The sequence below is a fragment of the Leucopleurus acutus genome (assembly GCF_964270905.1).
Source record: "Leucopleurus acutus genome assembly, chromosome: 17".
NCBI classification, from domain to species: Eukaryota; Metazoa; Chordata; class Mammalia; order Artiodactyla; family Delphinidae; genus Leucopleurus; species Leucopleurus acutus.
Window position 1 is genome coordinate 64,932,774 of NC_139159.1, and position 72,089 is coordinate 65,004,862.

General features: G+C 41.6%; 1 protein-coding gene across 1 annotated transcript; it reads left to right on the forward strand.

Moving 5' to 3' along the window:
* Window positions 1–387: 387 nt before the first annotated feature.
* MAL2 (mal, T cell differentiation protein 2) lies at window positions 388–28,061 on the forward strand. The gene is made up of 4 exons (XM_082858753.1): window positions 388–592; window positions 14,513–14,683; window positions 22,656–22,811; window positions 25,443–28,061. Exons 1-4 carry the CDS (start codon window positions 461–463, stop codon window positions 25,512–25,514), a joined length of 531 nt encoding a protein of 176 aa, XP_082714879.1. The 5' UTR covers window positions 388–460; the 3' UTR covers window positions 25,515–28,061.
* The last annotated feature ends 44,028 nt before the right edge of the window (window positions 28,062–72,089 follow it).

Genomic DNA, 72,089 nt, shown 5'->3' on the forward strand with positions numbered 1-72,089 from the left:
GAAGTGGGGTAGGGGAGCTGTGAGAGTTGGGGGGGAGGACAGGTGGAAGAGAATAGGTGGAAACCAGGGGAGGGAAAGAAGGAAAAAATAAAGAGCGGAGCGGTGAGCCGGGCGTCGAGACGCTCCAGGAGCGCTGGCCGCTGGCCGGCAAAGGGCAACAGAAGAACAGAGCAGGAAAGACCGGGCCAGGTGGCCGCCGCACCTGTGCACGTGACCCGCGCGGGCGCCGGGGCGGAGGCGCGCTCACCTGGGCCCACGTGACGGGGCGGGGCCCCGCCTGGCCGAAGACAGCGCTGCCACGCCCCCCTCCCGGGCGGCGCGCCCGGAGCCCGCGGACCCGAGCAGCGGCGGCGGCGGCGGCGGCGGCGGCGGCGGCGGGAGCCCGGGAGGCGGAGGCAGGCGGAGGCGGGCGGAGGGAGGTGGCGGCGGCGCGCGGAGACGCAGTAGCGACAGCGGCAGCATGTCGGCCGGCGGAGCGCCAGTCCCGCCGCCCGCGAACCCCGCCGTGTCCTTCCCGGCGCCACGGGTCACCCTGCCCGTCGGCCCCGACATCCTGCGGACCTACTCGGGCGCCTTCGTCTGCCTGGAGATTGTAAGTGGGGCAGCCTGGGCGAGGGTCGCGCCCCGGGTGGCGAGAACTGGCAGCTGCATCCTGCCCCCCGGGCTGCGTCCTTCTGCGCGGCCCCCAGCTCCCGTCCCCCCGGCGTGGCCTTCTCCTGCGCCCCTCCCGGGGTCCTCCCGATGCCCAGCGCAGCCCGCACCCGGGCGACGGCGCCACCGCCCTGGCCCTCTCGCCTGGCACCTGTTACGCTGGCACCTGCTCCTCCGCTGGCGAAAGAAATGGTCCCGGGAGAGCGAGCAGGAGGCCCCGCGGGCCGAGGATTGGGGACTTTGAGAGGAGAAGGCTCTTTGGAGTTGGGGTACTGTCAGAGACCCCCGGCGGTTTGGCCGGGGGCCACGCTGGGCTGGAGCGGGTGCCGGCGCTCTCGGCCTCGCCTGATGCTACCTGCCATTTTGTTGGGTGCTGCAAGGTGGAGCCAACGACCGGGTGACCAGGAGGCCGCTAGGATGTGGAAGGAGGGGGCAGGAGGTACCAGGAAGCGGAGGAGGAGGGCTAGAAGACGTGGGCTTTTTTTTTTTTCCTTTTACCATTATGAGCGCCCTTTGGATTGGGGAGAGCAGCGGGGCGCAGGAGGCAGGGCAGGGAAAAGGTGAAGCCCATACGGTGCCCTGGGCAGTGTCTAATCAAGTGGGCTGAGAGTGGTAGGGTAAAAGTACAAACGTGGCTGTCAAGCTCCTCGCCGCCTGCGTTTGCGCCTTCTCCCTTCCGAGTCTACCTTTGCAACTCCAAACCCTCTCAGCGCACTTGGTTGGGCCTAGGTGACCGTCGGGTCACCCGGCCTGTCGTGCAGGCTTCTTGGGCTGCAGACGTGAACTTTTAAAAAGGCACTTTAATGGAGTTGGGAGGTTTTGAAGCTCGCTGGGGAAAATGTGCAAATATAAATTGGGCAACCTGAGGTTGCATCATGTCCTGAGAATGGCAAATACAGAGTGAAACCTTTGCCAGTCAGTGCCTTTCCTGCCGGCTGGCTTTGTTTGCTCGGTTTGGGGTTTTCATATCGTCCCCCTCACCCACACCCACACCTTTGAGTTTGCATAACCTGGATTTGGGTCGCTTCGGTTTCACTTTTGTGCTTGTGGGGCTGGAACGCCTTGTGAGCATTGGTTTTCCGCCCTATTTTGCTAAGGCACCCTAAGTTAAGTTTAGCTCAGATTTGAATCTGAAAAAGGAGACAAGTTACCGGCTATGACATCAGTAATCGGATGGTGACTGCGAGGCTAGGAGAAACTGGTTTGAGTCTGAGCCCAGTTCGGAAGCATCTGAATGCTTGGGATGAGGTGCGGGCATCCAGGTGAGAAGAGCGGGGAGAGGGTGGCCTTGGGTGGGCAGCCCACTGTGGGGAGGGGGACAGCCTGAGAGCAGTGAAGCCTGGGAAGAAAGATTTTATAGGCTCTGGGCTACTTTAGTTCCGTGTTCCTCAGACTCCAGTTGTTTGCCTGCCTCTGTTAGAAGGTTTTGCCTGCCATATTCACCTGTTCTAGAATTTACAGATTGTGCACTTTAAATGCATTCACTTTCTGAGCTTCAGTACCTTACCTTAGCCTCATCCTAAGCAATAAAAACATGAATTCTCAAATTTGCTATGCTGTCATATTTTTCTAATATTTATTCAAATAGATACTTATATGTTTACATATATATGTATATATGTAAAAACTGTGACATACATATATGTATATATATGCAAAGAAGGCCTAGCCATGTGCTATCAAATCAAATTCCATCTCAAGAGCCACCGGTGATCATGTGACACTTTTGGAAACTCCACCTAATTCTGAGAAAAAAAGTGGAAAGTGGTTTATTCTATTTCCTCTCCCCACCCCTATATCTCTTTATTTGTCTAGCCCATTGGTTAGTTCTCAACTCCTGCTATACTTAATTGCTTGGGCAGATTTTTAAAATACTGTCGCTAGGCCAGACTAATTAAATCAGACTCTCTGGGGGAGCTACCAAGTCCATTAGGTTTTTAAAAAGCTCCCGGGAGGTTCTAATGTACGGTCATGTCTGGGAACCACCAAGGGAGGCCTTTTCGGGGCTCTGTGGACAAGACGGCTCTCTCTTGCAAAAGTGAATCCTCTCCCTCTGCTAGAACTTCTGCCACGCCCCATCCCAGGGGAAATCCCAGGCTCACAGACGTATCCAATCCCTTCCTCTCGTCCCTTCATTTCCTCTGGCTTCTTAGCCCCAAAACGCTTCCAGGATCCTTATCTAGATAGAACAGCATCACTTCTGAAAGCCATTTCCGTTTAATTTTCACTTTTTTGGGCCAAATATCTCGATAGGTTTAAATCATAGGCCTCCATTACCTTTTACTTGATATCAACCTCCTTCCTCCCCAGCCCAACCTGCAAAAAATAAAAGGCCCAGAATATTCCGGTGAAACTGGTGACCTCAGAGAAACAAGAGACCACATTAGAGCCAAACTATAGCTCCTTCTTGGCCCTCATCCTGCTGTGCCACTTAGAGCTATTGGATCATGTGCTTTAAGAGAGCAGAGGTGGAGGCCACCTTGGTCCCCTCTCTCTACCTAGAACATCCACACCGGAGGAGATGCACAGATATAAGCAAAGTAGACACTTCTGAAGCGCTTTGGTCCCGGATTTCTGATCCCTTGAAATTGTTCAGTCTCCCATGGCTCCTCTTCAGAAATTTCTCTCTGTAAATTAAACGTGAGAATTCACCAGAAGCAGTTCTAAGCTCTGGGTGATGTCCTTTCTGGGGACCCCTTTGTTTTAGCCTCTGCCAGTGTTTCTGAATATGCCCAAACTCCTTAATTTTGACTTTCTATCGAATCCATTTGTCTTTGCAATTTCTTTATGTCCCGTTGCTGTCTAAAACTGAACACCTGAAAACTGCATCTGACAAAGATGCTGGGCTATCTATAGTTGACTAAGCTAATGAAACCGTGATCTTGGAATTCACTTCTCGCACTAACCAGTAACTTTGCTCAATGATTTAATTTCAATTTGCCTTGTTGTACCACATTCACAATCTCTCAAGTGTCAGGCATTTGTTGGGGAGATAATTCAAAAGATACAGATATTGCCAGCCTCCAAACACCAGGCAAAGTAGTTTATAGCACTGGCTTTATAGGTGGAGGTATTGCAACTTCACGTGCATGGTGTGGTTTTCTTGAGATAGGAATGTTGTACTGCTAGGCACCTAAGTTGTCTACCTCTGGGTTTTTGCACTCAGCTCTACCTACCAATGTGTGCTTGCTATGAAGAGTTTAATACTAAGTTAGTTTTGCAAAGTGAAACCTTTTTAGTTTAAGATGGAAGATGTTGCCTTCCAAAGTTATCATTTTCAAAATCTAATGTTTTGATTCAGTGTTTCCTGAATGAATGTTTTGTAAATCATTCATCAGGTGTTTCTTGAATACCTGTTGTGCGGCAGACGCTATTCTGGGGACAAAGATATTTAAACTCTGCCTCACTTGAAAGAGCTTATAACCTAGTTGAGAGGATATGCCCCCAAAATAACTACCATTCAGGGAATAAAGACACAACAATGGAAAGTGAACTATAGCTAAAGCACTTTCCAGGCAGGTGTATTATAAGAAAATGACATTGGAACATCTGTACTATTGGGCTAAACAAGCTATTTCTGGTCCTTTGTCCTCAGTGAGTATTATGCACAAGAAGATTGGAAGTAACAGTATTAAACATGGAAAAGAATAAAGGTCATTATTGAATTCAGTGTGTTTCACAGTTTCAGTATTTAGGAAACTGTTTACATTCCCCATGATATTCCTGAACATTTCTCTTTATGGGAGATGGTCTAGGACTCTTATTCACAGGCTTCTAACTGCAGTGTTTTGGATGCGATAATAATTTTCATTTTTTCAACAAATAATTAATAACCTGCTATGCATCAGGCCTTATCTTATGCCCTGGAAATAGGATAATTAACATAACTCCTGCCCTTAAAAGAAAGTCCTATACAGTAAAGTATAAATCCAAGAAAGAATTACAGTGCTGCATTTGAAGTGATAAAATTGGTTTATGGGCTTCCCTGGTGGCGCAGTGGATGAGAGTCCGCCTGCCGATGCAGGGGACGCGGGTTCGTGCCCCGGTCTAGGATGATCCCACATGCCGCGGAACGGCTGGACCCGTGGGCCATGGCCGCTGAGCCTGCGCGTCCGGAGCCTGTGCTCCGCAATGGGAGAGGCCACAACAGTGAGAGGCCCGCGTATCGCAAAAAAAAAAAAATTGGTTTATGAAAAGTACTATTGAAAAACAGGGTGGAGTACATCTGGCCACTGGGAAGGCCAGGACAGGCAGCTTTAATGGGATGGTGACATTTGAATTTAGCCTGAAATGATGAGTAGAGGTTCAGTAGACAAAAGTGGGAAAGAGAATTCCAGGTAGAAACAAGGGCATGTGCAAATCCCAGAGACAAGAAAGACCATGGCATGAAGTTCTGGCAATGGTGGTGGTTTTTCTGTGTGTGTTTTTCTACATGACTTATGGGGAGGTGGCAGGAGGAGGAAAAAGAGCAGGTAGGGTTCAAGGTGTGGTTTGCTGAGGAATGATAGGCCAAGGCATAGCATTTGTTTCTGTCTGTGATGGGGAGCTGCTGAAGGACAGGGATAACTTGATCAGACTTGCAGAAATCTTTGAGTAATGAAGTTTGGTTATAAAGCAGAGAGATTGAAGGCAGGAAGGTCAGCTAAAGGGCTTATTGCAGTGGTTTGGATGAGGGGTGATGAGAACTAGAAGTAGGACAAAGAAAAGAAGCAGAGAAGAGGCACAGATTTGATATTTACAAGGTCAACCACATAGGTAAAGTTTTTTGTTTTTGTTTTTTTTTTGCGGTATGCGGGCCTCTCACTGTTGTGGCCTCTCCCGTTGCGGAGCACAGGCTCCGGACGCGCAGGCTCAGCGGCCATGGCTCACGGGACCAGCCGCTCCACGGCATGTGGGATCTTCCCGGACCGGGGCACGAACCCGCGTCCCCTGCATCGGCAGGTGGACTCTCAACCACTGCGCCACCGGGGAAGCCCCATGTAAAGTTTTGACATGGCCTGAAATGATTGTAGACCAAACTTAAGTATAAGATGTAACACAGAGGACTTACGCCAGAAAAATGAAATGTTAATGAAAGGATGATGGGGAAGGAGGGGCTGTGCAGCAGGCATGTGCAGTCATGCAGATAATTCTATGGAAGGGATTTCAGGTTATTTTCAACCTTCAGCTTTGACTGTAGATGGACCAACACATAAATGTTCAGCTGTATAGACTTCTCTCTTCTCACCCAGAAAATAGATTTCGGTTGCAAAGGGACATTGTGTGTCTGCAGTGGTGAAGGAGGGGCTACCTGTGGGCGTGTTTTTCCTGCTTCAAAGGGGTTTTAATTCTATAGGTAAAATTTTTACCTTGCGTCTGGGTTAAAAATCTCCATCCATGTGAAAAAAAGTCTTTAAAACTTCATAAGAAAAAACAGTGCCCCTGCCAGAGATTATTTTCAGCAGTCGTTTTCCCTGGCTGGCAGTTCTGTAAGAATTAGAAAGAACTGAAACATGGAAAACTTTAAACCAAGTTGCTGAAAACCTTGACCTTGAGCTCCAAAGGAAAAGGTTAAGGAGAGGAGATTTGTCTTGTGGTGCCTGATAGAAATGTCCTACCGGGTGGTAGGAGCCATGGGTGTGGCATATCTGCATAGATATAGCTGAATAGGAAAGACTGTGTAATGACATGGGACAGGAACCAGGCAGGTGTAGCCAATACCACGCACGTTCAGTACTTAACAAATGCTGTGTGTTTGTTCTGTAGGACAAACTGAACAGTGTGAAAATATTCTAGAGAAACTGACTGGAGCGGGGAAGAGCAACTTTGGAGTACGCCCTCTTATGTCTTTCCCAACTTTTTTTTTTTTTTTTTTTTTTTTTTTGCGGTACGCGGGCCTCTTACTGTCATGGCCTCTCCCGTTGCGGAGCACAGGCTCCGGATGCGCAGGCACAGCGGCCATGGCTCACGGGCCCAGCCGTCCCGCGGCACGTGGGATCCTCCCGGACCGGGGCACGAACCCATGTCCCCTGCATCGGCAGGCGGACTCTCAACCATTGCGCCACCAGGGAAGCCCTCAACTTGTTTTTTTCTTCTAGCATTTTATTTTATTTTTTAACTTTTTATTGAAATATAGTTGATTTGCAATGTTGTGTTAGTTTCACATGTACAGCACAGTTCATTCATTTACAGCAGATTCAATTATTCATATATATGTATATATATGTATTCTTTTTTTTACACTCTCTTCCATTATACGTTATTACATGGTACTGAGTATAGTTCCCTCTGCTATACAGTAGGTCCTTGCTGGTTCTCTATTTTATATATAGTAGTGTATATATTTTAATCCCAAACTCCTAATTGATCCCTCTGCCCTTTCCCCTTTGGTAACCATAAGTTTATATTCTATTTCTGTGAGTCTATTTCTGTTTTGTAAATAAGTTCATTTGTATCATTTTTAGATTAGATGTATAAGCTGTATCATATAATATTTGTCTTTGTCTGGCTTAACCTCACTTAGTATGATAATCTGGGTCCATCCATGTTGCTGCAGATGGCATTATTGCATTCTTTTTTATGGCTGAGTAATATTCCATGTGTGTGTATACTACATCTTCTTTATCCATTCATCTGTCAGTGGACACAGGTGGCTTCCATGTCTTAGCTATTGTAAATAGTGCTGGTATGAACATTGGGGTGCATGTATCTTTTCGAATTATGCATTATGTATTATGTATCTTTTCTCTGGATATATGCCCAGGAGTGGGATTGCTGGATTATATTGTAGCTCTATTTTTTTAAGGAACCTCCATACTGTTCTCCATAGTGGTTCTACCAATTTACATTCCTACCAACAGTGTAGGAGGGTTCCTTTTTCTCCACACCCTCTCCAGCATTTATTATTGCCCAACTTTTAAAATGTCATGACTCCTCTCCAGGAGTTTAAAGTTTGACCTGAATTTCCTCTGTCCTGTTTTATATGAAAAGGGCCATGCCCTTTCGTAGTCACCATAGATGACATCCCCAACTTTTGTATAATAGCTTTCAGAAGAAGGAAGGTAAAAAGAAAGAAAAGAGGCAATGACTTGTACAGTCCTTGTTGATACTGAAGCATGGGCATGCGTGAACATTTTTAACCTAGGTGGTAACTAGTTACCTATAAACATGAAAAGACGATTTTAAAAATCAAGGGAAATTATAAAGAAGAATAAAAGAGGGCCAGAGCATACTTCTCCCCTATAATATGGGCTTTCCATTTTAAGATGACTGTCAGCTTGGTAGCCATGGAAGCACCAAGCGATGGCATCCAGCCACAGAAGTCTTTCTGGAAGACATAGTACTGGAGTTTAGTTATCCAGCGAAAATTCTGATGGCAGCATGCTAAGCAGAAGCATGGACCAGTGTAATAGACGCTTTGTGTGCAGGGGATGAGGGACAGAGGCTGCAGTGCAGAGACAGGGTGGCAGGGAAAGGAGCATTGCAGGGGAGAGGGTGAGCTTGGAGAGGCAGGCAGGAGTATTCACCAGTGCTATAACCACCGGACTGTAGTCACATCATGAGTGACGTTACACTTTTATGGGCTGCCTTGTAAACACAGCTATCAGGTATTGTATCTGTTGACTGAAGTATGTTCCCACTTAAAAACATTCTTTGGAATACAAGTTGTGTGTAAAATGGAGTTATAGGTAATCTATTCACTAGAAGATAAATAGTCTGAGCATGTTTAACATCCTTTAATCCTGTTGTTTCATTTGTAGCACCCATTGAAATTGGAGGGGTTATCAAGAAGATAAGGTATTCTGAACTTTTGGAGGGCCACAAACCACTTTGTGATTCTGATGAACATTGTAGACTGTGCCCTCAGAAAAGTGTATATGCACTTATCTACCCAATTTGATATGATTTTGGAGAATCAACCCTGCCCCTGCCCCAAACCAATCCATGGCAAAAGTATAGAAACCTTGCTCTAGAATAAACACGAAACTTTGATGGGGGTGAACTAACATAATGTTAAGAGCATAAGCTCTGGTAGCCAGTTGCCGGGTTCAAATCCCAGGTCTAACATTTATTAACTGCATAACTTAGAACAATTTATTAATGGCTCTCTACCTTGATTAACTTCTCTATAAAATGGTAATAATAATAGTACTTAGCTCTCAGTGTTTAATCTCTCAGTGTTAATCTCAGAGGATTAAATTGGTACAAATAAAACCCTTAGAATAGTGCTTGAACACAAGACCTAGATAAATGCTAGCTCGTATTTCTGTTACCCTCACCAGCTTCGACCTCTTACTCAGATTAACTCCGTAAGCCAGGTTGGGAGACATTTTTTCCTCTAGTCTTTCTGATTTGTTCGTCCTCACTGATTTAAAGTGATGAAAAGCCCAGTATGTAAGCAGTAGGAGAACTGGAAAGAGAGGGTCATATGTTATACACAGAAAGTTCTAAGTATTGAAATGTTTCTCCTTAGGGCAGTCTAACCAGTCCTTTATACCTTCAGCTTCACTTACCTTTCCCTGGTTTCATTCCAAACACTGACTGAAAATAGGTCAGAGTAGGAATTGGCCTGTTTACTTAGTGAATAATAAGAGTATACTAAGATGAAGGTGTCCAAGTGGTTTGAAAATTATTAGCCAAGATGTCGGAGGGCATGGTTTAAAAGCACGCTATTAGGAAATAAGTGACATTCGAAAAGAAAAAGGGTGTTTGCAAAAGGAATCCTTTGGGGACATAGGAGGACCGTCCAAATAGGACTCAATCTGGGAAGTCTGTAATCCACGCAGCCAGAATTGCCGCTTGCGCAAGACCATGGTTTCCCGCGGGGTTATATATTCTCGCCAGCGCACAGTTCCTAGTGAAAACATGTTTTAGCTCCAGCTCTGAGGGTTCAGTTCGGTGTGACGTGTGGATGAATAATACTTCCATGGCTTTCTTATGGGAAGGCTTCAGCCAAGGTACACCCTTCTGCCCTGCGGGAGCTAAACTGAAGGGATGAGCATACACTACAGTCGGCCACAAAGGAGAGCCGTGGGTCTTGGAATGGGTAGCAACTTAATCACGGCAGCTCGGGATATATTTGAGCACTTGAAGTGTGTGCCAGATTCGCCTAAATTTGAGCTCAGGAGGTGAGGGGTCGCAGGGGAAGACCGATATCTACGTGAAGACGTGTTTGCCTGTGCATTACCTGGAAGTCGGGTTGTCTTTTTGTCAGAGCTTGAGATTCAGAGTCATGAGCCCCGACTTGGTTCCTTACAGAAATTTCAAAAGGTGGTGCATTTGGGAGTTTTGTGTATAATTATCAGACTTTTTAGGACACCAGAGAGTGGTGGAAGGCCGTGATAGACAAGGGGTCAGAATGTGGATTCAGTTCCCTGTGGGTGAACAGGAATTCCAGGCTTCTTCAGGGTGTGTGCGCTCTGCAGTTGCTAAGAAACGTTATCAACTATTCTCCCTCAGATTTTAACCATTCCTGTGCTCTGCATTTCACTTCTAAAAACTGGCTACCTCCAGAGCCACCTCTACTGAACAGGGACGCTGATAATTAACATGAGTGGTAAATACTCTGAGCTTCGTAATGTGCTGAATTAGGTGAAGGGAATATACTAAGCATTGGTAATGTTATTAAAAGCCCAGTTTTTAAAGTTGGAGCTAGATTGGGAAGCTCAGGAGAAAAGGTAGCTTTTGGCCAAAAGAAAAGGTAGCTTATCGTGAAGTAAGGAGAAATAACTGTGTCAAGGCCCTAGGGACCCATTCACCAATGTGACAGTCTTACAACGAGGAAGGTGGATCTCCAGTGTGGGACTATTTCTCTTCTCTGGGCCATCCTCTATGTTCCAAAGTTCCTGTGGTAAGGATGACTTAAATCTGTATTTCACGGAATCTCTGATCTAGGGATGTAGTGTGTGTGTGTGTATTTGGGACGGGGGAGGCATCCATACACCTTCCTGCCTCCCCTGCCCCCTTTCCAGCCACACACACACCACAAATGGGGAGGCAAGTCTGTTCTCTTTTCATATACACACTTAGTTCCCTTTCCAAGCCTTTGAGGTTTGGGAAGGGCTGTAGTTTTGAGTCCGACAAGAAGAGTTCATCTCTACTGTTTCACATTAGCATCCGCTGTCACAGCCCTCGTCTGCCTTGAGAGCCCGCTTCAAAAAAAAAAAAACGGTCATGAAGAACCTAGGGGTAAGACAGGAATAAAGACACAGACCTACTAGAGAATGGACTTGAGGACATGGGGAGGGGGAAGGGTAAGCTGGGACGAAGTGAGAGAGTGGCATGGACATATATACACTACCAAACGTAAAATAGATAGCTAGTGGGAAGCAGCCGCATAGCACAGGGAGATCAGCTCGGTGCTTTGTGACCACCTAGAGGGGTAGGATAGGGAGGGTGGGAGGGAGGGAGATGCAAGAGGGAAGAGATATGGGAACATATGTATATGTATAACTGATTCACTTTGTTATAAAGCAGAAACTAACACACCATTGTAAAGCAATTATACTCCAATAAAGATGTTAAAAAAAAAAAAAAAACCTGCCTCCCCTGCCTACTGTCTAGATTCCTCCCGTTCTGTTTCTTCTTCCCTCTGGCAGTCTCTGGGATCACACAGTGTTGAGCCCTTTTTATAGCACTGGCCACAATCTGCTCCTGAATCAGATTTGGTGGTGTCTATTTCTCCCTTATTAGAGCTCCTGGAGATTGAACCTTGCCTTTTTTTTTTTTTTCTCAGTGTCCTTCTACAGTGCCTGGCAGCAGATTTGAGGCTGACCAGTTTGAGATCCAGTCCAGGTTTATTACATGTTATGTTTAATTCCGAGGGATCGGATAGCCTCTTCTTCAGAGGTGTGAAATTATCATAATCTCGATATCATATAATTATGCTTATCTATCTGAGTCTGCCTGTCCCTAATAAACAGTGGCCAATTGTTCTTTATTATTCTTTATACCGGCACCTAGAGTTTCAATAAATGATTCTTGAATTAATAGATATGTAATAATGATGTATATTTCTTAAACAGTATTTAATGTAGCTTATTTGTGATGGGAGAGTAAGAAAAGTCTACCAAGAAGAGGCTGAGAAAAAAAGAAAAAATGGAAGATCTTATCACCTTCAAATATTTAGTAAACAGTATGAAAGAGTATAGAATCTTTTACCAGGGACACTGTTTCTTTCATAGCTACTAATAAGGTTGTGGTTACATTTTTTTAATATGCATGATTACCCATGACCTAGATTTACTTCCTGAAACTTTCTGGGTTGATTGTTCATATTTGATTTGGAATAAGGACTTGAGATATACCACCACTATTATCAATTTATTAGATTGGGGCTTCTGTTATCATTGCTCAAGTGATAATTTATTAGGCTTTCCAAAATGTTTTTCAAAGTACTGATGAATTGTATGGGTCTTTTTTAAAGAAGCAAGTTAATACTTGTATTTTTAACTTTTAGTGACTGACACAGTTTGGATATTATCTAGCAAGAGTCACATGATTATTGGTTTTTAATATTTGCTGCTCCAACTGTTCTCATATGGGAACTAGGAGTTTGTTCGCTCAGCAAATAGCTGAGAGCCTTCCGTATGCCAGGCGTACCTGCTTCTATGATATCGCCTATATTGTGTGGCGGAATGGGGGCCGGGGGGAATTGATTCCCATTTGCCTGTCCGTGTCTCCAGGCAGGTGTACCGTAGCCTAGGTTTTTGTGTTGCCAAATGTAGCACAGTGCCTGACTGAGAGTTAGGAAAGAATTATTATGTAGATTAATAAATGATACGGGGTGCAAGCCATTATAAGGCAGCATGCCGCCAAGAAGATCTAACAGTACAGTTGGACTGAGAGCCAGGGGCATCAATTACAATGTTTCCCATCAATGTAACAAATCCATAGTAGGGAGCTTGCCCAGAGGGCAGAGGGGGGCCTGAGCATGGGGTGGAACTCAGGAACGACCTTTAGGCTGATGTGCTCTTCAGGATGAGCTGTGCATGGGAGTTTCTCAGATACACATGGGGAGGGAATGACGTTCTGGGCCAGCATATGTCAGGCCACTCAGATGTGAAAGAGCTTTGTCTCTGGACTGTTCATTTCTTTTTCTGTAATGTGAGATGTGCGGGGTTTAGTGGCAAGAGACAAGTATGCAAAAGGCAGGTTTGCTCATAAAGGTCCTGGAATGCCATGCAGAGGGTGTGTAGCCTTTATCTCTAGTGGTAGTATGCACGAGGCTGTTGCTGTCAGGATCGTAAAACTGCCTGTCTTCACCCCTAACCACTTCTCCTCCTGTGTCTTCTCCCTCCCTCCCAGCTGTCCCAGCCAGAAATCTGGGTATTTTCCTTATCTGTTCTTCTGCCGTCATGTCCCACGTCTGATCAGCCACCAGCCACCCTCACATCTACTTCAGTTTCTCTCTGAGCCACTCACCTCTGTCTGTCCTCAGCTCCTTGAGTCTACTTTACACTCTGTTACCGTAACGGTCTCCGCTGTGGTCCCCCAGTCCTCCGCCTGTTCCCCTCCAGCCCATCGTCACACTCCAGCCGGAGAGAAACTCCTAAATACAAACCTGAGCACGCTCATTCCTGCTCAAGGTGATCTGGGGCTTCCCGTTGCCCTTGGGTGAAGTTCCTCTCCTTGACCTGACCTTCAGAACCCCCCACAGCTGCGTGTCCAGCTCACACCTCTGGCCATTCTGCACATGGTGCCCGCTGCTCCTGTCACCCTGAGCTCTGCCCTTCAGCTCTAACAGGTGTTTCTCAGCTTCCCCAAACCATCCTAAGACTCAGCTCACCCCCCTGCCCCGGAACAGCCTTCTCTGCCCTCTGCTGCTCCCCCTGGCCCTGTCCTTCGGGTTGTTGCTTCTAGGGAGTGTTTCCTGACTTTTCAAATCTGGATTTAGAACCCTCATTGTGTGGACTTTGCCCAGTGTTTGCCCAGCATCTTAATGACTTGCTTTATTTTCTCTTTTCTGTAAGAGACTGTGAATTACGTGATGGTCGAGACCACTGTTTACCGTTTTATTCCTAGCACCTGGCACAATGCCCGACAGTAGATATTTATTGAATATTAGATCTGTGAATATCTCAAGTATCTATTCTCATGCCCAGCACATAGAAGAGTGTCAGTAAATGATGGAAGATTTTATTGTTTACTGTCATGTACAATAGCTGCTATGCTATATATAGGCAATGATCCCACCTGTACAAATCGGTCACGATAAGGACTGAAACGTGACCATTAGAAGTGACAAGTTAGGAAGTAATGGCCGATCGTTGTTAATAGCCTCTCTGAGAAATGGTGAGAGCAGAAGCCAGTGGACAGTGGTTTGAAGAGTAACAGCAAGGAGAGAAGGTGGAGACCTAGCAAAGACGAATTTGTAACAATGGTGTACTGAAAAGGGAAATCCTCAGAGAGGGCAGTCGTTCGAGAGGCAGCAGGGTCAATGGAAAATACTTTCATTTATTTATTTTTTTAAATGTTTATTTTATATTAGAGCATAGTTGATTAACAGTGTTGTGTTAGTTTCAGGTGTACAGCAAAGTGATTCAGTTATACATATACATGTATCTATTCTTTTTCAAGTTCTTTTAAAGGAAAACACTTTTAGATGGTGAGAGAATACTGAGCCTGGTCATGGGCTGAGGATGAGGGCCCAACAGGAAGGCAGGTGCAGAAATAGGTGTGGAGTCAGGTCAGGTCCCAGAGTAGACGTGCTGGCCTACACCTGAGAGAAGAAAGCTCTCCAGCAATGATAGAGACGCGTCGCTGGCGGGGTTGCAGGGACACGTGCAGGAGTCTGGCGGGGAGCAAAGGCAGTGGTGAGCCTGACGCAGGCATGTTCAGTTCTATGGCCCAAACCTATTACCGTGTTTCGTTTTCCCTTTAGGTGCTTGGGGCACTCGTGTGGATCCTGGTCGCCTCCTCCAATGTTCCTCTACCTCTGCTGCAAGGATGGGTCATGTTCGTGTCCGTGACGGCTTTCATCTGTTCCCTCCTCTTCCTGGGCGTGTTCCTCTCTGGCGTGGTGACTCAGATTAATGCCAACTGGAACTTCCTGGTAAGGGATATTTAAGTCTCTTTCAGGAAAACGTGAGAAACTTATAAATATCTCATCCTGTCCTGAAATGCTGGTTGCCCTGTTCTATCTGTTGCCTCTGGTGGGAGAGAAAAGGTCAGAGCACAGAGGCTGCTATGCTGCCGTGTGGCCGGCCTTGCCGGACAGCAGGGTCCCAGCTTGCTCAGGTCCTGTGGTGACAGAGCTGAGACATCTCTCTGTGATTCCTTTATGAGTTAGATGACCTTTCCGCAAAGACTGTTTTGTTTCATACAACAAATGAATCACGTTACAGTTATTGAACTATTGGAGAGACAGATGCTGTGCCACGTATCTTAAAATTTTCCATTGATTCCTGCTTCAGATATTAAATACGTATATTCTTTTCAGAAAACAAGTAGCTCTATATGTTACTCTCCAAATACTTAGAAAAGGAAAGGGGATATTTTATATTTATTTTCAACGCCTGTCCTAGACTAGCAAGAACTGATACGTTTCAAGAAATGCATTTCCCATCGACACCATTTTAAAAATTATGACGCCATTAAATTGGGTCAACTTACTTTCCCTTTTTCTCATATAATATAAGGAGCCTCTTTCATGTTTGTGGTTATTCATTCTCTGGGACTGTCTCAAAATGGGCCCCAGTGGAGCATGAATTCCAATGCATGGTGGACAGCGCTTTAATGAAGTTCATGAAGAACCGCCATTAGGTTTCCTTCACGCTTTGGTGCTTAGGAACTTCAATCAGACCTTTAGTCGGGCTTTATATATGTTCCTTTCCGGTGTGGTAGTATTTTATTCAGCAGCAAGGAAAATATTTGTTCTTGTCTTATTTATAGACCATAAAGAGAACCATCATCCCAGTTGTCATCAGCAGTGAAGTCTAAGCAGATGTGGCTGTCCATTCAGTCAGCCCGGGGCAGACGGCACGGGTTAGGGTAAAGCTAAGGAGGAAGAGTGTAGTGTGGCGGTTATAGTAATGCACAGGCTTTGAGCTTAGTCTGGTTTGCTTCTAACCATGTAGCCTTGGGCAAAATATTGAACCTCATTTCTTCCTCTGTAAAAACACTGATAATAATACCGACCTCACCAGATGCTGTCAAGGAATAATGGAACTCATGTAGTATACAGTGCTCAGCTTTGTGTCTGATTTATAGTAAGTGATCAGTAATCACCATAAGTCCTTAAACACGCTGAGGCGTGCACTTTGAAACTTTGAAAGTCCTATTTCTTAGGTTGCTGATACAACGTATTTCTGCATTTTTGCCTTGACTTCTCATTAACGATGAGAAAATATTTCTAATCATTACTCAAGTGACGAAGATTAAAAATCCCTATTTAAGTTACAAATAGATGCTTAATCTCCTTTTTCTAAATGCCTGGCTTTCCTAAAATAATTCATGAATGAATCAGTCAATCCCTAATGTTGGTGAGTGCCACCAGGCTCTTTTAATATCAGGCTTGAAGATGGTATTTGGCCAGTATGTACCAGTAGTATAGCCCTACTGGTACTTTGGTACTGGTTAATACATAGCCATTTCCCCAATCTACTGCCTCTTCCTAAGTGCTGTGCTCCCTTTCACCCTGGCCCTTTCCTGGACCTCCAAGTAGCTCAGCAGCTAAAGAGTTAATATCTGGAAAAGTAGTGAGTCTCCAGGATCCTGCAGTGCTCAGCGTGCTGTCTAACTGGTTGAGGCACACGCCTTACCAATGTTTACATATTTTTCCAATATCACTCCTGGTTTTATTAGACATAACGTCCATACCCTTTTCTTTCCTTTCTCTTATGTTGAGTATTGAGTATAAGCATTAATGTTAGGTTTCCTAAATTTGTTAGGTTTAATTAGGTTTTCTAAATTTGTATTTCTTTCCAATTTGTAGCATTGTATCTGATGTTCAGATACAATAAAATGTTGGTTTTTTGTTTTTTTAATTAAACCACTTTATGGAACGGACAATTGAAACTGCCAATCTGTTCCATAGGTCACCTGCAAAGTTTATCTTACGGCTTTCTAGCTGGAGTAGGCCACTCTTACTGAGGGGAAAATGGGGACAGCCACGCACAGGACACAGTGCAGCGGTTGTTAGTACACAGTCTTGTCATATGGTGGACATACTTTCTGATTTTCTACATACTTAGTCATTTTTGACCACATGGCTGCCTTTGATAGATTTTTAAATTTATCTTGTATACTCTCAGCCAGGTAAATTTTTGAGCCATGCATGTCATGGAGTTGTCACCAGATGGCAACAGTTTTTAATTGCTGCATTCTGGAATTGTTAGACATTAATTGCTCAAAAAAGTATTGCTTCCCACCCACCCTGTGATAACAGTTCAATGTCACCTGTATGCCATGCGTGAAGGAAGAATGCGTGTTGATAAATAATTTATTTTCTAGAAGTATCCATTGTGAGATATTACCTACAGTATGTATAGCTTCTAGTTTTTATTGATCATGAGATTAAATTAATATTCATGGCTGATGTCCTCAGTATTTTTTCCCAAGCTTTCTAGTGTGGGTGTAAATGGTGAAATAAAAATATGATATGTAATAACATATATTAAGTGCTAAAAACTTGCCCCCTTCTAATTTGAGGAAAGCAGCAGATTTGAATTTTGAGATGCTTTTTCTTCATTGTTTTCATATGGACTGGCAATAATACCATTTCACCTAACTTTAAACAGATGTCATATTTATTTTTTCCCTTTTTGGAAGATGGAGTGTTAAGGAAAGATATATGTTAGAGAAATAAAAGATACCAAAAAAAAAAGGCCTTGTACAATTAAACATGTTGCTTCCCCCGAAATGTAGCTGGCACACGTGACCATCTGCCCAGTGTGGAAATCACTTAATATTTTTAAAATGTCCTGAGCTATGTTTTCTGTCCCCACATTCATTCCCCTATTTGACCTTACAGAAAATGATGGTTGTCCTTTTTTTTTAAGAAGATGTTGGGGGTAGGAGTTTAGTAATTAATTTATTTATTTTTGCCGTGTTGGGTCTTCGTTTCTGTGCGAGGGCTTTCTCTAGTTGCGGCAAGCGGGGGCCACTCTTCATCGCGGTGTGCGGGCCTCTCACTGTCGTGGCCTCTCTTGTTGCAGAGCACGGGCTCCAGACGTGCAGGCTCAGTAGTTGTGGCTCACGGGCCCAGTTGCTCCGCGGCATGTGGGATCCTCCGAGACCAGGGCTCGAACCCGTGTCCCCTGCATCGGCAGGCAGACTCTCAACCACTGCGCCACCAGGGAAGCCCTGTCCTCATTTTTACAAATGAGAAAACTACAGCTCAGATTGACTGTTATCCCTTTTTCATGCTGCCATTGTGTAAAACAGGATCCCCCTATATACAGCGTGGCTTTTTTTTTTTAAATAGTTAGTGAAAGTTTGACCTTGAGCTGAGAAGCAGAACATGGGCTGGAGATAAGAATGTGGGAAAGAGTTACCTGCTGCTGAAAATATTCAAGGCATGCTTGAGGCTGAGTTTACTTGAGGTGATGACAGGTGAGCTGCGCTCTGGGGTGCGTGAGTGTTGGGAAGATTAGCAGAAAAGCAAGAGCATGTGACGGAGACTCAGAAAGGGGATGGGGTCCTCTGCTAACGGGGGAGGGCCAAGGGCTTCAGACAGGTGGTCCATAAAGGGTGGTTCCCTGCCCTGCAGCCTCAGCATCGCCTGGGAACTTGTTAAGAATGCAGATTCTCAGATTCCACCCAGACACACAGAGTCAAAAACTCTGGGGCTGGTGCCCAGTAGTCTGTGTTTTAACAAGCTCTTCAGGTGCTTCTGATACACACTAACCTTTGAGAACCTCTGGCTTAGAGCAAATAATCTGTATTGTCCAAAACCATGAGTGAAATTGTGAGTGAGGAAGACCTTTGTGCACACATCCCACACATAGCAGGAATTAGAATAAGATGTCCAGGGTGGCCAGATATAAATGTGGGTGTAGCTCTCCAGTGGTGGGGGATATTTAATGAGCACCTAGTATATGCTTGATCCTATGTTAAGACCTAGAAATACAATGGTGTACAAGACAGGCCTGGTAGTGGCTCTCAAAGAGTTTGTTGGAGTAGACAGTGGCAGTGAGGAAACGATTACACAACTGACAGAACAATTACAATTATGTTAATGGCCAAGAAGGGAATAAGAAGAGTGTACATATCCTCTCTGGGCCACTGGGAGGCAGACTCTAAGATGGATTAGAAGTATAAGAGTTTTTTTTTTTTTTTTTTTTTGAGGGAAAGGGGAGGGGATAACACCTTCAAAAGAGGGAGGATGTAGGATAAAGCAGAAAAGTCTTAGAGAGTGATAAAGTCTTGGCCAAATTAGTGAGAAGCTCCGGAGCACAGCCTTCCCTTTAAGACTGTTGTGTTGGGGGAAGGTGGCCAGGCACCAGCATCTGCTCTGGGCCATCATTGGCTGAGGGTGGCCCAGGAAGAATGTGACCTTAGTTCACATACAGCAGCAGATCTCAAATCCACTGAAGCCAAAGCTGTCCGCTAACTGTGCTCCTCACAGCAGAACTTCAGGTTCTTTCTGGAAGGGACACGTGTGCAGCGCGTGCCGTGGGTGATCCAGACCTTTCCTTGCACCATGCGGTTCCACTTCTCCATCCGTGTTTGGGGCCCCGCTCCTCCGGGGTTCCAGTGTGCCTCTCTTCCTGAAGCAGAACTTAAAAGAGAGAGGGTAGAGGGGCAAACGGCAGCCCCTCTGACTGGAGTTGGTCTCAGAGCCACAGCTGGTCTTGGTCACCTCCCCCCTCCACTGACCATTTTAAACTCCCCTTGTTCAGCACTCATGTCTGCTGCTCTCCGAGGTTTACCTGGTGGTGGAATGCAAACTTTCCGTGGTAACTTTATCCTTTCAGGCCAGTATTGCTGCAGTTCTCCATTTTAGTCACAGTTGGGCAAGAGAGTTCTAACAGGGCCCCAAGTAGATCACCCGAGTTCCACATAGACTCCTTCCTGCCCTCCTGTGTGTCAGCAACCCTACCTTCTCTTGTCAAGATGGTGATTCCTCCTCTTGCCTTTTGATCCCTGAGCACAAAGAATCCAAAGTACACAGGCAGCAGCCGTAGCTCATAGTGCAATGGGATGCTTGCTGTATCCTCTAGCGAGAGTACATGCCCTGGGGACCAGGACCTCTGATCATGCAGAGCCCAGAGTTGTGGGGACAGCAGTCACAGTCTTTCATCAGGTAAGTGGGAGTGATGATGGTAAGAGGAGAAACTCCTTCCCGCCTTGGTTCTCACTCTTCCAATGAGGACACAACACCGTATTGAAAACTCTTTTTCACCGTGTCTATCGCATCCCGAAAGATGGCCACACATCGTCACAGGGTAGTGCCTCCAGGTGTGCCTTCAGCCAGCCATCCTGTCGTGCTCTCAGGCCAGCAAGTTCTAGATGGTGCAGCGTACAAGACAACTCACGGTCGTGGGCCCATTCCCACTCCTCTGCTGAGAAGTTGGTCCCTTGGTCAGATGCTGTGTTGAGTAGACGCCTATAAATCAGGCATTCTGTAAGTCCCTGGATAGTCTTGGAGGCTGAGGTTCTGCAGGGAAGAAAAGAAAATCCATACTCAGAATGAGTGTCTGTTTTGTGAGAATGAACCTTATGTCTCCCAGGGAGGTAGGAACTGAGTTTCATCAATTTGGTACCAGGTGCGAATAGCGCCATATCAGGGTCTCAGAGTCAGTCTCTGTTGCTGGCAGGTTCCGCCTTAAGAAAAGGCGGTAGCTGGGTCAGCTTTGGCAATTGGGAGTCCATGCTCTTGGGCCTTGACATAGCCTCCTCCTCCCAGCCGTGGCGACTCTGTTCTTGTACCCACAATGCCTCTAACCGGGTAACTGGTGACAAAGGCTGGTTGCATCAGCTGGCCAGGTCATTTTCTATACGCGCCATCCCATGGTGGGTGCTTCTGGTGGGCGTGACCACGTAACAGAAAGGTCACGCTTCACACTGTATGCTTCATCCCATATGTCCGTCTTCCTGCTCCACACTTCCTCGTCTCTGAACCTGTAGCCTTTTTATTCTCCACGGCCCCGACTACCCTGCCAGACCCTTCACCACTGACCACAAGTGTCTGTATGTTCTTACCTTGGGCCGCTTTGCTTTCTTAACAAAGTGTGTGACATGCTGCACCACTCATCGTTGCATCCATTCGGAGAATATCCCCTAACCTCTGTCTTTCCACGCCAGCCCTGAGTGTGGCTATAATGCACGTGTAATGCAGCTGCTGTCCCTTTTCACCTTGCAACAGCGTAGCGTGCCATTAGAAACAAGCACAGGTGTTTTCTTTCTCCTTCATCTGGACCTAAGGGCTCCCCTCCCCACGTGGCCATAGGTGTGGGCTGAGGAAGGAGGGCAGTCCCGTCCTGGTAGGTGACATGGGGGCCTGCACTACCTGCTCACGCAGCAGACTTGTGCCCTGTAGCCCAGCTCAACTTGATCGCTGATGTGCCCTTCCCAGCTGAAGAAGCAGTGCTATGACTTTATGAGTTGGTGGCTTTGATAGAACTCCATTCTTAATGAGCAGATCCAGATACGTAGTCACTTGGTGTCTCAAGATCAAGTGTTTCTTCTCTCCGATGGCCCAGGATGACACTGGGAGCTGCTTTTCCAAGACGTGTAATTCCCCAGTACAACTTACATGCCTGACGTTAGAACCCTAGGAGCCTATGTCGTGATTTTGTCACCACCATTGCCATGAGTTCCTTACTACGTCTTTTCCTCCATCACTCTAGAGTGCGTAGGACCCTAAGGCCAGTACGGATAGCTGGATAGTATGACCCAAGCCATACAGAGTTGGGCGTGTAAGAAGTTTATCGGATGGTAACACCTATGAAAGCTGAAGGGGGAGGAAACAGGACTGGACAGGGAAAGCCTTCAGCACAACTCAGTTCTGATACTCCTGTAAAGGAGGAAGGAGGCAAAATTAAGCAGGAGTAGAAAGGTGGTATTCCTGGGGGGAACGGTGTGGAGGGCTGGGGGACAGGCGCAAGTAATTGGTTGTGGGAAGACTCTTTCCGGTCAGAGACGCTACCACGCGTAAAGAGCATCAACCCTGAGGTATAGAGTGATTCCTAGGGACCAAGATGAGACCAGAGTGGCTGATGTTCAAAGAGGAAAGAGGGTGGCATCAGAGGAGGCTGGTGAAGGAAGCATATCGTACCAAGAGTCGCAGGCTATGTCACCAAACGTTTCCCGTTCCTTTTAAGATGAAAACTTCAAATGGAAATAACAAATGGTGATTGTCAGGTGTATAATAATAAATGGTAAGTACCTGCTGTAGGAACTGTTAACAAAAATACACAGCGATGTGTTGATGGCATATTAACTCACCTAAGACGACGTGAATTTTAAGAGTTGTGTGTCACATCAATGCAGCGAGAGATAAATAACTTAATCACAGCTGAGTTTTGTATGAAAATTTCCTCTGCTTTTTTGTAGAAGTATATGTTTGTTTTGTTTTTTAGAATATCGGGAGATAGGGTATTGAATTCAGTGATTTCATAGGCCCATAGTGTATGAGATGACAATCTAATGGATAAAAATAATAATTGCTCAAAAATAAAATGATTATAGAATGTGTATATAATTATATAACTATATAATATACACTAATAAAATAGATTTATATAATAACCCTAACAAGATATAATTTAAATGCTGTTTTACTTGAATTTTAAGGATAGGAATGCTACGGAACCTTAATCGAAACTGAAATTATATATTTTATTCTAAAATTCAGTGGATCTGAAGGTTTGCCACTGGGCCAATTGCAACGGGTCAGTTGATTTTCACTGGGATTCTGACAGCTTGACATTGCTGAGGGAGCCAAAAGAAATGGCAAATGCAGTTAAAGACTGTCTCAGTGTTCTAATTTTCCTGCACGTAAACTTCATTTGAAATAAGGAACGGAAGAAAAAATCTCTTCTTTTTCATTGTAGCTGTCTCCCTTTTCCACCCTCTTTCAGGATCTCGCTTACCATTTTACAGTGTTCGTCTTCTACTTTGGAGCCTTTTTGCTGGAAGCAGCTGCCACATCGCTGCACGATCTACGTTGCAATCGAACCATGGCTGTGCAGCCGCTCTTGAACGATAACCAGTATAACATCAACGTGGCAGCCACAGTAAGTGTTTGATGAATACAGTTTACCAGCGCTTCCCCTCCCCTGTCAAGGTCTCCAGGAAAGTCCTTCAGCAACAATAGTTTTCTTTACTAATAACCGTCAGCATTAGACATATAATAGCTGTTTATCTGTACAGTAGCCTTATGAGCCAAGTTGTTACCCCAGTGCTGTGGTTGATGAAACTGAAGCACCAGGAGGCTGACTTCATGTTAGATCATACCTGTCAGCGGTAGTAGTTGACCTTGCACCACAAAGTCTACTTTGTGAAAAGAACTAATTGTGCTTTCTACCTGGTGTAACTTCAGACATGGTTAGGGAGATTTGTCCTTCCCTTTCTCTCTCTAAGTGAAGCTGCCCTAGTAAACCTCTACATGCTTCAAGTTCTACATGAATCCCCATTTCATCCATACCCTCCAGTAGACGTAAATCTTTAGTTTCTGAGTTTTAATGACAGAAGCTAAATGCATGAGCCATTCATTTGTGACATTCCACTGAGTCCCTCACTTTTCTTTTTATTTCAATATACCTTAGAGAGAGGAAAACTCCTTTTCCCTAGTAAGAGGTATCAAAAGTGGTCATTCATGCAGGGGCCAGGTAGCCCAGTGTGGGTGAGTGAAATCAGCTGAGCTGACTCACAACAGGGGAACAACCTCGCTGATCAGATCATCGGATGAACAAAAGCATAAGCGAATTCCTAGTCAAAACAGAAACTCTCTCCTTTCAGGTGTATCCTCAACATATAATTAAAAATGCACCAGGCTTTCTTTTTCTTTTTTTGATGGGAGTCATTAGAGGTAGAATTTATCAGAATTCCTGTGCTTATAAGGCACAAACAAGAGCAGTACTATAAACAGAACTGGGGGGAGCCACGTGTATGCAGCCCCCCAGGATTCTGAGATCAATGAGGATAACATAAATTCATAACCTGCCACTGCAAAGAGGACATGGAGGACAATTGTAACTACATGTGAGCAACTCAGAGTGTAGTTAAGATTTACACTTTGAGATTTATCATTTAAGAGTATCATTGCTGGGCTTCCCTGGTGGTGCAGTGGTTGAGAGTCCGCCTGCCAATGCAGGGGACACGGGTTCGAGCCCTGGTCTGGGAGGATCCCACATGCCGCGGAGCAAGTAGGCCCGTGAGCTACAACTACTGAGCCTGCGCGTCTGGAGCCTGTGCTCCGCAACAAGAGAGGCCATGATAGTGAGAGGCCCGCACGCCGCTATGAAGAGTGGCCCCCGCTTGCCACAACTAGAGAAAGCCCTCGCACAGAAACAAAGATGCAACACAGCCAAATATAAATAAATTTTTTTAAAAAAAGTAACAAATGTTCAAGTACAATTGGTGTCTTTAAAAAAAACAAAAAGTATATCATTGCTCAAGAAATTTTGAAATGTCCTGAAATTTTATAAATCGTGTATGAAATGTGATAGAGAGTTTCCCAAATTTGACAAACCTGCACTGTTTGCATGTCATTACAAATACGGTATAAAACTGAAATAAACTTTTCTAAGTTATTGAAATAAAACAAATTTTGATCAACCATGGAAGAGGAAATACTAGATTTTCTCCAAGATTACAAAATCTCTCTAATGCCGTTGTCTTATGAAGAGCACACTGTCTTGTGAAAAGGATATCAAAGAAAGTGGGTTTCCAAAAATAAGATGTATCAGACAGGTAATAAAACAAGAATATTGTTGTTTTAGATTTGGGAATATTTGTGACATTTGTCAGCTTTTCAGAATCCATGGTTGTTGTGATTTCTTGTTCTAATTAAACTTTCACATTTGTACTTTAAAATAAAGTGGTCATTCTCATTCAACAGAAAATGCCTAGATCAGAGATGTATCAGAGAGACAACCAGCAGAAGAAGGGTGGGGATAATAGCAGAATGGTAATTATGCTGTAAAAATGTTCTGTAGGTGGATCTGATATTCCTTCTCAGAGCTCTGGTTTCCTTGTAAAGCATTCCTGTACTACATATAATGTTTTAACATATTTAACTGCTTTGGTAGTTTTCTATGAATCATAAACCCCAAAAGGGTGAGGACAATACCTATTATCTGTTTATATGTACCAAATGTACTGATGTATACATAGCTGGTGCTAAAGAAATCCTTGTTGAATGCAAAGAACAGTGATTCAGAGCTAAGTACAGACTTGAGGACTATCTCCCACGCCAATCTGATGATTCATTTCTGTGGGTTTTCTCTCTTCAGCTCTAAGGTCACTTTCCATTGTCACAGAAATGATTTGCTACATCCTCAAGTCCTGATAGCTGCACTTTGCTTGGCTGTGAGATCACTGTGCAAATAGACATCTCCTCGTGAAGTTTTGAATATGTACCATGTTAGGGGTTTCACCACTGCTTAACAAGTGAGTCCAGTACGTGAAAAAAGGCTCACCCTAAGGCTGTCCACAAATGAGAAAATTATTAGGGGCCAGAACGTTGAAAAGAAAGGTTAATGGTCTTCTTCATCAAGAAAAGAGAGGAATATAAACGATTCTCATTAGCGTTGAAGTATCTTTAAGTAGGCTGGTCAGTCTTCAGACAGTTGCTCCTTTGGACAAATGTTTTCTTAAAGTCAGGGTTATGAATCTGATGTGAATTGTTGTTTCTTTTTTCTTAGATTTTTGCCTTTGTGACGACAGCTTGTTACGGTTGCAGTTTGGGTCTGGCCTTACGACGATGGCGACCGTAACACCCCTTACAAACTCGCTGCCTGTGTGTTAGTTTCATTTGTGTACTTTTTATGTCTCATCAATTTGGATACCATTTTGTCCAGATATAACAACATCCCCAAAGTAATTTGTTTAGTATATGGAGAGAATCTTAAGTATAAGTTTTGGTTCATTTCATGGGTGGAATTTTAATTTCAGTATGATGTTAAACAGAGAAATAGCCTTTAGTTTTACATCTGTCTCTTTCTCTTTTTCTTATTTTAAAGAAAATTTCCCTTTACATCCACAAAATACACAGATATTGTTCATGAAAAAAAGGGGTATCTCTTGTGTTTAGTTACTGAGTCACCTGAACCTTAATTTTAATAGGTAACTAAAACTCCTGAAGAAAAACACATTTCAAATAAACTTCCCACTGAACTCTGTGTGTTAGTGTAAAACAGAGATCGACACTCTTTAAAGGTCCAGATGGTAAATGTTTTAGGCTTTGTGGGCCATTCAGTCTCTGTCACAACTACTCACCTCTGCTGTTACTACATGAAAGCAGCCATAGACAGTAAGTAGATGAGTGAGTGTAGCTGTGTTCCAATAAATTTTTATTTACAAAAACCGGCAGCAGGCTGGATTTGGCCTGCAGGCTGCAGGCTGTCGTTTGCGGACCTCTGGTGTAAATCCTTGGTTCTGGGTTCTGTATTTTATTGAACTGATCCTGAAAGGTATAAAGTGAATTAGAGAAGCCACATAGTATTCAGTCTCATGCAGTAATTACATTGCCTTTAGGTTAATGGTCAAATACTTACCCTTGAAGGGGCTATAGTTTCTCAAGCTAATTCAAGCAGAGTCTTGGGTACAGGAAAAAGTAATTTATGAAGTGAACCCTAGTTGCTTAATCCACCTAAGTGTTTCCTAACAACTGAGCAAAATGCTCATCTGGCGTCCTTAAAATGAGAGCCCCAGAGACCACTAACCACTCCTGGAACTGGTATCTAGCTCCTGATGTCTTACTGTGGGTTTATTTATGCTTCAAATGCAGCTGTTTACCCTGTGCATGGATATACAGATATTTATGTGTGGATATGTGAGGCTTTACCCAGTAGAGCTCTCCAAAGGGTGAACTTGTTACTTCTAATTCTTTTACATGACTCTGAGTTAAATTTGAACAGAGTACGAAATATAACTTCAAGTTGTAGATCCTCACGTGTTTAGAGAACAGTCCTGACATCTATTGAATATGAATAGCACAGAAAAGTATTTTAACCCTCCTCAGAGACCCTGGTCGTGGTAACACGCCAAAAATGGCTTGAAGGGGAGAACAAGTTAGAGTTAGGCCCCCAGCTCACACCACCCGTCCAGACAAGATACTTATCTCTTGCCTCAAGAGGGCTACCTCTGGGAAAAGAGGGCTTTTGAATATTTTATACTTTCAACCCTTTGCTTTTTGGCTAAATCATCCACTACAAGTGCCATGTGTAAGCTGGGCTGTTAGATTCATGAAACATAGAACAATCCTGAATGAGTAGCATAATCAATGCTCAATGATCAAATCCTGTTGATGTGATAATCCCTTAGAAAGAAGAATCCGATTAGGGTTTGGTTTGTGATGTAACTACAGAGATAAAAGGTATATTTACTATGCGGCAAGAGGAAATCAGTCTTGTGACTTCATACTGATGTCATAGCTTTTCTATAATATCCAGCTTCCCTGGTTTTTCTAGCTCCATGCCACACTCTTAACCCTGAATTATGAATTGTATATTACAGAGTCATATATGTGCCATAAGGATATATTGTCCATTCCGGCTAGAATTGTTAAAAGTTAGTCTGCTAGATTTAGTTGTGAGATTGTATTTTTGTTTCCAAGGTATAACAGGTCCATGCTTGGTGGCATTAAATTAAATCATCTCATGAAACTGCTTTGGTGACACTTTTGTAAATGGATTGCTTCTAGAACATTAAAAACCAAGCCTAAAACTCATCTAACTGTGAATACTTAGAATTGTAAATTAATCACGATCTAGATTTGTGAGTTGACTGACAAAGCACTTGAACAAAAATTATGGCATTTGAGAATTTCTTTATATATCTTAGCTGTAAAAATGAGGAAGCGTTGGTTGGTTTTAAAATCTGGTAACTCCATGATGAAAAGAAATTTATTTTATAAGTGTTATGACTCTAATAAAGTATTCATTTGATAATCTTTTGGGGTCATCTTTTTTTATACAATTTACTTTGAAATTCAGTTAAAGGTTTGATATAAACTTGACATATCTGGAGCTTCTAGACTCATAATGTATAAGAGTTCTGCTTTAAACATTTCTATGTAAAAGACAGTCTCTCAGGAAATGCCAGTAAATCTTTTTTCTTTGGTGAAGGTTCAGGAGGTGAGTCTTTGGAGGTAATATTATAAAGGAAGTTTAAATTTACTCTATTTTATTTAAAAAGCATTTGTATAGGTATAATATATGCCAGGCAGTGTTCTAAGCGTTTTTTCAAATATTAACTCATTTAATCGCCATCGTGACAACTCTATGGAATAGATATTATTGTTGCATTTTAAAGACGAGGGAACCAAAACAGAGACCTTAAGAACACCCAGGGTCGTGTACCTAGCAAGTAGGAAAGCTGGGATTTAGACCTCAGCAGCCTGGCTGCAAAGTCCAGGCTCTTCATGGTCGTGTATCACTCAGTTCTCCCGGATTTTACATATTTTATATATCCAAAAATATGACCCTTTTCTCCCAAAGAAGTTTTTAGAAGAATGTTGAATACACAAAACTGTTTCTGACAGAGGTCATCTTTTAGAACTTCTTTTTTGTCACAACCAAGGGCTCATGAGTTTAGCTGTAAGAACTTAGGCGAAACCTGCATGATAGGGAAAAAGGCCGCTTTGCTCTGCAAAGTTCTCCAGAGCGCTTAGCTGCCTGAATGATTTCTCTGGTCCGTTAATTCTGGTTATGGACTATGTGGCTTCCGTCTGCTCCATTGCCTTGCGTCCAGTCAGTCCTTTCCTGAATGCGCTTGGCTTTCTGATCACCCCCCGGAACTGGCATCAGAAGGTTCTCTAGTCTGAGATACACCATTAGACCTTTACACATAGAGTGTGAATTTACACCTCTTCATAGGTCAGAATCTGGAATTCTGGGTCATAATCACAAAGGTTCTGTCCTCAACATCATGTTTCAAGTTTGTGACTAAGTGAACCAGTGTCTTAGGTGGCAACTTAATGTATTCATGGGGGAGGGGTCCAGGGTTTTGGAGAGAGGTGATCATCTTTAGAACATACGTGTGTGTGTGTGCGTGTGTGTGTGTGTGTGTGTTTTAATGTTTTGAAAGCTCAGCTTTTTAGAGTGAGCATGTATTAAGCTGTGCCCCGAGCAATAGGTCAATACAAGTTCCTCTCTCCAGAGCCCTGTTTTCTCGAGTTTTTCATGGCTTGCTTCCCCACCCTGTTTGGGTCTCAAGTCAGTTGTCACCGTTGCAGGGAGGCCCTCCCTGAGAACTGAGTTTGAAGTTGACTCTCACACCAGCACTCCCTGTTCTTATTTTCCGCACTTTCTCCATGGCACTTATATATTTTCAGTATAGCATATATAGCATATATATTTTGTTTATTTTGTTTGTCCTCTTCTCCACTGGAGTGTAAGACTTATAGAAAGGAATTATTTGTTTCGTTTACAGCTTTATCCTCAGTGCCTAGAACAGAGCATGGCAAATAGCAGGTACTCAGTAATTATATATTGAATCAGAATGAATGAATATTAATGACAATACCTTACTCTTGTGTTCCAATCAATATATTCTATAAAAATTGATCTTATCAGCACTTGAAAAGTTCTGGTATAAAATGGCTACGTGTTTTTCACCTAGCTCTGAATCTATTTCAAGTGAATCTTAACCTCATAGGTTGTCTACTAATTAAATATATGTATCAATATATTACAAAAATGTTATATAATCAGTCTTCTATAGCAGAGAAAATAATAACATATAAAAATTAAACATTCCATGTAAACTCATTAGGTCTTTATTCAAACATTTTCAAAGATGTCACTGTGCACTCAACTGACTTAGATAATACTGAAAGCATCATCAGAACTAAAAACTAATTGTCAAAGACTGTCATTTTTCTATAATTATGATGGGAGTGGAGGGCTGTGGCTAGTAGTTTTGGCCAGAAATTATGATAGTTACTGTTGTAAACCTAACAAGGGGTGGAGGTATCTGTATAATGTGGCATTTTGATTTTTCATGTCTCCCAACCCCAAGCTTTATCCTTGGATATGTATGTATGAGAGATATTCTAGATGAAGGCCATTGTTGAATTCCCTGTATATAGTTTAATGTGCCATTCAAAATAGCCCTGATGTCCTGAGTCAATGTACAGTTTAGCTGAAGCAATGACATTCTGATGCATCAGTATACTGGGCCGCATTGCTTTTTCATGAAATTATGCATGTTATTGATCGTTAAATATGCCATCTTGCTGAATACATTAAAACTTCTGTGTGGAAATTTTTTGAAGTGTGAGTAAATTCATTTATTTATATACATAAGCATATAAAATATTTAACAGTGGATGAATAAAGATTTGTTACTTTTAGGCAATTTATTTTAACAGTTGTCTCAATTTTTGAACATAATACCCTATTTATGTGTATGAAATGTATGAACTCGTGTCAACCTATATTAAATATTAGTAAAGCATTTTAATTTTAAAACATAGTCAAAATATTTTCTTCCATCATTCTGTGTAAGATGTTATCTTCAATATTTCTTAAGGCGCATATGCTCATTTTAGAGGCCACAGAAATGGATCATTGATTTGGAGGTCAGGAAAGTGGATTTATCTCCTTTCCTAGTTTGACAGCCATGTTAAATAAATGTCTTATTTAGACACTTATTTAGATAAGAGAGAGAAGGTATGTATTTTAGGGTCTGGCAGTCATAGGCATTGACTTTTATCAATACCTTTGCTTTGGTTTCCTGGTGAGATGATAGCTACTCCATTTCTTCTGAGTGGAAAAGTTGTCTAAATATATTTTATGTGTAAAAATAAAGTTTTATGGGGCAAATAAATTCTCGGCACATGGATGTGCTACGTTCTCTGCCAATGCTAGTTGAGTATGAGTTGCCGCAGACAGGTTTTTTTTATAGTTATGCTTTCAGTGTTCATTAGGAAAGTATAATTGGCACAGCAAAGGCATAGTTTCATGGATATTATTCAGCATGAAACTAAATAAACATTCAAATAGGAAAAAATATTCCATTAAGAGCTGTATGGTTTGAGGTGAGTCCATTTATCCAAGCCTACATTCTCATCGATCAATGGGGAGCATATTTACAGACCTGTGGCGGTAGGTCCTTTGGGAAGAAGAACCCAGGACAGAGTCAAAAGTACAAGCAATTCGTTGGAAGTAATGCCTATGAAAGGTAAAGAGGAAAGGGAGAAGGAAGTAATAGTAGGCAGGAGGAGTTCCAGACTGGGTTCCAGCTCTGAGAAAGTCTCAACCAAACGCACTACGGAGCTCCGGCACCAAGGTTGCCCATAGAGGAATCCCACACTAGCTAGAAGAGATGAGCCCTTGTACCTACTCCAGGCATGGGCTGTGGATTGCCCAGAAAGAGCAGGACCTCAGATCACTGCCTTAAAAGCTAAAGGAAGATTGAAGGCACCTGCAACTGGAGGCTGTCAGATACCTGCACTCCCTGTGGATGGCTCTTTGTTGGAATTCTGAACAGCACCCTTGGTGACTGCCACTTTCCACTCCTTGTGCCAAATAAACCCACCTCTCCATGCATGTCACAGGAGCCACTTCTCCAGGGTTCCTGTGGGCCTCTTGTCCTAAGGGAAGAATTAGAACAAGGAAGTCAGCCAAACTACTAACCCCAGCACTGCAGGTGGTCTTAGGACCATAACCGATGCTCGTAATCTCTCTGTGATTATCCACCTTGAATTCCCCCAGCAGCTATCACCTTCCTCTCCAGGTCTTGGTCATCTCTCCAGTATTGGGACCCAAATCCTCATCCCTGAGGGGTCTGCACCATCCCCTGGGGTTAAGGGATTCTTTCTTATCCAGTCTTATGTTCTTTTCTTGATCAAGCATCCTTCAAATCCAGTGCCATTGGTACACTGGCTCCTGCTAACACACGCTAGTTAAGTTTTGCAACTGCTTTGGGGTAAAATCTCTTTATTCTGTATCAGACCCAACATGAATTCAGCTGGGCTACCCTGAGGGAGATGTCCAGGAGAAAGGTGGGGACACATCCTCGGCCAGAGGTCTCTGCAGGGGAAAGTACTAACTCTAAATAAGGAGGGATGAGTCACCTCTGCAGCTCCAAGTATTTCAGGGAATTCCAGAGGACCACAGTCTTTGACAGTATCTGTTCAAACATGCCCATCCCATGTTTCCGTGTCCCAGGCTTTCCTCACCTGGATGCTGTCCTTAGTGTTACAGATTTGCCCTAGTGGAGCCTCCTTTGAAGTTCAGTAAACCTGTCAGATCTTGAGTGTGTGCTTTTAGCTGCATTTTTCTCCCATTGTTTCATTCCATGTGTTATTTCCTCTGTGTTTTCAAAGGCCTGAATTATCATATCGCCCAGAGTATTCCTCTCCATTGGGACATTCTCCTATGTTAGGGAGATTGTATTTACCCAATAAGATATTTGTGATTTTTATTTTATCAGCACCACTGACTGTTCTTACAGAATTGAATATAAATGTATAATTGTGCTTGCTACTAATCCAAAAAAGCACTATTTCACGCGGGTACCATTGCTAAATTTGCTAAGATTCCAATAACTACACATAACATGTTTTTAGTTCAGAGATTTGAGTAGATTTGGTTTCCAAACATAGAAAAGAAATCCAGATGACTTGCTAAAACAGAGTTGAGGAAAGATGTAAGGGCTTCCCCAAATTAGCATCAACCTCCTTCAGGCAATTCTGTGTCACCTGAAACCATTCACTTTTAAATCTACTTATGGTATTTGTTCATTTTGTTTTGATAGTGAACACTCTCATCTTGATAAATTATAAAAGGTCTCCTCCTGCCTCTTTCTTCTCTCTTTTCTTTCTCCTCTTCCACTTTTGAATCTATTGGTTATTTCAGGTAAGTCTGACAAGGGTATTTAAATTGTTTAAATATTTTATGGTGGTTAATTCAGCGGAATGCTAATAAATTGTTAGCATATTGGATGCATTCAGTAGCTTTTTAAAAGCTAACCTAGTTTGGTCATTTACGTCATTGACACTGGATTTCTTTTTTGTCATTTGTGTCAATGGGAAAAGTAGCAGACTGATTTAAGAGACTATTCATTCATCCACTTATTCAACACATGTTTATTGAATTCCTTTACGTGTCAGCTATGGTTCTAGATGCCACAGAGACAGGGGAGAAAGCAATGTCCCTGTCCTCATAGGGTTTACATTTTATTTATTTATTTAGTTTCTTTCTTTTAAAAATTTTTTAATGTAATTTTATTTATTTTTTTGTACAGCACATTTTAATGTGAGGAGAGAGACAATAAACAAATGCAAAGCACATATATGAAATATTAAGATATTCATGAGTGCTACGGGGATAAACAAAGCAAGGTAAAGAGTATAGGAGGGTCAGAGGAAGCAGAGTTATCATTTTAATAAATAAGTTGGGTAGGGAAAGCCTAGCTTAGAGGCAATGAGCAGAATCCTGAAGCTAGGGGAGGGATACAAGCAGGTGTCTAAGGGAAAAGGCCTTAGAGATTTGAACAGTCCTTCCAAAGGACTGAGTTCAGGGCTTGTCTGGTGTGATCCAGACTCAGCAAGGAGGGTAGTGGGTCCAGAGAGAAGTGAACAGGAGGAGTGGGGTGAGATGAGGCAGGAAGCAGTGCTGGAGGATGCAGCTTATATAGGGTCTTGTATTCAAATGAAAGGACTCTACCTTTTTCTGTGTTGGTCGCGAAGCCACTGAAAGGTCATGAGCAGAAGGATGGCATGATCTGACTGAAGTTTTAACAGGATCACGCTGGCTGTTGGGCTGAGAATGGCCTCTACAGGAACAAGGGTGGAAGCAGGGACACTCCTTAAGGGACTATTGCAATAAACCAGGTGAGAGAGATGCTGACGGTCAGACCAGAGTGGCAGCAGTGGAGGTGGTGATAAGTGGTTGGACACTCGCACGCTGTGAAGGGAAAGGCAGCAGAGTCTGTTGATGGATGGGGTTTGGAGTGTGAGCAAGAGAGGAAACAAAACAGATCAAGGATGAAGTTGCCATCTTCTGCTTTACAAGAGACTATGGGAGCAAGTGGTTTGGAAGAGAATGAAATGTTAGGTTTGGGCCACTGTATTAGTTTTCTAAGACTGCTGTATTAGAGTGCCACAGACTGGTGGCTTAAGACAGCAGAAATGTATTCACTCACATTCTGGAGGCTAGAAGCTTGAAATCAAGGCGTTGGCAGGACCCTGCCCTCTCTCAGACTCTGACAGAGTTCTTTCTTGCCGCTTCCTAGCTTCTGGTGGTGACTGGCAATCTTGAGGTTCCTTGGCTTGCAATTGCATCGCTCCAATCTCTACCTCTGTCATCTCAAGGCATTCTCTCTGTATGTTTGTCTCTTCTTCTTAAAAAGACACAGTCACATACATACACGACCAAATGTAAAATAGATAGCTAGTGGGAAACAGCCGCATAGCACAGGGAGATCAGCTCTGTGCTTTGTGACCACCTAGAGGGGTGGGATAGGGAGGGTGGGAGGGAGACGCAAGAGGGAGGGGATATGGGGATATATGTATACGTATAGCTGATTCAGTTTATTATACAGCAGAAACTAACACAACATTGTAAAGCAATTATACTCAAATAAAGATGTCAAAAAAAAAAGACACAGTCACATTGGATTAGGACCACTTTAATGGCCTCGCTTCACTTGACTGCATCTGCAAAGACTCTGTTTCCAAATAAGGTCACATTCACAGGTATACTGGAGGTTACAACTTCAGCATAATTTTTTTCAGCGGGGAGGGACACAATTTAACCCATACAGACATGTCAAGTTTGTTTTTAAGTTTGAGATTCCTTAGGTATCCATGTTGAGAAGTGGTTGGATATACACATCTGGAGTTCAGATGCAAGATCCAAGTTAGCAATGGCAAAGGGTTGTCAACTCTGGCACCCACTCGTTTACAGAATAACTCTGGGAAAACTATAAAGCAATCATAATTTCCTCCTCTATAAGATTGGAAAATACAGTCCAGGCCTGTAAAGGGCTATGATGAGAGTCTAATAGGACAGTGAATGTGAAGCCCTCTAAGACGTTTCAAGTACCACCGAGCAAATGAATCAAAGCCCCTCCTATTTTGTGGATAGCTCTGTATGCAGCTATCATCAGTTGGAACGAATATTTTCAGAGTATAACATGCAGTTAGGAGCTCCTAACAGGCATGCAGTTAGGAGCACAGCCACAGTGATATTGTATATCACTGGTTGTATTGAAAGCTAAAATGTCAGCTTGCTTCAGGGCAGCTGTTGTATACAAATAATGATAAATTATACATTGGTGGAGATTCTTAAAAATAGAAGAAGAATTCTAGAGCAGTTGTTGACGTCAGGGCTTTTAAAGTGTTGACATTTCCTTAAGCAATGCCCAAAGGGTGACCTCACCACTAAGGTAAAATCAACCACAAAGTGAACCTCTCAAGTAGAAATTCTGGATTATTCCTAAGGAAAGTAAGAGAGTCTTTTCAACCATTCAAGATATACATTGAGAACCTATTTTAGGACAGGCATTGTACAAGAGATGAAACTATGATGATGAATAAGACCCAGCAACTGTCCATAAGGAGGAGAGCCTATAAATAATGTGCAATAAAGATAGAAAAAGCTAATTTTAGAGGTAAGCACGGGATGCTATGGAAGCACGAGAGGAGGCTAACTAACCTGGTTGTAGAGGGGAGAGGTGCTAGAATGCTTCTTGGTGGGAGTGATATGCAAGGTGTCTGAAAAATGACTTGAGGTAGTCGAGAAAGTATCAAGAGAATCAGGAGGCGGGCATTCCAGGCAGAAGGGCCTCAAGCCAAATATAGCTTCTGTACCCTGAAACCGAATTAAATCTCGGAGACAAGAGTTTTCAGTGAAGTAGAAAAGAATAGCTTTAATTGCTTTGCCAGGCAAAGGGGGCCCCAGCAGGCTGATGTCCTCAAACACTGTGTGTCCCAACCTGGAGGGCGTAGTGAGTTTCATAGTAAGGGTTCAAAGAGGGTGTGATCAGCTTGTGGACAGTCTTCTGATTGGTTGATGGTGACGTAAGTGGGAGTCAGCATCATCAACCTTCTGGTTCCACCAGGTCTGGGGTCTACACACTGGTGAGCACCATACCCTTAATTTCTCCCGCCTGGTGGAGGTTTCAGTACCTGCAAAACAGCTCAAAGATATCGCTCTGTATATCCCTTGAGGGGGAACCAGGACCCTGACCCAAGGCTGCACTATTGTTTCTTTTGACTGTTCCTCCCCTTTTCTCTGCGCCTTCTCCCTTCCCTAGTTAGTGTCTGTTTGAACCTGCCCTTGGAACTCATGGAAGGTCATGGAGGCTGAATGAAGCCTATTTCCTGTAATCAAGAAATGGGGGATGGAGAAAGGCTTTTGTGCCCTGGAGCCCCACAGGGTCCTGCTTGGTATCAGACTCACTTGCGTAGAGGTCCAACAGAAAAAGAGATGCTGTGTTCCGGAAGCAAAGTGGTTCGGTGTGGAGGTAGCTTGGAATGTGAGATAGTGACGGATGCAGGGATGATGCTGGAGCTGTTAGCAGGCTCCCATTATGAAGGTCCTGCTGTGTCATGCTAAGGAGTTTGGGCTTTGCCCCAAGAAGCTTAAGCCCACTCTAAACCAAATTGCACCTGCCCAGCTAACTTGTCATAAAATTCTCTTTCTTCACACATAGAACTTTCTTCTGCCTCAAGCGAGTGTTGAGATTTTCCCGGTTGCCCTGGATGTTTGTCCAAAAGTCTTGGCTGTACCACGTTAGTCTGAGAATTTTAGTGCTTCATTTCGGGAACATACAGCAGTGCATCCTCTGGCAATCAGAGATAGCAGGTCCTATTTTTGAAGTCCATCTTCCTTTCTCTTTCTACTAACTCACTCTCCTAATCCCCTGGTCAGCTGCCAGCTGTCCGGTGTCCCGGTATTCTAACATGGCAACCTCACCTAGCACACAACTATCCTTTTTTTTGTTTCTGAAATGAAGAATGGCCAGAAATCCCTCTCCCTTTTCAATGTTTGCTAACAGATTCGAGAGCAAATGTGCACATCTGATATGTGGTATAGTCACGTGTCAAGTCTTCTTTAGTTTAAACGATTGGAATGATGCTAAGATGAAAGGCAAGCACATATGGGGCCAACTTCCTGTCCATGTGTATAAGTGAAGCCCTTGAGGGGTACTTATCATTGCCTGGCCATTTTTTTTAACGTTTTATTTTATATTGGCATATGGCCAATGAACAATGTTGTGATAGTTTCAGGTGCACAGGAAAGGGACTCAGCCGTACGTATACATGTGTCCATTCTCCCCCAAACTCTGCTCCCATCCAGGCTGCCACATAACATTGAACAGAGTTTTCTGTGCTATACAGAGTTCCCTGTGCTATATATCCCTGTGCTATGTCCCCGGTCCTTGTTGGTTATCCATTTTTAATATAGCAGTGTGTACATGTCGATTCCTAACTCCCTAACTATCCCTTCCCCCCATCCTTCCCCTCTGGTAACCATAAGTTCATTCTCTAAGTCTGTGAGCCTGTTTCTGTTTTGTAAATAAGTTCATTTGTATCATTTCTTTTTAGATTCTGCGTATAAGGGGTATCATACAATATTTCTCTTTGTCTGCCTTACTTCACTCAGTATGATAATCTCTAGGTCCATCCATGTTGCTGCAAATGGCATTATTTCATTCTTTTTAATGGCTGAGTAATATTCCATTGTGTGTGTGTGTGTGTGTGTGTGTGTGTGTGTATATATATATATATATATATATATATATATACACATACCACATCTTCTTTATCCATTCCTCTGTTGATGAACACTTAGATTGTTTCCACGTCTTGGCTATTGTAAAGAGTGCTGCAATGAACATTGGGGTGCATGTATCATTTCGGACCATGTTTTTCTCCGGATATATGCCCAGGAGTGGGATTGCTGGGTCATATGGTAGTTCTATTTTTAGTTTTTTAAGGAACCTCCATACTGTTCTTCATAGTGGCTGTACCAATTTGAATGTGCATTTTTCTTTTTTTTGCTCTCTGAATAGTAGACACGTTCATGTCAGGGAATGATTTTATGGCTCCTCTGTGAATGAAGCTTTTAGCAGAAGTTCCCTCTCTTTTGACTGTAGAATAATATTAGCAGCTAACATTTATTGAACATTTACTATGTGCTAGTCACTGATCCAAGAATATTGGATGTATCATACTTAACCCTCCAAATAACCCAAGACATACCCTTATGATCACCATTTTCCAGATGTGGAAACTGAGTTCGCTGAAACTTGGGGACTTGTGTAAAGGCATGCAGTTAGGAGCACAGCCACACCTCCAATCCAAACGATATGGTCCAAGAAGCCAGGAAGTACTGGTACCTAAGACAGATTACAATTCTGAATCTAGTGCAATGAGTTGAGTAAATTTATACTTTTTAGATTTTATCATGGCCATGAATTTGGTAGATAAACACTGGAGAAATGCGAGAGCATTTTACAGTGAAACACATAACATTTTCCATGGATCTTCAGCGACCTCTGTTTTTGCCCTCCAGCCCGATACCAATCTTTTCATCTGCCACCAGGGTTCAATAAAGGGCACCAGGCTATGAAGTGAACAAATGAATGAAAACAAATGCAACATTGTTGTCCCGAGGCTCCATTGCATCCTGTCCTACAGTTCAGGGGACCTGAGACAAATCTACTCAGAACTCAAATGAGCTCTGGTCACTCACAGTCGATAGCTGTGGGACAACCTTATTGATCAAATGACCCTAAAGCAAGACTTCGGTCCAACATTGGGATCCTTTTTCATGCAATTTGTTGAGTCTGGGTTTATATTTACACTGCAAAGTGACAAGTGAGAATTCTTTTTCTGTCCCATTGTTTTTCTCTCTTGACCACTTGGTAGTTTCCATTTCTATTAAATTCAGATTAATCAAAGAGCATTCAATGCTGAAACCAATGTTCATCACTTTTCTTTTCACTGTTCTCCCATCCAACCAGCAGAGGGCAATCCGAGTACATTTTAGAGACGATAGGCAGTTGCTTAAGGGTGGGAAACTTCAGAAAGATTTTCCATTTTAATATGACATACTCTTGAGTCCCTTGCCTCAAGGTAACGTGTAAACCCACAGTTTCAGGTCACATGTAACATGCAGTTCTAAGTAAGGGCTGAGAATTAACGGCTCCTTTTAAGTCATTAAGCCAAAACTTAATCATTAAAAACATAGATAGCAATAAATGTCATCATAATGCCCGTTTCCACTTGGTGGGGGTAGGGGTGTGAGGGGAGACGCTAAAAACATCAGTGCCTTTCATGTCCTTGAGACACGCACTATATTACAATTACAAATCATCTTTTTCAACACCTTTCAATATTTTTCGCGGTTAATCAAAATACGATTTGGGAACATAGTCACTGGGCTCCCCGTTTGCAAATCTTGGTCATTCCTCCTACTGAGGATGGGCATTGCTCTGTCAGCCTTCACGTACAGCCTTAGCGGTGGTTGAATTATTAATAACACATTTGAGGCCAGCACGCATGTTATGTAATAAGCAAAGTAAAACGAAAAAGTGCTGCATCTTGCAGTAACCCTCTACTTTTGTCTTTGTCCTCTGGATTGAAGTCACGGTTATTTTCACAACCAGCTTGGCTGGGTGGTACCATGGAAGGAACCCAGAGCTGGGAGCCAGGTAGAACTTGTTTCATATTTTGGCTCAGTCGTGAGATTTGGGGCCAGTCTCGTCATTTCTGGGTCAGGTTTGTCTGCAATCTGGAAGATGAGCAGTGCTCTGATTTTATTGAGCAGTAAGAATTGAAGCAGGGGCTGCTGTTTTTGCCACTGTTATTCGACCAGACTAGCTGGGTAAAGACCTGCGACGTCCCTCCAAGAGGTAATGCATTTTTCTAGTAGCACAGACATTAGCCCAAATAAATCTGGTTTTTATCAAACAAGTCAGTTTTCAATATAAAGGAGAAAAATTCAAATTTGTTTTCATGCACCCCAAAATAGTCATATTTCTCAAATTACCTCTTCTCTATAAAATCCCTTTCTTCCGTGTGCCTTCCTTCCCTTCAGGAATACCAACAGCAAAAGCAACAAGGAATAATAATGAAAAACCTTCTCCATACTTACTTGCAGTTGACTCTGAGCATAATGGTTACTTACATCTTAGAAAGGAACCTAATTTGGTTTCGAAGAAACAATGTTTTCAGCAAATACCACAAATATAAAGAAAATCTTTCTAACATGCTTTGCATATTACACTATGTTTTGTTTTGTTTTGGTTTTTTTGCGGTACGTGGGCCTCTCACTGTTGTGGCCTCTCCCATTGCGGAGCACAGGCTCCGGACACGCAGGCTCAGTGGCCATGGCTCACGGGCCCAGCCGCTCCGCAGCATGTGGGATCTTCCCGGACCGGGGCACGAACCCGTGTCCCCTGCATCGGCAGACTCTCAACCACTGCGCCACCAGGGAAGCCCGACACTATGTTTTATATGTGCAAATTGCAGACAGAAATCAAATTATCAATTTAAACAAGACATTTTCACAAGTGTAATTTATTTACAATAGTCTTCTAAGAAGACAGGTATTATTCACATTCTACCAAGAAATAAACGGATGCTAATGGATCACACCATTAGCTCTTAAATAGGTCTCAGAAGACAGATTTTCAGATTCCTAGTCCAGTAGTCTTGCTTCAGTACAGCATTGTTTTTATAGCCTGATTTCAGGCAATTTAAATAAAGGTACATTTATAAACAATGAACAAGCATCCCACCCCTGTTCTCAGCAAGTGCACCAGTGTGACATCCTTGATCACCTTAATACTACACAGCATATCCAGCAATCCCACTCCTGGGCATATATCTGGAAAAGACAAAAACTCTAACTTGCAAAGATACATGTTCATAGCAGCAATATTTACAATAGCCAAGACATGGAAGCAACCTAAATGTGTATCGACAGATGAATGCATAAAGAAGATGTGGTATAACTTCCCTGGCGGTCCAGTGGTTAAGACTCCGAGCTTCCACTACAGGGACCATGGGTTTGATCCCTGGTCAGGAAACTTCCCTGGCGGTCCAGTGGTTAAGACTCTGAGCTTCCACTACAGGGAGCACGGGTTTGATCCCTGGTCAGGAAACTAAGATCTGCATGCCGAGAGGCAAGAAAAAAAAATTATGATGTCGTTTATATGTGGAATCTAAAAAAAGGGTACAAATGAACTTATCTACAAAAAGAAATAGAGTTACAGATGTAGAAAACAAACTTATGGTTACCAAGGGGTAAGGGGGGGGATAAATTGGGAGATTGGGATTCACATATACATACTACTATATATAAAATAGATAACTAATAAGGACCTACTGTATACCATGGGGAACTCTACTCAACACTCTGTAATGGTGTATATAGGAAAAGAATCTTAAAAAGAGTGGATATATGTATATGTATACGTATATGTATAACTGATTCACTTTGCTGTACACCTGAAACTAACATAACATTGTAAATCAACTATAGTCCAATAAAAATTTTTAAAAATGTGCAGCTGCAGGTATGAAATAAGTGTTAGCCATCCACCAAAAATAAGAATATGTGGTTATATATATATATATATATATATATATATATATATATATATATATAATGGAATATTACTCAGCCATAAAAAAGAATGAAATAATGCTATTTGCAGCAACATGGATGGACCTAGAGATGATCATCCTAAGTGAAGTAAGTCAGACAAAGATAAATATCATATGATATCACTTATATGTGGAGTCTAATAAAATGATACAAATGAACTAATTTACAAAACAGAAATAGAGTTACAGACATAGCAAACAAACTTATGGCTACTAAAGTGGGAAGGGGGGTAGGGATAAATTAGGAGTTTTGTATTAACAGATAAATACCCTATATATAAAATAGATAAACGGCAAGGTCCTACTGTATAGCACGGGGGTGACTATGTTCAATATCTTGTAATAACCTATAATGGATAAGAATCTAAAAAAGAATATATATGTGTATATATACATATATGTATGTATAACTCAATCACTTTTCTGTACACCTGAAACATTGTAAATCAGCTATACTTCTATTAAAAAAAATACTAGGGGCTTCCCTGGTGGCGCGGTGGTTGGGAGTCCGCCTGCCGACGCAGAGGACACGGGTTTGTGACCCGGTCCGGGAAGATCCCACATGCCGCGGAGCGGCTGGGCCCGTGAGCCATGGCCGCTGAGCCTGCGCGTCCGGAGCCTGTGCTCCGCAACGGGAGAGGCCACAACAGTGAGAGGCCCGCGTACCGGAAAAAAAAAAAAAAGAAGAAAATACTACACAGCATAGTGGATTTATAACACTCCATCCCTGGTACCTAAAAAAGGCAAATTCTTTGATCTTCTAAATAATAGTAACTTTGAGGGGCTGCTTAACTTTTGGCGGTCACAGCGAAGCTCCACAAGACTGAGGACTACATCGTGCACACCCTCATTTGAAAGATGAGACCTAGAATGATTACCACAAAGAACCAAGTTAGAACGATTTAGTTTTTCAGTATGACTGATGGGCACGTGTGTGTTTGTTACAATGTTCTTTATGCTCAGGGTATCCTAATGAGTGAGGGATGCCACTGGCACACTACACAGGCACTGATCATTAAAAAGAGATTGCTAATGAGAGTGTCATAAAGGTGTCATATGTATTTTTAACCACGTTCTACAATAACATCAAGAGCCCAACCGTATGTCAGGGCAGTGTGCTAGGGGCTTTTCATATATTGTTTCATTCAATCTTAATGACAACCCTAAGAGATAAGGACTATCATTATTAAGCCAGGACAGATAAGACACAGAAGACTCAAGGAGGACCCCTGGGCATGAGCCAAAGGCTTTCACAGGGAGATAATGAGAAAATGAGGTCACAGTGGAGGTCAGGGACAAATGATAACAGGTCTTGGATACTAAGCTACAGCTTTAATATTTTATTCTGTAAACTCTGGAGAAACACTGACACGCAGGATTATTCTAGCTGTAATGTGTAGAGATGGATTGAAGGAGGAGACACGGGATAGCCAGCAAGCTAGTGCTGTAATCCAGACCCGCAGAGGTGATGGTTAGGGTGATAGGAGCAGGGAGAGGGAGGAAGGAAGGATTCAGATGATGGGGCGTGTGGTGATCCCGGAAGGGATAGATTGGGAGTTTGGGATCGACATGTACACACTGCTATATATAAAATAGATAACCCACAGGGACATACTGTATAGCACAGGGAACTCTGCTCAATATTCTGTAATAACCTAAATGCGAAAAGAATTTGAAAAAGAAGAGATATATGTATATGTATAACTGAATCACTTTGCTGTATACCCGAAACTAACACAACATTGTTAATCAACTCTACTCCAATATAAAATAAAAATTAAGATACAAAAACAAAACAAAACAAAAAGATGTAAAAGCTGAGAGAATCAGGGCTTCTGATGCTGATGTAGAAGAAGTTGAATAAAATAAATTTATATTGATCTAGAAGTTGCTTTTTTAAAAAAAATCAACATGTGATATTAAACTGTGTGCTTTTCCTCATAAATCTGAAGTTCTAAGTGTGGAAAAACAAACTAAATGTCTTCATATCTAAAATTCTGCTGGTCCTCACATACTCGAGATGTTTCACGATTTGGGCACATGGTGGGCTTGTGCTGCTTAAGACCCAGGTGGCCTCAAAGATTCCAGACTACTTTTTTTTTTTTTTATGATTTCACTGATAATATTTAATTTGAAAACAAGTAAATCTAGTGATATGATGACAGATCAGAACAGTAGATGCCTCCCGGGGGTAAGAAACTGTCTTGAAAGAGACATGAGAGAACTTTTTGGGATAATGTAGGTAATGTAAATGTTCTATTTCTTGTTTTGTGTAGTGGGCTAATGCAATTATACAACTTGCAAAATGGGGTATACAACTGTCATTGACCTGTAATTTTTGTAAGTAAATTATATTCCATTTTTTAAAGCCCTATGCAAAAGTGTTATGAATCAAAGCAAAACTTATTCAGAGGTACAGCAGTCTGTATGCTTAACTGTAGCTTCTGAAATGTTAGACAAAAAATAGAAACCCTTCTCAGACAATACACAGAAGAATGCTGAGTCATAAAAACTCAAGTGTTAACATTAAGTGAAAAAGTAAAATTGAAAATTACACGTATACTGTGATTATAATTATATTAAGTATAACTGATTCACAAGCAGTGTAGTAGTTTGGGTTTTCAAAATTTCTTGATATCTATGGATTTCTGTACTCTTATTTGCTTTTTACTGCAGAATAACGCACCTACCCTGAACGATATCCTAGTCATTTGAGTCATGAAAAATCAAAAAAACATTTCCTAGATTTAATGGGCCAATATTTTACATTTTAGGAAAGTAAAAGGACATATTGAATGCCTTATAGGAGCCTTAATATGTGGGGTGTGAGTGTGTGTGTGTATATGTGTGTGTATGTGTTCATTCATTCCTTCATTCAACAAAAATTTATTGAGGAATATTATGGGTCAGGCATTTTTCTACGTAACAGGATATGAACTTCTTAGCCGCTGCTCACAAAAAGCTAACAATCCCGTGAAAAACTATAGACGTTATAAAGTATGTTGTAATAAGGTCATAAACAGAACGCTATAGGTGTGCAGAGGAGGACCCTGATCCCAGCTGGGCATGATCAGAACAGCTTCCTGGAGGAGCAGCTGTCTGAACTGAGTCTGAATCACAAATGTAAGTTAATCAGGCATTTGAGGGGATGAGCCACTTAGAAAGTGAGGATATCCTGGACAAAGGAACAAGGCAAGATGGCTTGAGCATGTTGGAAGAACTATAAACAGTTCCTAGGATTGGGGCAAAATGTAGGAAACAGAAGTGAGTCTAGATATTAAAGGCTAGTTCCTTTGGAGTATTTTCCATATAAAGAAGTTTGGGCTTGATCTTGAGGGTGAGGAAAGCCACATGATTTGAAACAAGAGTCGTGGCTTGATAAGATTTTTGCTTGAGAAGGATTTCTCTCATACTGATGGAAGTGGTAACTGGAAACAGGGAAGTGAGTTAAGAGACCCCTGAGTCATCTAGGCAGGAGATGATGAAGTTCAGAATTAAGACAGTGGCAGAGTAAATGACGGAGAAAAAGAAATATAGGGAAGATATGAACTAGGTACACTTGATAACTTAATAGCTCTCAGGATTCTGTCTCAAGTACCTGAATAGATGGTGGTACCTTCACTAAAGCAAGTTGCGTGCATGGAGGATAAGGGGAGGCAAGGTTCCTGCTGAAATTCATCTGCACATTTGAATTTGGAAATGCCTTCTCAACTACTGGTTCTGATCTCAGAAGAACCACAGGAACTAGAGACACAGCTTTGGAGATGTGAGCATCCAAGTGGTGGGCAATGCCTTGGGTAGGTGATCTATTAGCACACCGTTGAGAAATTCGCGAAGAAAAAGAAAGAGAAACACCAGTATGTAAGGGTGGGTGGAAGAAAAATAGCCCAAGAAAGAAATCAAGGAGGATGAACCAGAGATTTAGATACAGTGTGGCTTGACACAAGTCAGTGAAAGACAGAGCCAGGAAAAGTGATCAGCTTGTCAAATGCTGTAAGGGCATGAATCTGATGTGGTCCATTCAGCGGAGAAGTTGACGTAATGGTAAGAACACAGCCAGTGAATGGAAAGTATCCATTTCACAAAGAGTTACTGAACACCTACAAGAGACTAGGCACAGATGAAAAAGACAAGGATGTAAATTCGATGTCCCTTGATTTTAATAAGGGAAAACAATTCAATTTACTCACTAATACTCCAGATTCCATCTCTTTTCTTTATCTTTTCCAAAATGATCTCAATCAACTCCAGTACTTACAGGTCCATAGTTAGCCATAACTCCAAAATCCAAAAAACTCTGAAAACAGGTTTTGTTTCTTTTTTCAAAAATCTGACCTGACCTATTAAGAGACTATTTTTAGTCTTTATTTATCTCTCAATGTGAACATTGATGTGTTTTACTGCAGAAATATTGATATAGATGATTACAGATGATTACAGATACACTATATCCCTCTTTTGGTAATATATGGTACATATTCTGTAATTGTTTTTCAAAAAAAAAATTGGATTCCAAAACACATATGACTTCAAGGATTTTATATGAGAAATTGTGAACATCTAGAATCATAGCACTTTATTAAAACACTTCCAAAAATATACATTTTTTTTCCTTTCCGGATTAGGAACTGCTGATGGGAGCCATATATAATATTTATTCTGAGTGTGAAACTTTCTGGCGGAAACCGAGTTATTGCACCAAACAACAGTCTATTTATCCCTTTCTATGGCAACTATCACCGCTGCTCTAGTGCACTCACCCCCAGAGTACTCAGCAGAGACTGGAGGGTGCCCCTCAGCTTGCAGAGAGATGTCCTGTCCCACAGTTGACCCTGCTCCCCCGGGCATTCTCTTTGCTTCATTCATTCTATGGCCCAGGGTCTGCTGGCTTTTTTCTGCCCTGCACCTGGGCCTGCTTCCGTTTTCTTTTCCATGAAATCGTAGGCCAGAAGAATCTTCCCATTCTCGTTTGGCAAGCTTGGGATCATTACCATTTCAGAGTTGGAAGAAAACTCAGAGAGAACATAAAGTTCAATCCCTTCCTTTTAGAAACGAGGATACCGAGGTGCAGAGAAGTGAAGGGACTTGGCACCATCAGCAAGTAATTTATGGCAAAGCTAGGACTTCGATCCAGGCTGCTATTCCACTTTCCCAGTTCAAGGGATTCAAACATCAGATGAATGGGTGCAGAAGGTTCTAGGGTGGACATTTTTGTTTGGCTTTGTTTGTTGGAGTATTTGTTTTACTATCCAATTTTCCTCTGGAATAGCACCTCCCCATCTCTATCTCTGTGGTTCAAGCAAAATTCACTCAAATCCCTAGTTGCACATAACTGGAGCCAGGCCAATCAGAGAATCACACCCTTCAAGCACAGTGACTGGCTCAGAAATGAACTCCTGACCCAATCAGAGATCTGGGGGGTCTGGAAACTATTGCCAAAAAGTTCGTTAGGGTTTTTCCATAAGGTGTTACTGAAAAACCCACACGAATTTTTTTTTTTTTTTTTTTTTGCCGTACGCGGGCCTCTCACTATTGTGGCCTCTCCCATTGCGGAGCACAGGCTCCGGAAGCGCAGGCTCAGCGGCCATGGCTCACGGGCCCAGCCGCTCCGCGGCATGTGGGATCTTCCCGGACGGGGGCATGAACCCGTGTCCCCTGCATCGGCAGGAGGACTCTCAATCACTGCGCCACCAGGGAAACCCCCAAAAGAATTTTTTGGCCAACCCAATATAACTGAGAAAGGGGCATGTGTGTGTCTCTTTAATCCCCCATTGGCCATCAGTGGAACCTAGGAACACGTGGCTTCAAGCTACTTAAAGCCAGCTCGCTATAACAAGAAGCCAAGAGAGGAAGCCGAAGCTTAGAGGTGGAAGGACACAGAGTTCTGATGACATTGCTTGTCTCTAAATTCTCCCCTGCCTGAAACCCCCTTTACCTCTGACTTTTTCAGTTATAAGCTAATTAATTTCTTCTTCTGTTTAAGCCCAGTCTGGGTGGATTATCTGTCACTTGCAACGTAGAATGCCTTAACCAATAAAATGACCTTTTACAAAGTCTCTCCAAACACTGTCAGTTTATGATTTGATAATTTTTTTCTAAAGGTCTGGTATTTCTGGAATCTCTGAAATTCAGTAGCTCACTGAACTGAGGTAAAGTGAGAAAATATGCAGAGTGAAACTCTTGCATCTCGATAACATGTTGTAGTTTTCTACTCTACATAAAAGACACCATTGCTCATTTTACCAAAGTCTGATTTTCTCATTAAACCATGAATGTGTGAATCTATTTGCCTAATTTGAAACTTACACAAGCACCATCACTTTTTATGTTGCAAACTGAACTCTAGCAACAGGCTTTTCTGTTTGTTTATAAAAATCGTAATTTCCTGTTCTTAAGAACAAAGAGAGCTAAAAGGGCTTTTAAAAGTTAAATAGTTGTTTTTCAAAATACATGTCTCAAGAGGTTTCTTAAACTTCAAACCACTGTAAAAGAATGCTATGCTAAATGTAAATGAATCAGAACCTTCCAGATTAAATTTGCCTTCAACTCCATATGAGTTTATAAACCAAAGAGAAACATTTTGATTTCTAAGAAACCCCATGGGAAGATGGATAAAATGTAACTTGTTTGTCTACACTACATTAGGACATTTTTATTGAATAATTATCTTAATTGCATATGGAAAGTGTCTCCCCGTGGCCTCCCAAACAGAGTTTTCCTGAGTAAAATCAACAGAGGAAGGTCTGAATTAGAGAAGACAACTCATATACCACTGCTCAGATGGGGTGAGCCAAAGGTTATAAGGCAGTTTCAGGTTTAGGAGAAAAGGACATGGGTTACTTAAAGACATCAACAGTAACTGAAGAAAAGGGACCTCACCCCTCTCATTCAGTTGCCTGCTCACTTCTATTGTCACTCCTGGTTTTGGCCACTTGCTTCTCCAACTTTACTCCATGCCACTCTCTGATTTTTAGTCCTATTTAGCTATATATTATCCCCCTTTCGGGGGGGATAGTATCTTGAACTTGTCAAGCTCTTTCACACCTCAGAGCTTTGCATTAGCCATTCCTGCTGCCCAAAAGACTCTTTCCATGTCTCTTTGCAAATTTGTCCATATGCTGTTCTCAGAGTGAACCCTGCTCATCCCATCTCACATAGCTCATACCCCGTCATTCTCTCTCATATCATCCTGTTAACATTCTACGTAGCTGTTATAACGATTATACGTACCTTATTTATTTATTTGTTTTACTGTCTCTACTTTTAGCGTATAAACACCTAAAATGCAGACATAATTTTCTTTTTGTTCACTTCTGTATCTCCAAAGCCTTGAATAGTGCCTGCCACGTAATGTACAGACAGTAAATATTTGTGGAGCAAGTAACAGGGTAAAGGAACGAAGGATGAAACGGAACAAATATGCCTCTTTTCCCTCCTTCTCCAACAACATTTCCCGTTCACCTAAAGAATTGTTTGTAGAGGGGAAGGGTTACTGTACTTAAACATTAGCTAACATAGATAGGTTAGAAGGAAGAAGACTTTTCTTTACCTGTTTAGCTTCCATTAAGTTCCATTAAGAAACGCAGCATGTACCATGATCTCTTGTCTCACAGCCTAATCTGAAAAGATTAAAACATCATAGTGAATTCTTCCACCAATGACCACGTACTGTCCAACTACCTTTACAAATTAGGAAAAATCAAATATCTAGAGTTCTAGTCTACTAGAACGAGTTCTGTGATTTTCCCCCTGGACTTTCACTTAGGGATGAACCAGTTGTAAGTTTACGCCTACGTTCGAGGATAAATAACAGTGGCCCAGAGGAACAGTGACTCAGTAGCAATGGAAAACAGGAAAGGTATCATGCTGGATATTGTCCATGATAAGGTCAATCATTTTTAAAACATATTAACTGACTTTTCCATCTATGTGCCCTCACAAAATAAATTCAGCATAAACCACAATACATTGTTTCATCTGACTTTGTGATAACTCGAAGGACAAATGTAATAGTATTTCATATGCCCATTTTCCATAGGAGAAACTAACCTCTCCTAGGGTCCCAAGCCGGGAATCCTGATGACTTACAACAAGGTTCCTACTAAGAGACCAGAACACTAATGATATCTGGAAGCCAAATGAAAAGAAAAGCCTAAAAGAAAGAGATAATAGGAGCTATTCTTTCTATTTCTCATATATTAATTAAAAATCTAGGGCTTCCCTGGTGACGCAGTGGTTGAGAGTCCGCCTGCCGATGCAGGGGACGCGGGTTTGTGCCCCGGTCCAGGAAGATCCCACATGCTGCGGAGCGGCTGGGCCCGTGGGCCATGGCCGCTGAGCCTGCGCGTCTGGAAACCTGTGCTCCGCAACGGGAGAAGCCGCAACAGTGAGAGGCCCGCGTACCGCAAAAAAAAAACACAAATCTATAACTTACTGTGTGTAAAGTTTATGCCAGCTTTGGTGGGTGATATAAGAGCATGTAAGACAAAAATTTCCTGACCAGGAGCTGTCAGCCTAGTTGGTAAGATCAGGCAGACAGGCATGCATAAAAAATTTGATAACAGTACAGAGCATAATTGTACACTGTAGAAAGAGTCAGATCATCGGTGTTAAGGGAATTGGGAGGAGGTGAGATAGAAGGGTGCCAACTCCAGACTAGAGTAGAAAATGAAAGCACTTCATGGAGAAGGAGGATATTCGCTCAGTAGAATCAACTCAGACACAAAACTTTGATGGGTAAAGTCTCAGCATAAAACACAGTGACAAGGGGAAACTGTGCCATTCTTCAGGAGAGGAACTGACTTGGACAAAAGCCCGCCTTGGTGGAGAGAAACTGGGTTATAAAGGACACTGAAGCCAAACGACAGAGGTCAAGGTTCCCGAGGGGTGAGCTTAGAAGAAAACGTGTATACAGCAGAGGAAGGGGAAAGTGAGAAAAAGGAAAAGCCATTGACAAGAAATGAAGGAAGGAGAGAAGGGGTGGAAAAACGGAGAAGGGAAGAGGAAGGCAGGTTTATGATGGAGGGTGAAGCTGATTTTTAGAAACCGCCATCTTTCTTCCAAGACACCATGGACAGGTGACTGAACTGTTCTAAACCAAAACCAAAAACACGGGGACAGGTGACAACTGTTTTAGGAAACCCTGAGTACTCAGCTACCATGTTCATAGGTCACACTTCTTAAGTGTGTAGCCTTCAAGGCATATGATTTTAGGTTAGAACCTGGTGGAGTTTTTGTTGTTGTCATTGCTCTAATCGATACATGCATTCTTCAAGCAACTATAAATCTTAAACATATTTTCCAGTAAATCAGGCTGTCCTTGGAGACATCTACTTGTATGTATCTCGGCATTAAAGGAATGCAAAGTGGGGGTAGAGGCACCAGCAAACTGGGAATAGGATTAGAACCATCTAATTTGGAAAAATGGAGAGCTGACCATGGGAGGTGGACCTGGGCAGTGTGCTCTGGGGATGAAGGGATTGGTTACCAGGGAAAGGGAAATCAGTTATTGAGGGCCTCACAGGATGAGTGCTGGGTGAACTTGTTCAAGATCACATGTGAAGTGGTAAGTCCAGTCTAAGTCTTAGTATTTGAGGAATCCATTCCTTCCTGCTCACTCCCACCGCCATCATCTTGTTCAACTCACGATCAGCTCTTGCCAGGATTTCTACAACTTTTCACCAAACAGTATTCCTGACTCCAGTCCTGTCGCTCTTCAATCTGTTCTCTATTCTGCAGCCAGAGTGAAATTGTCAAACCAGAAATCAGATCACTTCACTGTTCTTCTGAAACCCTTTAAGGACAACGTGTCTTTCACTGACCAAAAGGGCAGACTTCTTGGCATTAGCTAGAATTGGGCCAATCATACAATGTATTACCCAACCATAACATATATCATTTTTGAGAGTGAAAGGAGAGTCTATTAAAATTCATCTGGGGCAACAGGCGTGAGCCAGGTTTGCCCCAGGTGAATTGTCACATGGAGTCACTCCACTATAGAGCTTTTCATGACATATTCTTTTTTTTTTTTTTTTTTTTTTTTTTTTTTGCGGTACGCGGGCCTCTCACTGTTGTGGCCTCTCCCGTTGCGGAGCACAGGCTCCGGACGCGCAGGCTCAGCGGCCATGGCTCACGGGCCCAGCCGCTCCGCGGCATGTGGGATCCTCCCAGACCAGAGCACGAACCCGCATCCCCTGCATCGGCAGGCGGACGCTCAACCACTGCGCCACCAGGGAAGCCCCCCATGACATATTCTTAACTCTCCAGTCTTATCCTTCACCAATTTCCTCATGACCTTCTTGTATTCCTGCTGTATTAAGCTATTGGAAATCTCTCCATCATGTTCTTTTTACTTCTGGGGCCTTGGCATACACTTTTTCATCATCTCATACCTCTTTACCAATTTTTCTTCACCCATTTAATTGCTACTGTCCTTTAAAACCCAAGTCAGAATTTACTTCCTCTGAGCAATTTTCCCCAACTCCTCAAGGCTGGATTCAGTACTGGTTTTTATGGGTTCCATTTCACCATGTGCATGCCCCTAACATTACGTTTAATAGACTACAGCAAAATCGCCTATTTTCTTGTACATCTTCTCTAATTGGATGTCCTTTTAGACCGTGATTATATATTACTGTAATTATACACCTGTCACATAGTTCTATTGCTAACATACAGTAGATCTTTATATAGGGAGATTTAATCAACATCCATTGAATGGACAGATGGGTGGATAGATAAATGAAAAGATGAATAAATAAAAGATATTTTCCAAACTTATAAACCTCTAGTATGATTCGGTCTTTGTATCCTTCAAGGCAATGCTTTCCTAGCCTAGCTATGCATCACTGAATTGGGGTATCAAATATTGGGGCTAAAGGATCTGTATTTTTAGCAAGATTGCTGGGTGATTCTTATGCAACCTTGGTCCAGTTGGTCTGGATTTAAGAAACTACATCTCTGCAATGAGCATCTCATAGATTTTATTCATTCCTAAGCCCTTTGTTTTGATGGAAGGAAATTTTAACCTTTAATTTGAAAATTAGAAGGAATTTGCCTTAAAGTTATTAGGTTGCAACATCTGTAGTCTCAGAGTCCTTGGTACACTAATGTAGTTTTCTTAGAAGAGTTTGGTGTACCCAATTGACATAAAATGAACAAAGGTAGGTCTATTCAGATACATATCCTAGGGTTCCCACTCTGAATATTCATCTCTTCAATCTGGAGCTAGGTCCTACTGGCTTACTCCTAAGGTCAACATTTTTTAAGATAAGAAAGAGTCCTTAGAATAAGTCAGCAGCTAAGAGTGGGAAGAAGGTAAGGGTTCTCCTTGGGGAATACACTAGCTGAATTTTTTAAAATCACCGTATTTCCTATCTATAGCATTTGAAAAATATTGACTGTACTAAAAAGTTTTAAATTTATGGCAGGTTACTAGGGATTTCTCAGTGTAGCCTGATCCAACTAGTCCCTTTGAAATAGTGCCTATAATACAGTGCACTTCACCAAAGAAAAGAAAAATAACCTGTCTCCTTGAGAACAAGAACAAACAGCTTCAAACATGAATGGAAAGCCTACTTTCTGAGTAGAGGTACCGAGCTGTACAGAGCAAGTGAGCAGCAAATCCATAACCTATCTCCGTCCCTCATTCAACGGCAGCTGGGAGACAAGGTGGGCCAAGACGTCTCTGCTGACTACTCAGAATCATGAGTCTCTGGTTTATCAACCTACAGATAAGAAATCTCAAAAAAGGGAGAGTGGGTGGAACTCTTAATGACGGCAGGAAAATGAAGGTCAGAGGACAGACTACACCACCTCTCAGGCTGCCAGTTTGTTGTAAGTGTCGGATGAAACACTCGAGTTCTGGGCTCAATATTTTATCCCTTCATAAAAATAAGCCTTACAATACTTGCCCAACACGCCAGGCCTAATTACCAGAATTCAATGCCATAAAATGCTTTGCATTCCTTGGTGAAAGTGCTATATCAAAGCTCAAGATACCAGCCTGGGTTTGTTTTGTTCTTGGGATTCAAATTTTGAGATTAAGAATCTGACATGATTATTTTTAAAAAACCTCTCATACAAGGCTAAAGATAGAGAAATAACCATCTGAGGCTTTGGTGATTTCACCCATAAGCACTTGGGTGTATCATGAGCAAGGATAATGACAGGCTTTGTGTCTCCATGTAGCAGGAAATTTGTTGTGTATAAATCAAAAGGGTCTCTCTGTAGAGTATAAATTAGAGGGCAACTGAAACATGAGAAGCTGTACGTCAGAGGAAGAAGCATGGGTGGAAGTTAGAAAAAGCAGATGAGTGCATTTAAGTGGAAATTCTAGGCTAGAAAAGGGGAAAATGCTGATGTAGAGAATCTGAAAGAGATTATAGGTATTTAAAGATGTTAGGCAAAAGACCTTATTCATCGGTCTAATTAAAAAGACTTACTAAGCAGGTATCTTTTTCTTTCTCTTTTGAAACAATTTTAGACGTACAGAATAGTTACAAAAATAGTAGAGCAAATTCTCATATACCTGTCACCCAGCTTCTTCTAATGCTGATATCTTTCATAACTATAGTACAATTATTGAAACCAGGAAATTAACACTGCTACCATACTATTAACTAACCTACAGACTCTATTTAAATGTCCTTGGTTTTCCCACAGTGTCCTTTTTCTGCTGTAGGATCCAATTTAGGATCTCATATTGAAATTCACTGTCAATCTCCTTCTCTAATCTATGACAGTCTTTCTTTCCTTTCATTACCTTGTCACATTCAAAGAGTACTGGTCATTTATTTTGTAGAAAACTCTTCAATTTGAGTTTGTCTAATATTTTTCCACGTTAGACATGAAAGACAGAGAGTATTCATTTTGGGCAAGGATGTCACAGAAGTGATGCTGTGTCCTTCTCAATGCGTCAGATGGGGTACATTATATTGATATGTCTGACTACTGGTGATATATAAACTCTGATGAATTGGTTACCATGGTGTCTTTCAGGTCTGTAAAGTTACTCCTTTCCCCACTGTAATTAATGAATCGATTATGAAGAAAGACTGTGAGATAACGCAAATATCCTTTTCTTAAAAAAAAAAACAACAACTTTGCGTTTTTAGAGCTGCTTTAGGCTCACAGCAAAACAGAGATTTCCCATCTACCCCCCCCCACACACACACACATGCATAGTCTCTCCCACTGTCAACATCTCCATTAGAGTGGGATTTTTGTTACAGTCAATGAACCTACATTGACACATCTTAATCACCCCAAATCCATTAGGGTTCACTCTTGGTGTTGTACATTCAATGGGTTTGGATGAACATATAATGACATGTATCTAACATTGTAGTATTACACAGACTATTTTCACTGCCCTAAACTTCCAGCATGCTCCACCGATTCATCCTTCCTCCACCTACCCCCTGACAACCACCGATCTTTTTACTGTCTCCGTAGTCTTGCCTTCTGCAGAATATAGTTGGAATCATATAGTGTGTAACCTTTTCAGACTGGCTTCTTTCACTTATTAATATGCAGTTAATGTTCCTCCTTGTCTTTTCATGGCTTGATAGCTTATTTCTTCTTAGTACTGAATAATATTACATTGTCTTGATCTACCACAGATTATTTATCTAGTCACCTACTGAAGGACATCTTGGTTGTTTCCAAGTTTTGGCAATTGTGAATAAAGCTGCTGTAAACATTAGCGTGTAGGGTTTTGTGTGGATATGAGTTTTCAACTTCTTTGGGTAAATACCAAGGAGGGTGGTTACTGGATCATACGGTAATAATATGGTTAGTTTCGTAAGAAACTTCAGGACTGTCTTCCAAAATGGCTCTACCATTCTGCATTCCTACCAGCAGCGAATGAGAGTTTCTGTTTCTCAACATCATCACCATCATTTGGTGTTGTTAGTGTTCCAGATTTGGGGCATTTTAATAGATACGCAGAGATATCTCACTGTTGTTTTAATATACATGTTCCTGATTACATATGTTGTGGAGTATCTTTTCATAGAAATATCTTTTTCATTATATACGTTTGCCTACTAATTTTAGCATTTATCAAGGGTTCCTATCTGCAAAATTATTGCTATTATTGTCTAAAGATAATTTTTCTATTTCCCTCATTTCTTCTACTTTAATAACTGGTGTCATATTCTGAGGAAGAGTATACTATTATTTCAGTGAAGCTTAATGAAAGGACTTTCTGAGACAAAGACCTTGTACTGTACAGCAAAAGCTTTATTCTGCCCCATGGTAAGAAGCTCCACATTCTTATTTGAGTTCTTTTCACCAAAAATGGAATTTTCAAACTCTCTTAATACTTGGAATACATAGGATTCACTATGCCCATTGAGAAGTTAAGTGGAATTTTCATTTAAATGGGCACATGGGACACTGCCTGAAAATAACAACTTGAGGATAAAATTTTAATTCTCATAATTTAGGCCCTTCTTTATTTAAAAATTCAGCGGTTAATCTTGAATTCCATAGTCAGTGCTAGGTACTATACAGAGCACTGGAGATACAGTAAAGACCAAGACAGACATGCTCTGAAACTTCATGGAGTTTCCAGTCTAGCAGAAAAGGCAATTAATATAATTAATTGAAATTACAATCAGTTCATAAATAGAGAATAGAGGAACACTCTTAAGATCAATCAAAACTACCTAACCTAGTCTGAATTGGGTAACTGGTCTGATCTATAATGGTGTCTCAGACAAGAAAGAGTTGAAATGATGCTAGTACATAAAGATAAATCAGGGTGTCAGGAACTGAGAAATCATGAGGGGGAAAATCTTACAGGTCACTTGGGACATATTAGAACTGTCCAGAGAAACAACGCAAAGTCACTTCAGGGCTTTTAACAGGGTGTAACACATTCATATTTGTAATTTCTAGAGACTACAATGGCAGGCTATGCACAGACTGGGTTACAACTGGGGCAATAGAGAATATGAAAGACTATTTGGGAAATTATTGAAGCAGGTCAGGCAAAAGATGAAAGTATTTTTGATTTGAATAATTGTAGTAAAACTGGAAAAAAGAGAAGCTTGGGAGATACTGCAAGGTAGAATCAATCTGGACTTGGTCATTGATTGGATGTGAAAGGTGAGAGAAACGGATGTGTAAAAGATTCTTCCCAGGATTCTCGCTTGGACAACTGAGTACAGGATGGGGCATTCACTGAGATAGAGCAAGTAGAGAAGGAATTTTGTGAAGGAAGCTCGTGACTTTCATTTTATTCATAAACAATTTGGGAAAAAGCAAGCGTAAGGGTTAAATGGGGACTTGGATATACTGTCTGCAGATCAGGAAAAAGTTGATGCTAAAGTTGTGAATTATTATAAACATATAGGTTCTGTTTCAAAGTCTGGAAGAGGTGGGGCTGCCTATCATGAGAGTGTAGGCCAAAAAGAAGAGACAGTGATCTGTGCCCCGTGGAGTGTCTCCCGGCAATGTTAGGGGAAGATGGGAGGAAAGGACAATGACACAGAGTGTTGGAAGTAGGGACAGAAACAAGAGAAGGTGATTCATAGGGAAGACAGTGTTTCTTTCTTCTCTCCCACCGGTGTAGTCCTTGTTCCCACTGATCTTTCCCCGCTTGTCTACATCTGTTTCTCCATTTCTTTATGTTATGTAGTAAAATTGAAGGAGCACTTCTTGTCAGTCTCCATCTAAAGTGGATTTTCAGCAGCCTTCTATAAAATTAGCATCTCCCTCATTTCCAGTTATTGATTGCTATGTAACAAAATACCCCAAAACATACTGACACAAGTTATTGTCAACAACTTATTGTCTCTCATCGTTCTGGGTTGACTGGGCTTAGCTAGATGTTTCTTGCTTACAGTCTCTTATGCAGATGCCATCAGAAGTCTGCTGGGGCTACAATCATCTGAAGGCTTAAATGGGATGAACAAACAACATGGATCGTTTCCATGGTTGGCAGTGTATGCTGTCTGTCAGCTGGGGCTATCTACTGGAGGGTCTACATGGGGTCTCTTGTGCCAGGTATCGATTTGTTGTCACTCAGCTCCAGATCTACCCTTCTCTGCCTGGCTTTGGTATACTACAACTGGAACCTGTGAACAACTCTCCATTGCCAGCTGGTGAAATGCTGGCCTTTTCATAGATGGCATTAGGGTGACATTCATACCACTGGGGTGAGAGCAGCAGGAATACATTTCCTTTCAGGGTTGGGATCGTCCATTGCTAACATTCATCATGAGAGGTCCACCTGGTGACCCTTGTGGACAAGTTCCAGCTGCACCCTCAGACCACATTCCACCCACTAGTGACCACTTGAGTACCTGCCACAGGCAGCACCTGCCATAGCTCTGGCTGTACCCCCAGACCACACACTCCCCACCAAGGCCTATTCTGAGCAGTCCCAGTGCCCTTCCACCTCTCCTCCATCACCTGTTAGCTACTTGCAAGCTCTATTTTCCGGTAATGGTTTCAACCTCTTCAAAAATGTCTAAATCTCAGCACTGGGAGAAGGGACCCTCTCCTAGCTCTAAACTCCTTCTCTTAGCCTACAGGTGGTGGTTTGCACCTGCTACTTCTGGAACTCTTAAAATCTCCTTTCCCCCCTTTTAGTGGCTAACCACCTCTACTAGATAACAATTATATATAATTATTATATATATATATATATATATATATACACATATACATATATATAGTACATTTTCCCTGTTCAAATAACTGGTGTGGTTTCTGTCTCCTGGCTAGACTAGTTGATTTACCTCTGCACGTGGTGTGGCCCAGACTTCTCACAAGATGCGTTCCTAGAGAGACTAGGAACTCATTCCTAGCTTAGTTTGTCTTCCCTGTATACGTCTATCCTTCAGTTATCTCATCCAGGACCGTGGTTTAAAATACCATCCATATGCTCATTCCCAAATTGCACCCCAGACTCATGCCCTACTGATCTTCAACTCATCATCTCCACCTAATAGATTTTTCAAACAAAGCTCTTCATTTCCCACATCCAAAAATAAATTATTTAAAGAAGGCACCACTAGTTGTTGAAGCTGAAGGAAGAGAAGTCATTCCTCGTTGTTCTCTTTTCCTTCATTTGCCCTCCCCCGATTCCAACTCATAACCAAATTGGTTCCCTTTTCCCTCCAAAGTGCATTGCGAAGCCACCCACTTTCCTCCGTTTCAAGTGCCACCACCCTAATCTAAGTGATAACCATCTCTCATCTGACACCCCAGTATTCTTAACCACCTCTAATGTTTTCTTCATAGACCAGTCAGAATAAACATTTAAAAACCTAAATCAGATCATGGCGCATCCTGCTTAAAACCCCTCAACGATGTTCTATTGCAGCTAGAATAATCCCAAATTCTTTAGCCCAGGCTTCAAGAACCCAAACCATCTGATTCATAGCTACTCCTTTAAACTCATCTGATGCTTCTTCTCATCACTCTGCTCCAAGCACACCACCCTTCTTTTAAATTCCTAAAACACCTAAAGTCCTTTCTTTCCTCTGGATTTCCAGAGGTTGTTCCCTGCCTGTGATGCTCTTTCTCTGCCAGAGCACATGGTTCAGGTCACCTTCAGATGTCACTCCTTCCAATCTCCCTAAATACGTTTTCACTCTGCTCTGTGTTTCCTCCTTAGCAGGATTAATCACAGTTTTCAATTAACTCAGTTTTGAGAATCTACTTACTCATTTATGGAACGTGAGCACCATTTATCAATTCCACAAATACTTCCTAAGTTCTTACTATGTTTCTGATATTTTTCTGGGTTCTAGAATACAATGATCAATGCCCTGCCTCCTTGGAGACTGCATTTGATGTAGATAGTCAACCAATATCAGAGTGTAACAAGGAAAATCCAATTTTATTTAATTCCAAGTAAAAACAAATAGCAGGGCCTAAATCTGAAAGGAAAGTGTCCATCTTGCTTAGATTGCTAAGGCCCTTTGATAAGTTTTAACTTTAAGGAATAACTGAAGGGGCTCTGGTAGACAGAGAATCATCCATGTGAAGAGACTGAACTTTTGTCTCTTATGCAGATGCCATGAGATATCTCCTTCTATTTGCCTAAAAAGATTGTATTATAGGCTGTTTTTGTATGCAAAAAATATATCTTTTCTCACTTAGATTAACATTCTTTTCTTGGTTCCTAAGGTAACCCTCCTACATTCTTGGTGGGAATGTAAATTGGTACCACCACGAAGGAGAACAATATGGAGACTCCTCAAAAAACTAAGAATAGAACTACCATATGATCCAGCAATCCCATTCCTGGGCGTATATACAGAGAAAACCATAATTCAAAAAGATACATGCACCCCAATGTTCACTGCAGCACTATTTACAATAGCCAGGACATGGAAGTAACCTAAATGTCCATCGACAGAAGAATGGATAAAGAAGATGTGGTACATATAACCATGGAATATTACTCGGCCATAAAAAAGAATGAAATAATGCCATTTGTAGCAACATGGATGGACCTAGAGATTATCATACTAAGTGATGTAAGTCAGACAAAGAAAGGCAAATATCATATGATATCACTTATTCATGGAATCTTAAAAAAATGATGTAAATGTATTTGTTTACAAAACAGTAACAGACTCACAAACTTTGAAAACAATTTCATGGTTACCAAAGGGGAAACATAGGGGGGAGGAGTAAATTAGGAGTTTGGGATTAACATATACACACTACTATGTATAAAATAGATAATTAACAAGGACCTACTGCATAGCACAAGGAACTCTACTCAATATTCTGTAATAACCTGTATGGGAAAAAAATCTGAAAAAGAATGGATATATGTATATGAATAACTGAATCACATTGCTATACACCTGAAACTAACACGACATTGTAAATCAACTATACTCCAAAATAAAATAAAAATTAAATTTAAAAGAAACAAACAAAAAAAACACAAAACAAAATAAAACAAACAAAAAATGTGACTTAGAGTAAAAAATAATCTCCTTATATGCTTTATATGTTGCAATTTTGTCCAGAAGGAAAGCTCAATGACTTGGGGATTATTTCACCATATGAAGCGCTTACAATGGCAAAGCTCAAAAGAGAATAGCTTCCTCTTTCTTTGACCTGAATTGAAAGTGAGAATCTATTTAGTGTTGCAAAGGCTGAACGTATCGACCTTAGCTGCGAGGTCTAAGAAACTGCTGTCATGTACAATAAGTCAAACTTTTAAAATTTGACCACTGGTACTTTGAATGATAAAATTAAATTTGGAAATTTTAATATTTATTCTTGTGTCCTGGAAATTCAGTCCATTAGTCTTCAGCTTCAGTTCTGGCCAAACATGGATTTTAACCCTCGGTCACTTAGCATTCAGCCAAAATGTGTATTTGGGGACCCTATCCCATGTGTTTCATGGGCTTATCCAGGAGGGTCTGCCATGTAATATGGTTTGCACTGTGGTGAATAATCAGGAAAGAGCAAGATTCTTGACAAGAAAGTTCATGTATTTAATTAGCATAATAATCACTCTATGATATCTGAAATACGTCTAAGAAAACCATCTGGGGAAGAAAATACACAGAGAAAGCCCCTGTGTCGAGCTGAGGTTCGAGTCGATTCTACTCACAGATAGATGGAAGGGGGCGCTGACTAATAGAGGGCCCTGGAGGAGGGTTTGGCCTTGGGTAAGAGACAGGTCACTTCCCTCCAGTTACTGAGAGGACAGAGTGATGGACTAGCTCTTGTTTTATCATGTTTTGTTCGGTTTCCATTTTGAGATTGAATACATTTGAAGCTGGGTTTTGTCTTTTGAGGACTGATCTGTTTCCAGTTGACCCTCACATCCAGGGTGTGGCCTTGTAAGGCTCCGAATTCCAATTATTGCCCTGCCAGCCCTATGTTTAGCCAAAATCTCTGCTCACCTCCTCAACTCCTCTCCCGCTTTCAAATTTACAAATGCCTTGGGGAAAAAAAGGGGGTGTCCAACGTTCCTCCCTTGCATCTTGGACCCACGAATCTTGGCAGTCTTAAAAACACTCAGATACCGTCAAATATTTTTTTTTCTTTTCCTTTATTCAACTATTCTCAGAGAAAGGTTTGATCTGATATAGCTAGTCAGTTAGTTTGTAGCAGTCTAACAGTGTATTTTGCCCATATTACATATAATTCGCTCCACGAACGCATTGGCAAAGATTCTGATCTGGGATCACGTATAACTTTTTAACAACCCATGGGAGATTCTGAATGGCATCACTCCCCATCTTCATCCTCCTCCATTGATGGTCTCGGGTTCAGAGACTCATTTCAAGAAGCAGCCTGGGACTCAGACATTGGCAGAGGCCTAATAGCCTTCACAGCAGCTAAACTTCCCCCAATCTCTATCACCTTCTCTTTAGACCCCAAAAGTCGGCGGATCCCACTGGACATCTGAGAGTAATTATTTCCAGGTAAAGCCAGGTTTTAAAAGAGCCCTTAAAATGCAGGAGAATTTTTTTTTTACATTAAATAATTTAATTTTTTTTTCTGTTTCCCAAAAATCTCCAAGAGAAGTTTCACATTTCCCTGTGTAGTTTATACAGTAACTCATCTGCCTCAGAGTGTTTTGCCTAGAGGGCAAAATAGATATTCTTGGATTTGCAGGAACACATGCCTCCAGCATCACCAAGTCGGAAAACACCCTGCTCTCCCGTGGCACCCGACAGGTGACTGGAATACATGCATCAATTGTTCTGATACATTCAGAAAGGAAGGACATGGCCTCAGGAAGAGTTCAAATAGCCACTTACCCAATCAGAAAATAAACCTTTCATCTGAAAGATACAGATTACAACTTCTAGCTTCCCAGAATTTTTCTAAGTGACCACAAAATAAGAATTATTGGAAAATATGGTTTTTTTAAACATATGTTGAGAAAATCCCCTGAAACCTTATCAAAAATACATACTTGTATTATCCTGAACTCTATACCTGGAGATCTCCTGTCTTAATGCAAGAAGCTAAGGAAAAGGCAAAGCGAAGCACTCATTCCCCCAAAGAGCTGTGCTGCTTGCGGGCATGGGGTGAGGGGTTTCATTCAGCTCATGTTTTATGCTAGTGTGTCAAATACCACCCCCTGGAATAAAACCTCAGATGGAAGGTGATCACCATAAACCCTTTCTCTGAGATTTAAATAAGCCAATTACTGAATCCAAGGACTTAAGTCTGCTTTTCTAAGACAAAAAAAAAAAAAGTCATGTTGACTTAAATTTCACAGCGTGACACAGAAAGAAGCCTTTTCAACTGAAAGTCTGAAATACACAGCATCCATGAAAAATATCTGTAAAATTCTCTTTCAAAATAATCCATATTTTTTTCACGACACTGCACATATCAAAGGAAATCTAAACAAGGACATGATTGTAACTAAGACCATCTATTGCTGAAAAATGTCCTTACTTTTATAATATACGTAGAAGATCTCTATTTCCCAATTTTCTACAATAGCATTATTTTACATTTACGACAAGAAAAGTTATATTTAAAAACCTTTTAAAGCTTTGAGCTATTCATCTTGGCTCTGGGCTAACGGGTCCTATTGGGTCAGAGTGAGCTTGGCAAGCTTGACTGAGAAAAGCATTTATCATCGAGTTATCATTTGAAGCTGCTCTGCCATGTCCTGCTCAGCATTGACAGGACATCCACTGTGAGTTCATTGCTTGTCCAAAACTTAAAAATGTGTGATAAACTCACCTATCAACAGGACTACTCTTCCTGGTCTCTTGAAGTAGAAGAGAGCTTGGACTCTAGCCTACTGGATTTTCAACAAGAGGACGAAGTCCGAGAACTCAGTCTCTGCTTTGTCATCATTGCAGAAAAGAGCTCATTCCAAAATGATCCAGATGCATATTGTCCATAATGTGGATTAACCTGGATCCAGTCCATACCTAGGAGCCAACTGGATGATGTAACCCCAAGGGTATCGGGCAAAAACGTGTTTCCAAGAGGTTATCATTTGTATTAGTCATCCCTTTGTGTTATCCTAAGGTGGCTCCTAGCTGACATTCAACCACGTTTGCGCATATAAGAAGGGCTTTACTTACATGCACCATCTCATTTCTCTTCACAAAACCCCTATGAAATCAGGCACTTATTATTATTGCCATTTTTAATGAGGAAATTGAGAATTAGAAAGATTAAGTAACTTTCCAAGGCTACAGAGTTAGTGAATGGAAAACTGAAACTCAAACTAAGGTCTGGCCTGACTCCCATGATTCACATTCATAACCGTCTTGCTTTACTGCCTCTTCCCGTGGCCCCTAGGAAATTTCAGGAAAGGCAGTAAAAATAAATAAGTGTGTGAGCTACTGAATGACGTTGGCAAATTACTTAACCTGGGTCTGAGTTGCCTTAGTCGTGAAATTGGCATAGTAACAATTCTTATTTCAAAGGGCCGTTGTGATCATTAAAATGCGATGACGTACACAAAGTGTTTATGACACAGCCTAGCACACAGAATGTTAGATACAAAAAATGTTAGATACAACTTTTTTTGCTGCAAAGATTAGCTCATTAACCCATTCTTACCACTTGTAATATAAAAACTCTTACAAAATACAATTTAAGTATTAGAGACATCGTTGCTGTTTGCCACTAATCTATTCAGGGCCAAACTATAACTAGTTCTATGAAAAATCCTGAGTGATGCTAACTGGACTTCCATTTAGTCCACCTTTCTCCACTGAGTCTTTATGGAACATGGGAAACTTCATTACTTTATCAAAGTCTAGACATACTCTGTCAAGGCTATTCATTTTCATGATGAGCCTAACCAGTATAGAAAACTCATTAAAAAATAAAGAGAAAGGAAAAGAAAGACATGAGGATAGCTTTCTCTGTATAGGGTGGAAAAACACTTCAGTCTTCTTTAAATTAATACATCCAAAGCTTAATCCCTTATCCTTGCTTAGACATTGGTTGTTCTTCTTTCCTTCTGTCACACTGAATGATATCACCATCACCCGGGCACTTGGATTAGAAACAGGGAAGTCTCAAAGTTTGCTTTTTGTTCTTTATCTTAAATATAGATAATGAAAAATTTCAAGCATATTTATAATGAGAGGATAAGAAACACTGTGTACCAACCACCATTCAAATTTGCCAAATATTAATATTTTGCAATATTCACTTCAGATATTTTTTTCTAATTTTTTCCAAAAAATACATTATAGATACAATATGGTTTTCTGTGTAAAATTCCTGACTTCATTCTTTTCTCATCTTTCCATCGAGATAATTATTATCCTGAAATGTTTATGTTTTATCACTGTATGCTTTATAAATTTTGCTACACATGTTGATATCGATAAATAATACACTTTATTCTTTTGCATGTTGTGCAAAAGGCATCATATCATACATATCTTTCAACATTTTTTTAAACTTTATATTGCATTTTCCCTATTTTAAATTTTGGAAAATCTTTTATGTATGTGTGTATATTTGATTATTTTCCTTTACCAGTTTTTAAAATAATGAGTTTGTTTTCTTGCACCCTCCAAAAGTGACCAATGATATATTTTTAAATACCTTTATAAACTCGTACCATATTTGGTGCTTTCATTAACTGCAGATATTATTCTCTTTGAGGCTTAGATTGGTATCATACTCTTAGGCACCATTGATGGAAGAAAAAACAAAATAATTGACTCAAGTCAGCCAGTTAACAACTTAAAGCATGGTGTGAACGTCAGAGGGCCTCTTTAATGGCACTTAAGAGAAGCAAAACTTCGGAGAAGCCTGAATTAGCAGCCCCGACAAGCTTCTAACCAGAGTCAGAGGCCTGATTAGAAAAGAGTCAGACCCAAAGATTCAGGATAGGGCAACAGGGTATATGTACTTGAGAATATTCCCTGGAGCCCTCTGTGTCTGCATCAATGGCTATTTCTTTTTGCTAGAAGACAGCACTCAGCTCCCCTATCGGCCCCCCAACTGCCCTCCCCTTCCTGCAAGGCCTCAACCAGTACCTTTCAGGATCTGCCTCCACCTCCGCTACTGACCGTTAGGGCAATAACTAAGTTCAAGTATCAGCGTTGCATAGCTGGGGGTAGTGCTGCCATGCTAAGGTAGGGAAGAGATTGATTATTCACCAAAAAAGACTACAGAACTTGGCTACTTTGAACCAGCAAGAAATGAGAAAGCATGCCTGGGATAGAATCTTGAGGTACTGAAGAGCAGTGACAAGGGAGAGGGTGTGTAGAATAATACGACAGTGGATAAGGTATTCTGTAAATCCATGGATGGAAGTTTCGGCAGAAACATTGCAAACAGAAAAGACAAATCCAAATCCAGAGTGACTTTTCCAGCAAAAGCAATGAGCTATCTCTTCTATGATGAGAGTGGCCTAGTGTAATTAACCTGCCACCAGGTAGCTAGCTGGGTGATCACTCCAGGTAATGATGTCCCGAATGACTCTCTCTTGCTTAATTTGGGTTTCTACTCAATGCAGGTCTTTGCCCTGGAAGGGGGTATATCCTGATTAATTTCAGAACTTCATAAGACCCAGGCTGCCCCAGCATCATCTGATCTCTCTTTGGTCCTCACTCCCCCATGAATTGGAGCCTATGTGGCCTCCTCCCAGTTTTAGCCACTTATTTCTAACAGGGTCTCCCAAGAAGGCCCTGTTTCTGGAAATGACTACTTGTTAGTGATTTCTGAATGCTTCAGGACAAGGGGCTTCAGATATTCCATTTTTTCTTTGTTTTATTCTCCACTTTTTTAGTATCACATGAGGTATTTTGGGTTTTGCTAGTTTGGCCCCATTTATATTTTGAAATTCATGAGGATATTTTGTTATCTAATTTGGTTGAAGATGTTTTCTGTGGTTTTTTGGTGGTCGCTTTGTTTATTTTCATTTAATTCAAGGAGTTTTAAAAACTACTCCCCTGACACCACCACCTTTCTTATATTGTACTATATTATATCATATTATATTATATTATTATATTATATTAAATTTTTGTTCATATTAATACAGGGAGTTCTGGTTTGTTACTTTCTGTTCTTGTGAGATGTTTTATTTATTTATGTATTTATTTATCTATTCTCCAATTGAGTGACAATTATTTTCCAAATAGTCACATTATAAATAATACTGCAATAAAAAAATTTTAAATATGTATATGTATATATATTTTCTTTGCACAAATGAGAGTTTCCCTAGTGTTTTAAACTGAACATATTTAAATGTTTAAACTAAACTGGAATTTAGGATAGGCACACTTTCAAGTTTGTAAATATCCCAAATTGCCTACAAAGATGTTCTATATCAATTTACATCCTAAGCAGTATCAGTCAGGGTTCAACAAGAGACATAAACCAGGGAATTCCCTGGTGGTCCAGTGGTTAGGACTCTGCACTTCCACTGCAGGGGGGCCTGGTCAGGGAACTAAGATCCTGCAAGCTGCATGGCCAAAAAAAAAAAAAGGAGAGACACCCAGTAGGAGACATATATTAAGGGATTTGTTGAAAGGAATTGGCCTATGCTATTGTTAGGGCCTAGTTAGGTAAATCCAAAATCCATAGAGTAGATCATCAGAAAGGAAGAACTGAACTCTTGGACACAAGCTACACCTGCAGTAGACAGGCAGAATTTCTTCTTTTTCCAGGGAAACCTTAGTTCTGCCCTTAACGACTATCAGATGATAGAATCGGGCACACCCAGATTATCTACAATAATCTCCCTTACTTTAAGTCAACTGATTATGAATGTTAATCACACCTACAAAGTAGCTTCACAACAACCCCTAGGTTAGTGTTTGAATGAATAACAAGGGACTATAACCTAGCCTAGCTGACACATAAAACTGTCCATCATAGCAATGTATGAAGTTTCTACTATTCCACATTTGTATCAACACTGGAATTATCAGACCAAGGGAATATGTATAGGAATCGAACCTAATGCTGTTGAACCAGAGTGAAGGAAGTATGTTGATATCATTCTCTGATGTGGATAAGTAGAGTCTGGATTCAGTGCACTATTTCAAAGGTCATGGATTGGATTTCTCACTTCACTTGGTTGGTTGACTCAAACCTCAACCTAAAGGTAGCATTACACTAAGTAAAATTTAAATGCCAGAATTGTCTTGCATAGTGTAGAATAATGAGTCCTAAGATTTAGAATGCCTTTGGAATGCTAGGGTGGATTTTTCAAGTAAAATCTGCTCACCCAACACCTAACCACCTTCCTCCAGTGAGTTCAAAGTACACTCCCTTGAAGAGCTATCTGATAGCTCTTCTCTGCAGCATAAGTACGACAATGGGAACCATCAAACAATGCTCCCTGAATTCAATCCATTTAACCTATTTGTTATGTTTATAATTTATTTTTATCATATTTTGGGTAATATTTGTCTGTGTGGGATTGGAAATTTTTTAAATAAGTGGGCCTTTTCCCCCAGCTGGGTTTAGAAACGCTATTGTAAATATTTGTACAGTAATCCTTCAAGGATTCCTATGTGACACAAAGCGTACAAAACACCAATTATCTTATTACCTAACATTTAACAGGCACAGAGGATATACTTATGTTCAGTACACAATGAAACTACAAGAATTTTTACAAACTGTTTTCCTTTTATACTTCAATGAGTATAACTATAATGTAAATAAGCAATGAAATATGGTAACATGTTTAGGGTACATAAAGAAAGCAAATAACATTCTTAAAATTTTAGGAAGAAACCTGTTTAGTACTGATTAAAGAGTTGCTTGAGTGAGGTTTGGGTTAAGAAGGGGGGGATGGAGTCACTGGAGCCTTTGGTGGTGACCAAGGTTAGCTAGAATGAGCTGGTGAGAAAAATAAGTGAAAAAGTAAATGTGTGAGGTTTACAGACTTCACTTATTGTCACCCAATACTTCAAAAATATATGACCATCTAAAACCATAGACAAAGCATTGGGACGGAAGTCTCATTAGCAACCATTTTGAAGTCCTTTGGTTGCAATTATACAGCTCCTTTTAGTATGAGACGGTGCATGTCATCACTTTTTAAAATTTGATATTCCTATTCAGGTCAATATCACAGTCACAAACAACAGCAATATTTGTCTACATCACCTAAAGTTTCTTTTAAAGATTTATCATCTACCATTCATGGTTCTTCCTCTTTTTCATCAGTGGTTCCTTCTATTTCACTGAGAAGATTGATTCACCCTCACTATTAGTGGAAACTGCTTCCACCATAATCAATAGTGCCTTTAGACCTCAGCAAACCTACCCTGGGCCTACCTTTGGGCTCCTTCTTCCAGACCCCTCCTCACAGAGCAGGTAGACCTAGAGATCAAGAAGATGTAGCCACCTAGTGACTCTGCCCCTCTTTTAGACCAAAATCAAGGTACCTAAAAAACCCAGAATTCCCTGCCCACATGGGCACAAGCTCACTTCCAGGGCCTGCACAGGCCTTTCTCTAGACCGATGCTACAAAAGTTGGATGCTACATGAGGAGTGGCCATGCATAACTCTTTGTTGAGCCTGGGCTTGGGAGAGAGTCAATGGATGGAGCTTTGAAGTGTGGGCTGGAATGTTCATATTCAAGTGGATGCGACCCCTCCAGGATGTGATGGAGCTGGTCAGGAGAAGTTTGGGTGAGCTGTGGGCTGGATCTTCTCTTACCCCAGGCTCTGCAAGTGTTTGGAGAGGGCCTGCCAATAATCCTCCAAGTATAAAATCTTACAGCTTCTCAGATTTCTCAAGCCATTCCTGACTTGCTTTGAAACTCAGCTCCCCCACCTAATCACTCCCTCTCTCTATTGCCTTCTTCAGATCTTTAGAGACGTCTAGTGCCTTCGGCTATCTCAACATGGTGCTAAATGACCTCCCACGCTGAGTGTAGCTCTCAAGCCATTACCAAAGGTATTTCTCTAGTTATTAAAAAATATTATGCTGTTCTCAAGTAACACAATGGAGCTTTCCAGCATCAACAACACTTCCACAATATTTATTTTGTTATCACATGCACAATAGGTCCAGACGTGTGTATGGCCAAGCTTTATATGTTTAATGCATTCACTTTGCTCTATATACTTTATCACCTCCAGCATTTCTTTTAAGTGTATGAGCTTTTTAAGTGTATGATAACTCCTTTCTTTATAGTTTTTTTCCTAATTCTCTTTAAAAACGTTTTTACTTAATAATGTCAGGCAGATGATAGCAAGGATCCAGAAAGTGGTTTTAAAAGAGGAGCATGAGACACCATCCTGTCAAAACAGAGAAGAGGTGAAAGCAGTTCCCTCCGAAGCTTCTTGTCCAGATTTCAATCTAAACAATTTTTGCTAGTCCATGTGTGTAACTTCATTAGCATGGATTTCAACTAAAGTAGTAAGTGTGGGGTAAATATTTTACAAGTAGTTATAGTGAATATTTGAAGAGCGAGCATTCACATAGTGAGGGATACCTGTACTTCTCTCTCCGGTTTACTTTCTGTGCTGCCAGAAGACATGTTTCCAACGTAAACGCTATTCTAAATAATATTTCCTTCTTTAAAATCACTAATAGTTCCCCACAATTTATGAAAAAAAATTCTAAATCATTCACATGCCATTCAAGGCCACTCATAACCTGATCTCAACCTACATTTCCAGCCTCATCCTAACCTCCTCCAATTATATCTAAACCACACAAAGCTACTTGTTCAAACATACACATATAGGGCTTCCCTGGTGGCGCGGTGGTTGAGAGTCCGCCTGCCGATGCAGGGGACGCGGGTTCGTGCCCCGGTCCGGGAAGATCCCACATGCCGCGGAGCGGCTGGGCCCGTGAGCCATGGACGCTGAGCCTGCGCGTCCGGAGCCTGTGCTCGGCAACGGGAGAGGCCACAACAGTGAGAGGCCCGCGTACCGCAAAAAAAAAAAAAAAAAAAGGACAGAAGACCTAAATAGACATTTCACCAAAGAAGACAGACAGATGGCCAAGAGGCACATAAAAAGGTGCTCAACATCATGAATCATTAGAGAAATGCAAATCCAAACTACAATGAGGTATCACCTCACACCAGTCAGAATGGCCATCATCAAAAATCTAGAAACAATAAATGCTAGAAAGGGTGTGGTGAAAAGCGAACCCTCCTGCACTCTTGGTGGCAATGTAAATTGTTACAACCACTATGGAGAACAGTATGGAGGTTCCTTAAAAAACTACAACTAGAACTACCATATAACCCAGCAATCCCACTACTGGGCATATACCCTGAGAAAACCATAATTCAAAAATAGACATGTACTACAATGTTCATTGCAGCACTATTTACAATAGCCAGGACATGAAAGCAACCTAAATGTTCATCAACAGATGAATGGCTAAAGAAGATGTGTCAGAAATATACAATGGAATATTACTCAGACATAAAAAGAAACGAAACTGAGTTATTTGTAGTGAGGTGGATGGACCTAGGGACTGTCATACAGAGTGAAGTAAGTCAGAAAGACAAAAACAAATACCGTATGCTAACGCATATGTATGGAATCTAAAAAAAAAAAATGGTAGTGTTGAACCTAGTGACAGGGCAGGAAAAAAGACGTAGACATGAGAATGGACTTGAGGAGACTGGTTGTGGAGGGGGAAGCTGGGGGGAAGTGAGAGTAGCATCGACATATATACACTACCAAATGTAAAATATTTAGTGGGAAGCAGCATCATGGCACAGGGAGATCAGCTCGTTGCTCTGTGACCACCTAGAGGGGTGGGATAGGGAGGGTGGGAGGGAGGCTCAAGAGGGAGGGGATATGGGGATATATGTGTGCATATGGCGGATTCACTTTTTTGTACAACAGAAACTAACACAGTATTGTGAAGCAATTATACTCCAATAAAGATCTATCTTAAAAAATCGTTGCAATGTGCTTCTCCTACAACAAAGGAACCTCTCTGGGTTCTAGGGAAAAGCCCATTCTATACATAGGAATAATTCTCTCACCTACATACTGGTTGACGTGTAAAGGAGCCAGCTTTTAGTGGGACCTAGAATGTGAAAGAGCTCTGACGCAAGTCCAGGCTGTGGGACAAGCAGCCTTATCACTTGGGCTGTTCATTCTAGCAGAGCCCATGTTATTGCAAGTGTCTGTAGCAGGAAAAGATGCGGCGTGGAGTTGATGGCAAGGACAACTGGGAGTACTCCAAGGCAGTCTCCTAAAGTTTAACAGCAAGACCATGTCCTATGCAGGCAGGAGTTATTTGCCTTTTAAGGACAGCTCCTAGGGAATTCCTGGGCCCTGGCAGAGATGGAATACTTGACCATGAGACACTAAGTAAACATTCCAGAACTTCTGATCAAGAGCTGAGTTATACTGGAACCAGCAAGTCATAAAATCCCACAGGCCCAGCAGCAATCCATGCTAAGATAAAAATAGTAGACACATCAAGGATTAAGCACTAGCAAAACCAGGGGACATAAGTAAACTGCAGGACAAAGCATCCCAGACCCCCATGGTTGCATGCCCTCTATCAGCTCATATTAATGGACCTATGGGAAGGTGGTGTCTACCAGACCATCAGAATAAGGAAAACACATTATAAACTTAGTTTATTAAGTTCATTCAGTATTTAAGTGTAAGCCAAAGTAAATGATGGCTGCATTATAGCCACACTCAGAAATGACCTTGAAAGACAGTGGAGAAGGAAAATCTTCCTAATGGGCAGAATCTTTAATAATATAATTGGCTTATCCACTTTTTTTTTTTTGCGGTAGGCGGGCCTCTGACTGCTGTGGCCTTTC

Coding starts and splice junctions, on each gene's coding strand:
- MAL2 (XM_082858753.1), top strand. CDS start 461: ATGTCGGCCGGCGGAGCGCCAGTCCCGCCGCCCGCGAACCCCGCCGTG. Junction 14,684..22,655: donor ATGCCAACTGGAACTTCCTG/GTAAGGGATATT, acceptor ACCCTCTTTCAG/GATCTCGCTTACCATTTTAC. Junction 22,812..25,442: donor ACATCAACGTGGCAGCCACA/GTAAGTGTTTGA, acceptor CTTTTTTCTTAG/ATTTTTGCCTTTGTGACGAC.